Raw genomic sequence first — 71,507 nt, 5'->3', positions numbered from 1 at the left:
GAGCAGGAGGGATGGAGCCAAGAGCTGGACAGGTGATTGGCAAAAGGGATCTACCAGGATCTCCCAGTGGCTACACATTTTAATTCCATATCTCATTCCCGTTCTGATATGTCTATCCACGGCCTCCTCTACTGTAAAGATGAAGCCACACTCAGGTTGGAGGAACAACACCTTATATTCCGTCTGGGTAGCCTCCAACCTGATGGCATGAACATTGACTTCTTTGACTTCCGCTAATGCCCCACCTCCCCCTCGTACCCATCCATTATTTATTTATATACACACATTCTTTCTCTCTCTCCTTTTTCTCCCTCTGTCCCTCTGACTATACCCCTTGCCCATCTTCTGGGTTTTCCCCCTCCCTCTTTTCCTTCTCCCTGAGCCTCCTGTCCCATGATCCTCTCATATCCCCTTTGCCAATCAGCTGTCCAGCTCTTGGCTCCATCCCTTCCCTTCCTGTCTTCTCCTATCATTTTGGATCTCCCCCTCCCACTCCCACTTTCAAATCTCTTACTAGCTCTTCTTTCAGTTAGTCCTGACGAAGGGTCTCGGCCCGAAACGTCGACTGTACCTCTTCCTAGAGATGCTGCCTGGCCTGCTGCGTTCACCAGCAACTTTGATGTGTGTTGCTTGAATTTCCAGCATCTACAGAATTCCTCGTGTTTACGTTAGTATGGAGTGTATGGTTTGCGGGAGCTTGCTGCGTTAAAGGAACTACTGAGTGTTCGATATGAAAACATAGACTGGCTTTGAGGCATGTGGTAGGGGGGAACCGGAGCTTGCAGACAGCTTGAATGGCACTTTGGTTGCCCAGAAATCTCCGCGCTTCAGGATTCGCGGTCTGTGACCTACCGATTAAATGCGCATGCGGGTAGGTCGCCGATAGGTGACGAATATCGTGCAGGCACTGAGTGGACTAAAGGTTCCGGGTGAAGTTCTGCGGAAGGGTCTCGTCCCGAAACGCCGACTGAACTCTTTTCAATAGGTGCTGCCTGGCCTGCTGAGTTCCCCCAGCGTTGTCTGTGTGTTGTAAAGGTTCCGGAAGTTCGGCAGCAGGTAGGAGCAGGTCTCCGGGTGGGGCTTTCAAGGGCACCAACAGCTCCAGTCCTTTCCTTCCCTTTCTCCCGTAACCAGGCCCCAGGGAGTTTTCTGCCGATCAGCGACGGTGTCAAGTTGCCGCGCATGCGCGTCGCTTTGGTCGGGTCGGACACACGGGTTTCTCGTTCGTGGGGTTTTCTGGGTATATTCGCAGCCATGGTTGCGTTTTCCCTGCTTTCCCCGCCTGTTCGTCGGCGCTTTTGGAAGCGCGGTTGGATGAATCTGTCAAACACATCCGTGCTTCAGCTATCTAAACCCAAGGATTAGGAACTTGGAACCAAAGTGTATTCCCTCCGTCTCCGCCGCATCTGCTCCCAGCATGAGGCTTTCCGTTCCAGAACATCTAAAATATCCTTTCTTTAAGGATCGTGATTTCCCTCCTGCCGTCATCAAAGATGCCCTCACCCGCATCTCCTCCATTTCCCGCACTTCGGCCCTCACCCCATCCTCCCGCCACCACAACAGGGACAGAGTTCCCCTTGTCCTCACCTACCATCCCACCAGCCTCCGGATCCAGCACATTATCCTCCGCAACTTCCGCCACCTTCAACAGGACCCCACCACTAAGCAGATCTTTCCCTCTCCACCCCTCTCCGCTTTCCAAAGGGATCGTTCCCTTCGCGACTCTCTGATCCACAACGTCCCTCTCCACGGATCTCCCACCCAGCACTTATCCCTGTAAGCGCAAGTGCTACACCTGTCCCTACACCTCCTCTCATGCCACCATTCAGGGCCCCAAACAGTCCTTCCAGGTGAGGCAACACTTCACTTGTGAGTCTGTTGGGGTCATCTATTGCATCCGGTGCTCCTGGTGTGGCCTCCTCGACATCGGTGAAACCTGACGCAGACTGGGGGACCGCTTCTTCGAGCATCTCCGCTCCGTCCGCCACAATAGACAGGATCTCCCGATTGCCGCCCACTTCAGCTCTGCTTCCCACTCCCATTCAGATATGTCCATACATGGCCTCCTGTACTGCCATGATGAGGCTAAACTCAGGTTGGAGGAGCAACACCTCATATACTGTCTGGGTAGTCTCCAGCCCCTTGGTATGAACATAGAATTCTCCAGCTTCCGGTAATTCCCTCCCCCTCCCTTCCCCTACCCCAGTTTCACTCTGCCCCTCCCCCAGCTGCCTCCTACTACCTCCCTTATGGTTCCACCTCCTTCTACTACCCATTGTGCTTTCCCCTTTTCCTCCTTCACCTTTCCTGCCTACACCCCCCCTGCCTCCCCTCCCCCACCCCTTTATCTTTCCCCTTACTGGTTTTTCACCTGGAACCTACCAGCCTTCTCCTTCCCACCCTCCCCCACCTTCTTTATAGGGCCTCTGTCCCTTCCCCCTACAGTCCTGATGAAGGGTTCCGGCCCGAAACGTTGACTGATCGTTTCCATGGATGCTGCCTGACCTGCTGAGTTCCTCCAGTGTGTTGTGAGTGTTGCTTTGACCCCAGCATCTGCAGAATATTTTGTGTTTACAAAGTATATTTCCGAGTTAATCTTGGATGAAGACGAACAAATGAATTACCGAACGTTCAGATTAGTTCTGATGTTCGAACCAGTTGATGTTGAAATCTTGATAACATGTTTAGTGAGACTGAGGCTTAAAAGAAAGTTTCCAGCCAATTAAACTATCAGTGAGTGTTGAACAGGAAAAAGAAACAACAAAATCCTTGCATCATCTTTAATTCTTTAGGACCTCGTGAAGGTCAAATCATAGGGTATACGAAGGAGAAGGTTAATAGGTTTCTGATTAATCAGGGCACCAAAGGTTATGAGGAGAAGGCAGGAAAATGGGGCCGAGAGGGATGATGGATCAGCTTTGATGGTTAACAGAACAGACTCGATGAGCTGAATGGCCTAATTCTGCTCCTATGTTTTATGGTCTTATAGTTTTTCCCTTTGCCTGTGGTTTATTCAAGAAAAGATGAAGAACGATTGTATATCCGTGGCACAGGTAGTTCAGTGATATATGCTTCTTCTATTATGATATTGTGTTGGCGCATGGCCAAGTGGTTAAGGCGTCGGTCTAGTGATCTGAAGGTCGCTAGTTTGAGACTCAGCTGAGGCAGTGTGTTGTGTCCTTGAGCAAGGCACTTAACCACACATTGCTCTGCGACGACACTGGTGCCAAGCTGTACGGGTCCTAGCGCCCTTCCCTCGGACAACATCAGTGGCGTGGAGAGGGGAGACTTGCAGCATGGGCAACTGCTGGTCTTCCATATGACCTTCCCCAGGCCTGCGCCCTGGAAACTTTCCAAGGCACAAATCCATGGTCTCATGAGACTAACAGATGTCTATATAATTATGATATTATGTCTTTTTACGTACATATCTATAGAGATGATTCAAAAATCCTGTGACAGTTTCAGTTTGTGTTCCAAACTTCAGGTGTCTATGAAGAAAAGATTATCAGATAAAGTATCAGTAATCACAACTGAGATGGTTGCTGTTATTTTGGCTTTGAAATGGATCAAAGAAGTATGCCCTGATTATGTACTTCTGCACTCTGACTCATTCTCAGTTTTGACACCTATTAAAACAGGTATTTCATATTCATCTGGAGATTGGACAACACCTGTTGAGGCTGCAGGGTCTAGGCTTGTGTATACATTTCCTATGGGCCCTTGCTCATGTTGGAGTTGAAGCAAATGAGGTGGCAGATAATCCTGCCAAGTGATCACCTAAAATTAAGGATGTAAATGTAGTGGTGCTTTTGCATAAGGGGGAGGTGAAAGCCATAATTAAAAAGTGTGTACAATCACTGTGGCATCAAAGTTGGGATCAGGAAAAGAAATGAAGGTGAGAACTCAACTGGGAGATGCTTGTAACAGGAGGGAGGAAGTTATACTTACATGTCTGGGTATTGGACTTACTAGGTTGAATAATTCCTTATTTGGAATTAATAGGCATGATGTGGACACTTATAACTGTTAAGAAACGGTGCAGCATATTTTGTTTGAGGTGCAAAGGAAACCTCCAATTGCTAAATTGAAATCCATACAGTTTAACACGGAACGTTTGTTAGGACATTACTGCCACCACAATGTATGTAAGCACGTATTTGACTCTCTGAAATGTGCTGTACTTTTTGTTATCCTTTGGGGATTTTTGGAGGGGGTATACTTCCTGTCTTTTTGGTCCACACTCCAACCCAGTAGATGGCAGTAATGCACCTTGTATTGGTCTGCCAATTACCATTAAACTTACAAGAAGAAGCAGATAGGAGTGGGGCTCTGGGAGTGAGTTTCACCAGCACTGGACACACTGGCCACGCGGCCTGGCACAGTCGCAGCTCTCTCCTCCTCTCCCTGCCCATGATCCATACCTGGGACCTGGGGAATTTACTGCTGATGAGTGAAGATGGCAGTGCCACTTTTACAGCACTCGAATATCGCTGAGACCATGACGGGTAGATAGGTATCTAGTCTGTGGAGCCTTCTGAGTACAGGGGCAACCACGAGTGACGTTTGCAGTGCCTTCCCTGCCAGTCCGTGGGGTGTGTTTGTAAGTGCAGACAGATGCAATTGCATGCGTGTTTCCTCTTCAAACCAACATATTGTCACATTGTCGGCAAGAAGGGCTGTTTTATTGAAATGGAGAGATACCTCTGCCCCTACATTAATTCAATGGCTTTCTCAAGTAATGTTATGTCTTCGCTTGGAAAAAATTGGAAGTAGAACTTTTGATCCTCAATTCGATTTTGAGAGAAGATGGGGCTCTTTTGCCAAATATTATCATTTAATTTGAATTAATTTACATGGTTTCCTTCCAATCTTATTTATGTAAATGTAATTGGCGGTTGATGATTTTTCTTCTTGTATATGTAGATGATTGTAAGACGTATTGCTCCAGGAGTTGGATCCTAAAGGGTTTTTCCCCCCTCTCTTCTTTTTTCTTTTTCTTTCTCTTGTAGTTACTGTTTTTTTCTTTTAGTAGTTGGGGTTCTCTTTTTCCTCCTTTTCTTTTTCATATATTATTATTAAAGAATATATTATACTTTTTTGGTAAGTTTTTTTCTTCAGCTTTATTAACTGTATATATTTCAATCTGCTGAAATCTTGCACCATTTTAAAGCTGTAGAAGATTATCTATCAATAAAAAGATTTTTAAAAATGTGAGTGCAGGCAGAGGAGCAGGGAGTGGATGGATCTCCCAGGCACAGCTGAGCTCCAGCTAGCTAAGTCCAAGGATCAGGAAATTGGAACAAAAATACATTTTCCAGTTAATCTTGAAGGAAGAGTTTCCAGGACACCTTTCAGATAAATGGATTAGCGAACATTGAGATCAGCTCTGATGCTGGCATCAGGCTGATGTTGAAATCTTGGTAGACAATGTGTTTAGTTGAGACTCCCTTCACCTTCTTACTCTGACTTCACATCTCCTTTTCCTCCAGCCTTGCTAAAGGGTCTCAGCCCGAAATGTCAACTGTTTACTCGTTTCCATAGATGCTGCCTGGCCTGCTGAGTTCCTCCAGCATTTTATGTGTGTGTGTCGTTCAAGTGAGGTGTGGACTCACTTTCAGGGACTCTGCAGATAATGCCCTGTGTGTCATTCATTTACTTTTTTCACTGTTTGCATGATTTGTACTTTTTTTCCCCACACATTGGGCATCTGATGGTCTTTGAAGTGTGGATGATTTTAAGTGGGTTCTATTGTGCTTCTTTGTTTTGTGGCTGTCTGCAAGCAGACCAACCTCAAGGTTCTATGGGGTTCACACACTTTGACAGTACATGTATGTTTGAACTATGAACTTGAACTTGCATTAAAATGTCAACAAGTGTTGCAAAGAAGAAACACACCCTACATCAGCTTTGATTCTTTAGAAAATCACCTTTGTTCAACCTCCTCTGTTTCTGGATGTTTCTACCCATGGCAACATGTTTTTGACCCACTTTCTCTGGGTGGGTAATGACATCAAACACGTTTGTCTAAGGTAACAAATGACCTGTAGCTTTCACATCACAACGTGCCTCAGGTTAATGATCTGTCTGAGAAAGACTAATGCCCTTCCCTTCATATTCATTGGCATTGCCATCGATGAATTCACCACTGTCAATCAATGGACCCAGAGTAATTAATACGTCTCAAGGATCAGCCATGTAATATCATGTGATCCTTGTAGTGCTGTGGGACATACCCAGAACTTGAAATAGTTCTATTAGAGAGAGGCAAACTGAGCAAGCTCATAGATGAAAGGTGGGCAGAACTTATCCATTCTGACAGAGACAGGAAGTGTCAGTCTGATCTGTGCCAGTTAGAGGACGAGTTGGTCCTCCAACTTGTGTTGAACCTCACGGTGACAGTGTGATGTCAGATCTCACCACAGAGATTAAAATTATCTCATCTGAAATGCTCTCCTTCACCCACTGATTTCTTTTGAAAATCTTTTCGCAGGTTGGAAACGGCAAAGGATTTGCAAACGGAAATCTCAAACACAACAACACATCAGTTCTTCTGTGTCCTTAACACCAATATATTTGCTATCGATCCTTGGAGATGAAGACGTATCTCATCCCAGCTGGACCTGTGTTTTGTGTCTGAAAGGAAACATTCTGTTTTAACTCAGTGAAATTCGCTGGAACCAGGGTGCTGAGAACACACCAGCATTTGTTCACCAGAGATCAGTTCGTCAACTGCAATGATTTTACAAGGGGCTAACATCTGACTTGGTGAATTGTCAGACAATTGATAGCAGGGAGATATCATTCACCTGCTCTTAATGTGGGAAGGTATTCTCTCACTCAGTCCACCCCTAGTCACACCAGTGAGTTCGCACTGTGGAGAGGCCATTCACCTGCTCTGTGTGGGAGGGGATATACTCAGTATCCAGCCTGACAATATACACCAGAGTCAGATCATTCACCTGTTCTTCTGACTGCGGCAATTGACTCATTCTGTTGTCCAAGCTGAAGGTGCATCGGAAAATTCACCCCAGTGAGTGACTGCTCACCTGCTCCGTACATGGGAAGAGATTCCCTCACGCAGCCCACCCGCAGACACAGCAGTGAGTTCACAAGGGAGACAAATGTTCCGTGTATGGAAAGATAATCACTCTGTTATCTGATCTGCTGACACACCAGTGAGTTCACACTGAGGAGAGGTGTACATCATTTTCTGGAAATGTAGGAAGGGATTCACTCAGTAATTCCATCTGTAGCCACACTGGAGGGAGACTGTTCCCCAGCTCAGACTGTGGGAAGGGATTCACTCAGTCAGTTCAATTGAAGGTACGTCAACGAGTTCACACTGGGGTGAGACATTCACCTGTTCAAGCTGTGGGAAGGGACTCGCATAGTCTCCCCACCAGTCAATTCACACCGGGGAGATGCCGTTCACCTGCTCAGATTGTGGGAAGGGATTCACTCGGTCATTTCAACTGAAGGTACATAAGCGAGTTCATACTGGGGAGAGGCCCTTCGCCTGTTCTGAATGTGGGAAGTCATTCACTCAGTCCTCCCACCTACAAGCACACCAGCGAGTTCACAGGGGGGAGAGGCCGTTCATCTGTTCCGAGTGTGGGAAGGGATTCACACAGTTATCCAACCTACAGACACACCAGTCAGTTCACACTGGGGAGAGACCGTTCACCTGCTCAGACTGTGGGAAGGGGTTCACTCGGTCATCTGACCTACTGGCACACCAGTCAGTTCACAGTGGGGAGACACCGTACATCTGCGCAGACTGTGGGAAGGCGTTTACCCGGTCATATCACCTGCAGAGGCACCAGTCAGTTCACACGGGCGAGAGGCCGTTCATCTGTTCTGTGTGTGGGAGGGGATTCACTCAGTTATGCCACCTCCTGGCACACCAGTCAGTTCACACTGGGGAGAAACCATTCACCTGCTCAGACTGTGGGAAGGGATTCACTCGGTCACCTGACCTCCTGGCACACCAGTCAATCCACACTGGGGAGAGGCCATTCACCTGCTCAGACTGTGGGAAGGGATTCACTCGGTCACCTGACCTCCTGGCACACCAGTCAGTTCACACTGGGGAGAGGCCGTTCACCTGCTCAGAGTGTGGGAAGGGATTCACTCAGTCATCTCAACTGAAGGTACATCAGCGAGTTCACACTGGAGAGAGGCCGTTCACCTGCTCAGACTGTGGGAAGGGATTCACTCGGTCACCTGAGCTACTGGCACACCAGTTAGTTCACACTGGTGAGAAGCCGTTCACCTGCTCAGGCTGTGGGAAGGGATTCACTCAGTCATCTCAACTGAAGGTACATCAGCGAGTTCACACTGGGGAGAGGCCGTTCACCTGCTCAGACTGTGGAAAGGGATTCACTCGGTCATCTGACCTTCTGGCACACCAGTCAGTTCACACTGGGGACAGGCCATTCACCTGCTCAGTTTGTGGGAAGGGATTTACTCGGTCATCTCAACTGAAGGTACATCAGCGAATTCACACTGGGGAGAGGCCGTTCACCTGCTCTGAATGTGGGAAGGCATTCAAAAGGTCATGTCACCTACAGACACACCAGTCAGTTCACACTGGAGAGAGACCGTTCACCTGCTCAGACTGTGGGAAGGGATTCACTCGGTCATCTGACCTACTGGCACACCATCGGGTGCACACTGGGGAGAGGCCGTTCACCTGCTCAGACTGTGGGAAGGGATTTACTCAGTCATCTCAACTGAAGATACATCAGCGAGTTCACACTGGAGAGAGGCCATTCACCTGCTCTGAATGTGGGAAGGGATTCATTCAGTCATCCAGCCTTGTAAAGCACTACCGAGTTCACACTCGGGAAAAGGTTTAAATAAGCAGCCTGCTGGATATTTAACCCTCACAGTTTCTGAGTCCAGAGACGCTTTTGAAAGTGACAATTGTCGCCAATCACTGCGATGTTTGCTGCATCTCATCACACCCAGTGCTCCACACTTGTCATTGGCATGGCAGGAGCTTCTCCTGCAGGTGTTCATCTTTGATCCGACTGGAATTTAGTAACCTGTATCTGTGACAAATAAATGAGTTCTATTTTAAACTCTGTCTCAGGTGCTTTGTGAATTTACAGCACACCCACTATATAGTAGGGAGTCAACTCAGACCAGTTTGTTACTACTCGTGTTTCTCTTCCATTTTAAATCCATTCCTGCTGTTCACCTCTTGTTCTCTCTGTGCTGATGGGTTCCAAATCGTTACCACTCTGTGGCTGAAGAGGTTTCTCTTGAATTTTCTGCATAACTTTCTAGAGACTGGAGAAGAAGACCATCTCGCTGCTGTTGGGTGTGACATGTTCTTTGTGCCACATATCTCTGGGCTGAGGAAGAATGACGTTGGTTGTTACTCTCCTTATTCCCAGCTCTTGAACGTTATTGGTAATTTTCTGTGCATTTAAAGGGCTGTGTGTCACACAGCTGGTTGTTACAATATAGCATTGTCCTCTAAAGTCTGAAAGCAGAGTGAGTTGAATATTCAACTTAGCAAGCTCAGAAACCAGTGACGGTGTTTGGGGCTCTGGAGTGTTGTTGGGTAACAGCACATGATCAGAAGCAGGGGGCGTGGCAATGAGTGAGAAAGTCACAAAATTCACAGGGAAAACAAAATAGGTTAACTGTCACTGTTGGAACACCGAATGCTTATTGACATTGAGTTTATTGGAGGTGGGAGTTTGCTTTGCTAATATTATAAAAATATTGACTGGATTGGTGCCATTTAGCGGGGGAGGGGGGACAGTGATTGTAAACGATTTCAATGGTACTGTTGTTAGCCAGAAATCTCTGTGCTTCAGAATGGACTGTTACTGCAAATCGAGTGCACAAGTGGTGAAGGGTGTGCGTGCACTCCGTGGGAAATGGCTCCAGGAATGGGAGCAGTGGACCTCCCAGGCACAGCAGACATCTGGGTATCTGAATCTAAAGGTCTGGGACTCGGCCCAAAAATATACTTCCAAGTTTTTCTCGCATGAAGAATTTATTGTGTTTCTTTCAGATAAGTAGATAAGCAATTGGATTAGTAATTTCTACCAATTGGAATGGAGCATTGAGATCAGATCCGATATGCAGAACCAGCTGATGTCCATACCTCGGTAGATAACGGGAATAGCTGATATTGGGGCATAAAAGAAAGAACTGCATCCAAGTTCCAGTGAATCAAAATGCCTATTAGAGCAACATGGGAAACATTATCGCCTTGTATTACTTTTTGTTCTTCAGCAAACCATCTTAATTTGTCGAATGTCCTCTGCTTGTAGACCCTTCTGCCAAACGAGACAATTATTTCTTTTATTCTTTCTGGGTGCATAATGATAACAAACACCCTTGCCTTGGATAACAAGTGACCTGTAGCATTCAAACCACAGAGTTGCTCACATTAACAACCTCCAATGAGAAATTCTAATCACCTTCCCTTGGCATTCCTTAGCATTACTATTACTGAGTTCACCATCGTCAATGATCACAGTGATTAGATAATCTCCAGGAGCAGCCACGTAAATAGTATGTGCTCCTAGCAGGGCAGTGGGACATGCCCAGAACTTTTAAGCTATAGCAATGGACAGAGACAAACTGGGCCATATCATTGAGAGATGATGGGTGGGCTTGACGCTTTATGTTACAGACCGGTAGACAGTCATGGAATTTGATGCTGAGCCCGGATGCCTAAACCATGACGAGAGAGAAGATGAGGATGATGTAGTGAATCCCGCCCACAATTTTCATCTAACTTGTGTGGAGCCTCACTAAAAGTGTGACATCAGAACTCACCTTAGAGACTAAAACCATCTCACCTGCAGTGCTGTTCTTCACCCATTGGTGTATTTTGTAAACGTCTTATAATGTAGAAAAGACAAGGGATTTTTCTGTATGGCAAATCTCAAACACAACAATTCATCAGTCTGCGAATATCAGTTTACCAACATTTGAATACCACCAGTGTTTGAATGTGGAGGATGTCATGGTCCAGTCCGTGATGTCCGCATTCCGGTTCACAGTCTGGTCCATCGAACCTTGCTCCAGGTTTTCCTATCTACCCTGTTTCTGTTCCTGTTGAGCACTAATTGAGGCAGCTGATTCTCGTTGGGGCTGACTGCATAAATACCTCCAGAGACCAGGGAGTGGTGGCTGGATTGTTCTTGTCCTTACTCCTTGTATCCCTTCCTCTGCCTTCTGTTTCCTCGCCTGAAGCCTTGCCATGCCTTGCTGGTAACTCTCGCCTCGCCTGAAGTTCTTGTCTCGCCTTGCAATGCCTGAAGCCTTGCCTTGTCTTGCTGGTAATTCTCGCCTCGTCTCGCCTGAAGTCTTGTCTTGGAGCCACCCTGAACCTAGCTCCCTTTCTGTTCCTTGCCTCCGTTGGGTAAGCTAGGCTAGATTGCCGTTACCCTGCGGTGGGTCCTGTCCCTTCCTGTCCCTTGCCTCCATCGGGTAGCCAGGCCAGATTGCCGTTACCCTGCGGTGGGTCCTGTCCCTTCCTGTCCCTTGCCTCCGTCAGATAAGCCAGGCCAGATTGCTGTTACCCTGCGGTGGGTCCTGTCCCTTGCCTCCGTCGGGTAAGTCAGGCCAGATTGCCGTTACCCTGCGGTTGGTTCTGTCCCTTCCTGTCCATCGCCTCTGTCGGGTGGAGATCGGCGCCCTGCCCAGGTGATCCGCGCCCTGCCCAAGTGATCTGTGCCCTGCCCAGGAGCTTCAAGACCCCAAGCGTCAAGCCTCACCCCAAGCCTCAAGCCTCGCCTCAAGTCTCTGGTCTCCAGCCTCACCTCAAGTCTCTGGTCTCAAGCCTCACCTCAAGTCTCTGGTCTCAAGCCTCACCTTCAGTCTCTGGTCTCTAAGCCTCGCCTCAAATCTCTGGTCTCCAGCCTCGCCTCAAGTCTGAAGACTCCAGCCTCGTCCTGCCTGACAGCCAAGTCACGTCCTTGCCTGTTTCTGGGGTCCGAGCCAGGGGCAAGACCCAGGTTCTGGGTCCTTGTCCAGTCTCTGGCTCGGAGTCCAAGCCAGGGCTCCTAGCTCTTTTGTCCAGTCCTGTTCTGGGTTCCCGGTTTTTGTGTCCACGTCCTTGCCCTCTCCCTGTATCCTAGTCCTGTCCCTAGTACTTCAGTGTCTGTGTCTTGCACTTGGGTCTGTTCCCAGCACCACCTTATGACAGAGGAGGAGATGCTTGAGAAGACAGCACATCAGTAGCATCGAGGAGAACTCGAACGTACGTCAGTGTAGGGTCTAGTGTAGACGAACCAACCTGGAGATAAATATTGCAACACCAACAAATTTGTTCATCCTTGGAAAAGAAGGCATATCTAACCCCAGCTTGAATTTGTACCTGAAATAAAGTTCTCCTTGAAGCCCATTGGATACAGGGCCCTGTAGATCTTCCCTAGAGATCAGACGCTCAACTCTGCTTAAAATGTGGGAGGGACCCACTACATCATCTGACCCGATGAGCTCTTAGCAAGGAAATCATTCACTTGCTCTGAGTGTGGGAAGGGGTTCAGTCGTTCACCTAGCTCGCAAACACACCAGCGAGCTCACACTGGGGAGAGGTCATTCACCTGATCTTTCTGTGAGAAGGCAGATATTCCAAACTACAGAATCACCAGCAAGATCACGGTGTGGAGAAGCCACTCCCTTGTTCAGTGGGTGGAAGAGATAAACCCAGTAATCCAGTCTGAAGGTACATCAGTAATTCACAACACATTCTCCTGTACTGACTGTGGGAAGATTCATTAAGTTGTTCCAACTGAAGACTCATCAGAAAATTCACACTGGGGAGAGGCCGTTCACCTGTGGGATGGGATTCGATTCATTCAGTACCCTGTGTTACGTACCCCGTAACGGGTTAAAGAACCAGCTGAAAAGAAAAACACCTTGGAGTCTGGTATTGCTGTTAACTAATGCTCGTTTATTAGTAACTACGCAATACAGTAATATTAATTCAGATACGTCGAACAGGTTAGCAATGATTATATATATAAGGGTGGAAATATATAAAAGTCAAGTTTAGGAAGTAGATGGATACAGTCTTACGATGATGAGTAAAGTTCAGTTCAGTTCGTGGTATTGAGTTGAGTAGTGACGGAGAGAGAGAGAGAGAGTTGCTTAGTTCTTCAGGTAAGCTGTTGCCGTCGATTATCCGTTGTTCTCCGAAATCCTTTGGAAGTCACCGAATGTGACCACAACAAGGGGACCGTCTTCTGTGGGTAAGTTATCAACCCAGGCGAGGGCTGGAAACACGAATAACTTCCCACCGGTCACACCTTTTTTCACTGCGAGAACCACTGGTCGATTCTCCTGATTGACCCTCCAAAAACCCACCTTTCTGTGGGCACACAACAAAGCTCATGCAGTGTCCGAAACCATGTATCTGTCTAACAACCAGCTGACTTTGTATTTATCTCAGCGTGCTGAACAGCAGCTGTCCATCACATAACCCCGCCCTCAGGTCACCACGACGACTCACGAGCTGCTCGTTGCTCTCTCTCTCCCTTTCATAAGCTGTCTGTGCTGTACAGCTGCACGCTCTCTCTCTATTTAAAGGTACAGCCCATAAGGGATAATTCAGGATCCTGTCACATCTGCATGCGTGAAGGAATTTCTCCGGCCATCCCACCTGTAGACACACCAGCGAGTCAACAGTGTGGAGAGACCGTTTATCTATTCCGACAGTGCGAAGGGATTCACTCAGTTGTTCCAACTTGTGACGCAATAGCAAATCCACACTGAGAGGTTACACACCTGTCCTGTGTGAGCAAAGAGGTTTACTCGGTCATCACTCCTGCTGAAACGCCAGCAAGGGCACACAGAGGAGGCAGTTTAAACAACTATGTTCAGATTTTACCAATTAGGTTAACTAAATCCATTTGCAAGTTTAAGAGTGGCTCCTGTCAGATTCTGCAGTTATTGCTGCTGTTCATCACACCTGGGACTGAACAGTCACTGGGTACAGGAGGAGTTTGTTCTGATGACATTGGCCTTTAATTGGACTGGAGATACAGATTGTGAATCCGTTAAAAAATCTGTTTTAAAACTTGTGTTTCCGATCTTTTCTGACTCCATAGCATACCCAATATACAGTAGTGAGGCCAATCAGTCCCTCCGGTCCCACCCAGTGTTCTGTCGTAAATAAATCAGTTTTATTTTAAATTTTGTGTTTCTGATCCTTACTGACTCTGTAACACACTAAACATTAGAGAGGCCATTCCGCCCCTCTAGTCCCTGCCAATGTTCCTGTCCCACCACCCTGTACTGATGTTCTTGTCTCTCTCTGTTCACTCAGCTCCCCCTTCAATCCATCCCTGCCGCTCCCCTCAGTCTGTCCCTGTAGTGACGGGTTCCGAACGGTCACCGCTCTGGGTGAAGTGACCTCACCGATCACCTGGTCTCTGACAACTTGCGCTCGCTCTTCCTTCAAACTGTATTTACTTGTGTCCCCGAGCTGCTCTGAAACTTATGCTCAGAATTGTTATTATTTATGTATACAGACCAAATGATATATTGTGCAACTTCTAATCCCTTATTTGCATACACGGGTGATTTCTTGTACTTTCAGACATACTGAACAACGTATCAAAAGTTGGACGGAAACGGAGCACGGGAATGTAAAAAATCTGACGTTAAAAAATGGCTGCCAATGTAAAGAATCGAACCCATACCTGCCTTATTTTGCTATATTTCACTGTTTCTAACAATGGTAGTGCCATAATTGTGGTATAAAATATGAACGGGAATACCTGCAGGATGTGTTTAATCGCCAGAACTATGAACTATTGTTTCATGACGTCATATGACGTCATGACATTCATAGTATTTTAATGGTTATTAGTCCAAATGTCTTATTGTTTCAATCAATTTAGGTTTCCCTAACAATGTTCTCTCGGACTTTGACTCCATATTTGAGGTTTTAGCGCTCCATAAACTACAGTTTATGCAAATGAGGATGTCAATGTACATGACCAGTTCGCAATAGGAGATGACATAGTTAGGAAGATGGACGGACTCCCTGCTTTCTCGTATTCGCACAAAAGGAGTTCGAAGGTGAAGACAGTAGCATCCAGCAGGGCAGTCAAAGTTGCTGAAGACCGTGCGTTGTTATTCCGGAGGTTCCTAGTTGTGTCACAGACTGGTGATCTCCGGCTAGACGAACTGATGAACTATGAACTCTGTTCATATCCGATGTCTTTGTTTGAAGCAAAGAACATCTTGCACCAGCCGGATAAGCCACAACTGGCAGAAGCGATAAAGAACTATGTCACCTCCAAATCGGACAATACTGTCACACAGACGGTCCCAGTGACAGATCCCTATGTTCTAGACGGGGTTCACTTCTGCCCCGCTTAAAATGGACGGAGGGTGCACCTACAGTTCATTGCAGATGACTACGCCTCATTCACTGTCAAACACTCTGCCAGAGCCACTGTAGTGTTCACTGGTTATGGGGTTGGGCCAAGCATAAAGGACTGTACCCATCAGCGTCGAAGTAGAAATTTGAATGCGTACAAGGTGAACATTACAGGGGCGACACATTTTTTTTGGAAAAAAGGAGGGCTTCTTGTCGAATGAGGCAAGCAAGCAGGTAATTATCCAGCTCATCATGGAACGGTTGTGACAGAGGCTGCGAAGTGATTCAAGCTGAAGGAGATGCCGACGTTGAGATCGCAAAAGCAGCTGTCACAATGTCTGCTTTCAAATCTACCACCCTCGCTGGAGAAAACACAGATGTCCTCGTACTCTTGCTCTACCATGTAGTGGTAAAAGACTGCACTGCACTCCATTTCCGCTCGAACAAGGTGAAATCAAATGCCTATGATATCAAGGTCCTTAAGCAGATACTCGGAGAAGCAGCTTGTAATAATCTATTGTTTCTCCATGCCTTCACCGGATGCGACTCAACGTCCAGAGTATTTGGGATCGGAAAGAAGTCGGGGTTCCAAAGAATCATCAAGAAAGAAAAGGGAATCAGAGGCTGTTCGAAAGCGTTCTGTTCACCAAAGCAAAGTCAGGATGTCGTGGAAACCAGTGGCTGTAGGGCAATGGTGGCGTTGTTCAATGGAAATCAGAAGGACTCCCTGGCATCTATCCGATACAATATGCTCTGCGAGAAAGTTGCGAGAGCTAAGACTTCCGTCACGCCTGAAAGATTGCCACCAACCACCTCGGCCTGTAAATTTCACTCCCTGCGGACTTACTACCGGGTTATGGAGTGGATGGGCTGTAGTGATGAAATGGAGCCGTCTGAGTGGGGATGGAGGGTAGAAGGGGAAAAACTCGTTCCAGTGATGATTGACAAAAGGCCTGCTCCAGAGGTACTTATTCAGGTGATTCACTGCAACTGTTCGGGAGGCTGCAATACGCTAAAGTGTACCTGCAGAAAGCATGGGCTGGAATGCACCAGCGCATGTGGGCATTGCCAAGATGGCAGCTGTGACAATATGACAAATGAGCCAGTGATAGAAGACGTTGATGAACAAGACTACATCCGAGGCTATAAGGTAGCATGTGTCATGACGTCAGTATAATACCAGAGTTGTCCCTTGATTACGTCATTAATGACGTTATTACGTCAGTACAAATGCAAATTTAATTGTTATTTGAAGAACATTGGTGAAAAGATCATTCTTTAAAACATCAGCTTTAAAAACTTGCAATTCGATGGCTATCAGTCAGATTTTTTACGTTTTTCTGCTGGCGGCCATCTTGTTTTTGATGTCATTTTTGGAGACTTTCCCGTGTGTCAAAATTGTCCAACTTTTGATATGTTGTTCTCCACATCGCATGCTACAATAAACGATCATAAAACGGTTTTTTTTGCAATTTTTTGGGCTTAGGTGGTATATTGACCCGCCTATGAAGAAAATCTTTGGATGCTGGAAATCCGGAGCAACACATACAGAAAGCTGGAGGAGTTCAGCAGGTCAGGCAGCATCTGTGGAAGTTCATAAACAGTCGACGTTTCGGGCCAAGACCCTTCATCAGGACTGGAAATGACGGGGGAAGAAACCAGAATGAGAAGGTGGGAGGAGGAGAGGAAGGGGTGCAAACTAGAGGGTTACAGGTAAAGCCAGGTGGGTGGTGGAGGAGAGATGAACTAGTATGTTGGGAGGTGATAGCTCGAAAGGGTAAAGGGCTGGAGGGGAAGGAACCTGATAAGACAGCAGAGTGGACCTGTTGCACGGAGCAACTGAGAACACAAGTGCAGGACACCGGCACGGAGGTTGAGTTGGGATGCTTGCGCAGACGTGAACGTTGAACAGCAAACAGGAGGAATCTTGACACGGAGCTCTGATGTGGAGTCTTGACACCGAGATGGGGTTTTCATGGAATATCTTGAAACTGGAGCTGAACATAGAACTAACAGTTCTAAGCAGTCGGGAAACGAAGTTATCACACGGGAATAGACCAACGAACTGGCGACCAGCGGTTGTGACTTTAGGGTTCTTATACTGCAGTTCTTGATGGAGACCAGGTGTGCTGTCATCAAGCGAATTAGCAGTAAATTGGAAATGAACGATTGGAATCAAGGCATAATCAAAGGAGATTAGGGGCAAAATAGGGGATTAACAATCGGGACCATGGCAGAACCATACGAGAAAGAGAAGGAGTAGGGGTGCCCCCTTCCACCCCTTCTGGGTTACACAGTGAGAGGTCTGAATAATTTGTGGGGAGAAGGGTTCCTGTAGTGAGTGAAACTAGGACCAGAGGGCACAGCCTTAAACTACAGGGATGTCCATTTAGAACAGAGATGAGGAGGAATTTCTTCAGATAGAGGGTAGTGAATCTGTGGAATTCATTGCCACAGACAGCTGTGGAGGCCAAGTCTTTGAGTATCTTTAAAGCGGAGTTTGGTAGGTTCTTGATTAGTCAGGGCATTAAAGGTTACAGGAAGAATGGAGTGGAGAGGGATAATAAATCAGCCACCATGAAATGGCGGAGCAGTCTCACTGGGCCAAATGGCCTAATTCTGCTCCTATACCTCAGGGTCTTACAGAGATAACCAGTGTAAACAAGAGAAAGGAGAAGGGGGAAGGGGTTCCTAGGGGACTGGTAGACTGAGCAGGGTGTAATGATCTATGTCATGGTGGTGTGCCTGTATGTGTTGCGGTGATGTGGTGAATGATGTGCTTGTATATGAGAGTGCGGTTAGTGTATGCGTGTGGCAAACAGTGGGCGAGAGAGAGAGGAGAGAAAGACACACACACAAAGGGTTGTTCGAGTTGGTATCAGGTGAGGTGTGGAGTCCCTGTCTCTCCTTCAACCCGGCCATCACCCCCTTCCCTCCTCCCACCGTCTTTACCCAGCCTTAACTGCCGCAGAGAAAGATCCGGAGACCCGCATTCCCCTCGTTGCCTGCTGCCGAACTGTCTTTCAAAGTCCGACAGCCCTCGGCTTTCCCAGAAGAAAGCTGGGGTTCGGCGTGAGGGGTAGCTGGAGATGAGGTGGGGGTGGGGGGCAAACAAGGAAATGAGAGCATTCACTCAGCGCCAAAGGCACCGCCAGAAGTCACATTCTTCACTCAAAAATCCGTCAGTCATTCCTCAGCATCTCTGTCCCATACCTGTGCTTCGAGCCCGACACCACCCCCTCCCGACCAGATAGGATGATACACTATGTACGTAGCACGGCCAGGTACACGGCATGCGAGAGGTTGCAGACGCTCTTTGAGTTCCTCAGAGGCTGGTGCTGTGGTTCTGGCTCCACTTCAGTCCCGCCCTCCTCATCTATTGGCACAAAGCTCGGAAGGCGGCGGGGCGAGTGGAGGATCTCCTGGTGGGCTTGGTCCTGGTCCTGGGCCTGGGCCTGGCCAAGATGGTGTAGGCGGCGAATGGTGGAAAGCCCTGCCCGGGCTGACTGCCTGCCCCTTTTCCGAGGATACGTCCATGCCCAGCTGTCCTTGGAGAGGGAGCATGTGGTCGCGGCGGGCATATGGGGGATTTCCGTGAGCGGTGGTCCCGCCCTCCCGCTGTATAGACTGTTTTATACACAGTAGTAACCGTACTGTACTTTAAGTGTAACTATTGTGGTGTTCTTTACCTTAATACGTACCATGGGTCACTAATAAAGAACCATCTTCTGGAAGAAATATAACTTTTATTTAACAAGCACAACGGGTGTACAATACCATGTTTTCGCAATCTTTCCATCATTCCTGCGCATGCTCAGAACTCTCTCCAATCACATTCTTATACGTCATATCACCACATCTTCGGTTTCTTAAAAAGAAAAACAATTACCAACAATGAATAATTTAACATGTCTATCAATCTCTCTGGGGGTTTACAAACACGAGTAGACCTTCTAAGTGGTTCACACAGTTCTTGTGTTTCGTTGTTATTTCCGTGTTTTGTCTGGTCTGCATCAGTTAACTGAAACTCTGAAGTTGGCTCTTCCTTTAGGTCTTTGCGATTTCTTCTCAACACTGCTCCTTCTTCTGCTTGGACCACATATGATCTGGGTTCTACTTCTTCAAGCTTTCTTAGCTTTCTGTGTCCATGTGTTCATTTTGTCTTGTATCCTTACTTCATCTCCTTGGTGCAGTTCAGGTAATGAACGACAACATCTGTCAAAGCATGTTTTCTGCTTTACTTTGTGTTTACCTTTCCATCTTTTCACTTGTTCACCTCCATCTGCTCTCAGAAGGCTCTCAGCTATTGGCAGATTGGATCTCACACGGCGTCCCATCAAGAGATGAGCAGGTGAAAATCCACATTCAAGTGGAGTACTGCGATAGACTAACAAAGCTTTATAAAACTCACCTCCACTATCTTTTGCTTTGTGCATCAGTTTCTTGATAATTCCTACTGACTTCTCAACTGAGGGAAAAATGGACTAGATGTTGTATGAACAAAGCCCCATTCATGAGCAAAATGTCTCATGCATTCACCATTGAACTGTGGACCATTGTCTGTGAAAAATTCATCAGATACACCATATCTGGGAAAAACTGATTTCATGCATGTAATTATATTCTCTGCAGTTGTTCTGCTCAGACCACACACTTCAGGATACAATGAGTAGTAATCTGTTATTAATAGATAATCTTTGTTGTCAGTTACAAAAAGATCAATGCCTACCTTCTGATAAGGTCTCTGAGGACTAAGATGTGGATGCAGTGGCTCCTTAGGGTTGCTAGGTTGGTAGTTAAAGCATATTTAACAAGAGGACACCAATTCTTTAATTTCCTGATTCAGCCAGTGCCAAAACAACACTTCCCGAGCTCTTCTCTTACACTTTTCAATACCTAGGTGACCGTCATGAATTTCCCCAAGCATTTCCTTTCAGAGACAATTCTACTACCGTTGTACAATATCCCATCCATAATAGACAGTTCTGATCTGTGGTTCCAATAATCTTATAGTACTGAGGTACAATCATGCTTATTATCTGGCTATTCATCCACCCATCACCACTTGTATTACCTGTCTGAGAATTTTGTCCTCTGTCTCAAGACGCAGCAGTTCCAACTTTTTGGGAGTGCCAGGTACAGTTTCTATGATCATATCAACAAATACCTGAACATCAATAACGTTCCTGTGGCTGTCTTATTTGTTGGATCCACAGCTCTGGAAAGTGCGTCAGCCGTGTACATGAATTTTCCAGGAATGTATGACACATTCAATGCATATCTTTAAGATGTGATCATCATTCGCTGAATTCGCAAAGGACAGTTGCTTAAAGGTTTGCGAAACAATGAATCAGAGGCTTATGATCAGTTTCAACATCAATAGATTGCCCTGACACAAACTGATGAAATCTCTCACAAGCAAACATAATGCTGAGCAATTCTTTTCAATTTGGGCATACCTTGTTTCTGGATCAGATAATGAACGAGATGCAAATGCCACTGGTAGCCATTCCTTATCATGTTTCTGGAGTAATATTGCCTCTAAGCCTGTTCGAGATGCATCGCATGAGATTTTGATGGGTCTCTCAGCATCATAGAATTTAAACACAGGTTCTTTGGTGCGCAATTTCTTGAGATTTTGCCTTGCCTTCTGCTGTTTGTAATTCCAGCTCCATTCGTTTTTCTTTTCTGTTAGCTGCCTCAATGGAGCAAGCTGTTCCGAAAGATTGGGTATGAATTTTCCCATGTAGTTAACAACATTCCGATAAATTTTTGAACATCCTTTTTACATTGCGGTCTTGGCATGTTCTCAATAGCAGTAACCTTCAATGGATCGGGACGCATACCCTCATTGCTGATAATATCACCTGCAAAAGTAAGTTCAGTCACTCCTAGCTGACATTTGTCTTTATTCAACTTCAGGTTTGCCTTGGGTGTTGCCTCAAAGACTTGTCTATGTCTGGCGTCATGCTCTTGGTTAGATCAGATGATCCCCAAACGGTAATATCGTCCGTGTGCTCAATGTGCTCATATATGAATGGTTTTGTGGTACACTTCAGGAGCTGAGGCAATTCCAAACGGAAGCCGAAGAAAACATTTATCTGGCAAAACACAAACACGAGGAATTCTGCAGATGCTGGAATTTCAAACAACACACATAAACATTGCGGCTGAACGCAGCAGGCTGGACAGCATCTCTAGGAAGAGGTACAGTCGAATTTCAGGCCGAGACCCTTCGTCAGGACTAACTGAAGGAAGAGCTAGTAAGAGATTTGAAAGTGGGAGGGGGAGGGGGAGATCCAAAATGATAGGAGAAGACAGGAGGGGGAGGGATGGAGCCAAGAGCTGGACAGTTGATTGGCAAAGGGGATATGAGAGGATCATGGGACAGGAGGCCCAGGGAGACGGGGGGGGGGGGAACCCAGAGGATGGGCAGGGGGTATAGTCAGAGGGACAGAGGGAGAAAAAGGAGAGTGAGAGAAAGAATGTGTGTATATAAATAAATAATAGATGGGGTACGAGGGGGAGGTGGGGCATTAGCGGAAGATAGAGAAGTCAATGTTCATGCCATCAGGTTGGAGGCTACTCAGACGGAATATAAGGTGTTGTTCCTCCAACCTGAGTGTGGCTTCATCCTTACAGTAGAGGAGGCCGTGGATAGACATGTCAGAATGGGAATGGGATGTGGAATTAAAATGTGTGGCCACTGGGAGATCTGCTTTCTCTGGCGGATAGAGCGTAGGTGTTCAGCAAAGCGGTCTCCCAGTCTGCGTTGGGTCTCGCCAATATATAGAAGGCCACATCGGGAGCACCAGACGCAGTATATCACCCCAGTTGACTCACAGGTGAAGTGTCACCTCACCTGGAAGGATTGTCTGGGCCCTGAATGGTGGTAAGGGAGGAAGTGTAAGGGCATGTGTAGCACTTGTTCCGCTTACAAGGATAAGTGCCAGGAGGGAGATCAGTGGGGAGGGATTGAGGGGACGAATGGACAAGGGAGTTGCATAGGGAGCGATCCCTGTGGAAAGCAGAGAGAGTGGGGGAGGAAAAGATGTGCTTAGTGGTGGGATCCCGTTGGAGGTGGCGGAAGTTATGGAGAATAATATGTTGGACCCGCAGGTTGGTGGGGTGGTAGGTGAGGACCAGGGGAACCCTATTCCTAGTGAGGTGGTGGGAGGATGGAGTGAGAGCAGATGTGCGTGAAATGGGGGAGATGCGTTTGAGAGCAGAGTTGATGGTGGAGGAAGGGAAGCCCCTTTTATGTATGTTGATTATCTGGCAAAAGGAGTGTTAAAAGTAAACAACTTTGAAGTCAGTCCATCCAGCCTAAGCTGCCGGAATCCAGAGGATGCATCTAATTTACTGAAGTACTTTGCATTTGCATTTGATCCCGAGGCAGGGGAAGATGTGGGGTGGGCGTGGGGGGTAAGGGAGCTAACCAGACATGGTGATAATAAGGAGAAAGATAGAAAAGGGTTGACCCAGATAAGGGGTGGGGAGCCCAGAGACGTCAGGAGTGGTAAAGGGTGGGCAACCCACAGACATTGGGGCTGTTGGTATGACTCAGTGAAGTGGAGAGCAACATTGGTGACATAGAGACCTGTGGGAGACGAATGGCGGCAGCTCAGAGAGGGTGGGTCGGTGGGAAGGGGGCGTCTCAGGGATGATCAGAGAGGCTCGGGGCTCGGGGTGATCCGGAGACGGGGGGAAGTGGTGACCTAGAGATGAGAGCGGGGTCAGATGGAAAGGGGTCTAGGGTGCAAGGGGACGAGCCAGCGATGGATGGTAAGAGGGTTGAAACAAAGAGAGTGGGTCGACCAGCCCGCATGGGACGTGGATAGAAGGAGTGCTGGTAAAGAGAGGAGGATTGAGGGAGACATGCAGACAGGGGAGTGGGGGCTGAAGGAAGGGGACTTCAACGGGAGGGAGCAGGCAAGCGGAAGGTGGTGACCCAGAGAGGGGGCAAAGGGTTAGATGTGAGTGCAGTCGGAGAGGTAGTAAGGTGGGGGAGGAGTGAAAGAGACAGCGACTAAGAGAGAAAGGAACTACCCAGAGATGTGGGGAGGGAGGAGTGGCAACCATATTCGGTACAGTGGGGGGTTAGGAGAGTGATCTAGTAACTGGAGAGAAGGGGCGACCCAGAGATGAGCAGCCATGTGGAATGAGGTAGGGGGTGTCAACGCAGAGATGGGAGAGAGGAGGAAGAGGAAGACCCAGAGAAAGGGGTAATACATAAACCGGGAGGGGGGAGAATGATGAGAGGGTGTAACAGGAGATGGGGAGGTGGAAAGGCCGAGCCAGAATCCCCAAAGAAGGGGAGGAGGGCAACATGATCATGGGGCAAGCCAGAGACGCGGGGAGGGGGAAACCAGAAGAAGGGTGGGATAAGGGAAGGGGTGAGGTATTCACCCGGGGACAGTGTGGCTGAAGGAATGGGAGATGCGAGGAGGGTGGAGAGGGAAAGGGGTAGGACGAGGTGTGCAAGGGGGCATACCAAGGGATGGAGACAGGGCAGGTGGAGGAGTAAAAGGGGGCCAGGGGTTAGGGTGAGGCCAATAAAAGGGGGAAGGTCAGAAGGAGGAGACCCAGTAATGGAGGATGGAGACACAAAGATGTGGGGAGACGATGCCACCAAGAGACAGGGGACGCAGATCTCCCACTGGCAGGGAGTGAGGGGGCAACACAGAAATGGGAAGCAGGAGAGGCAACACAGACAACTGGCAGAAGTGTGGGTGACCCGGAGGCTGGTGAAACGGGGTAAGGGTTTGAAGCAGAGATGGGGGAAGAGGTATGCCGCCGATGGGATGACCCAGAGATGGGAGATGGGTTTAAATGAGTGACCAGGAGATGATGTGGGGGGATGTGATTGAACATAGTAATCTACAGATGGGGGGGAGGGTGGAAGGGGCGTGACATACTGAAGGGGGGAGGGGATAGCCTATCACAAAGACGTGGACGAGAGTAAATGGAACAACCAACAGATGATGGTAGCGTGGGACATAGTCTCTGAGAGATGGGGGAACGGGAGTGACCCAGAGCCTGGGGGTAAGAGCACAATCTGGAGATAGGGGAAAGGGAGAAAAAGGGAGATTAAAGTATTTGGGCCAGAGACAGTGCGATGGGAGAGGGGTTTCAGACAAAGACATTGGGGGGAGATAAGGGTGACCCAGGGATGGATGGGGGTGGTGTTGACCTAGAGGCAGAGGAACAGGATGAATGGGAGGAAGGGAGAAGAGGGCGAATCAAGAGATTGGAACAGGGGCCTGACCCAGAGTGTAAGGGGGCACCCTAAGGCGGGAGGGGTAAGATACTGAGGCAGAAGAGGGGACAAATGAACAGTGTGAGACCCAAAAGGGGAGTGGAGGGAGAGGGGTGATGGGGGAGGGGTGCGAACAGGGGGAATGGAAGCTGGACAGTGAAGGGAGCGAATCAGAGATGCAGGGAAAACTCAAAGACGGGAGGGGGAGGGGAAAAGGGGGCGGCTTAGAGATGAGCAAGGCAAGTGAATGTGCAGACCCTCAGACAGATGGGAGGATGGCGTTTGGTGCGAGGCAGACAAAGGTGGCAGGGCAGAAGTGGGAAACCATAGTTGGAGCCTTTCTGATCACTGTGACCCTGAGGTGATTGACAATGGTGAACTCAGTCATGGTAACGCCAAGGGAAGGTGATCAGACGTTCTCATTGGAGATTATTAAGCAGAGCAACTCTGTGGTCTGAATGCTGCAGGTCACTTGTTACCCAAGACAGATGTATCTGTTATTATTGTACACTCAGACAGAATAGAGGAAACAATGGCCTCACTTGGTAGTTGAGTCCAGAACCAGATAACGTTCTACAAAGATGATCTGCTAAAGAACTAAAAGTGACAAAATAAATGTATTTTTCCCATACAGCTCTAATTGGCATTTTAATTCGCTGCAAGTCAGACCCAGTTCTTTCTTTTAGTCCCCAGTCTCAACTATTCCCGTTATCTACTGAGGTGTGGACATACTCAATATCAACAGTCAATGAAACTTTATTCCTCTCAATCAGCCTCCAAATGTTGAAACTCTGTCATTCGTTGCCACGACCAGCCCCACCCCGCTCCCCACTCTGATTCCCTGTTCCTCATCTTATGCTGTTGCCCCTACCACTGTGCACAGCCCCAAACCCTGCCCTGTGCTGACCTGGCTGCATTAAACATCCAGCTAATGGTTCCCCATTGTGCGTCAGACTTCAGAGGACTGTGGCAAATCGTAACAACCAGCTGTGGGAGACGCCGGCCTGCGGAAGCAGTGAAAATGACCCGTAATGTTTTAAAGAGCAGGGAATATGGGGGTTAATAACCAATGTCGTTCTCCCTCAGCCCAGAGATTTGAGGGACGAAGAACATGTCAGACGTAACTGCAGAGAGCTCGTCTTCATCAGTCTGCAGAAAACTCAAGGGACAATTCTTCGCTCACAAACTGGTGACTATCTCACCAGAGGGAAAGGGACAGGAGAACATCAGGAATGGATTTAGAAGGACAGTCGTGGAATAGAAACAAGGGCAGAGCTCAGAAGCGTGAGTTCACTCCCTACTGTGCACCGGGTGTGGTGGAGATTCACTGAGGCAGAGTTTCAAATAGAACTGATTTATTTGTCAAAATCACAATGTTAAACTCCGGTAACAGTGAACAATAGCTGAAGAAACTCCTCCCTTGCCCAGCGACCAGATCTGGGTGGGATGGGAAGCAGCAATCATTACAGTCTGACACAGTCACTTTTGATTGCCTCTGAATTCAGCAACTATGATGGTTCATTATCCAGCATCCTGCTCACCGAAACACTTTCTCCAGGTTGAACTCGCCAGTGCTTCACAAGGTGGGAGAACTGAATACATCCCTTCCCGCATTCAGTGCAGATGAATGGGCTCTCCCCAGTGTGAACTCACTGGTGTGTCTGCAGCTGAGATGAGTGAGTAAATCCCTTCCCACAGTCTGAGCAGGTGAACGGTCTCTCCCTGGTGTGAACTGACTGGTGTGTCATTAGGTCAATTGACCAAGTGAATCCCTTCCCACAGTCTGAGCAGGTGAACGGCCGTCTCCCCAGTGTGAACTGACTGGTGTGTCTGCAGCTGGGACAACTGAGTGAATCCCTTCCCACATTCAGAGAAAATGAACTGACTGGTGTGTCTGTAGGTGGGATGACCGAGTGAATTGTTTCCCACACTCTGAGCAGGTGTACGGCCGCTCCCCAGTGTGAACCCTCTGATGTGTCAACAGATCTGAAGACTGAGTAAATCTCTTCCCACAAACAGAACAGATAAATGGTCTCTCCCCAGTGTGAACTCGCTGGTGTCTCTTCAGGTGGGATAACTGAGTAAATTCCTTCCCACATTCAGTGCAGATGTACGGCCTCTCCCCAGTATGAACTCTCTGGTGTGTCAACAGATTTGATGACCGAGCAAATCCCTTCCCACAGTCTGAGCAGGTGAAAGGCCTCTCCCCAGTATGAACTCGCTGGTGTCTCTGCAGGTGAGATGGGTGGGTAAATGCCTTCCCACACTCTGAGCAGGTGAACGGCCTCTCCCCAGAGTGAACTCGCTGATGAATCTTCAGTTGAGATGACAGAGTAAATCCCTTCCCACACTCTGAGCAGGTAAACGGCCTCTCCCCAGTGTGCACTCGCTGGTGTGCCAGCAGATCAGATGACCGAGTGAATCCTTTCCCACATTCAGTGCAGATATACGGCCTCTCCCCAGTGTGAACTCTCTGGTGTGTCAACAGATCTGCTGACTGAGTAAATCTCTTCCCACAAACGGAACAGATAAATGGTCTCTCCCCAGTGTGAATTCGTTGGTGTCTCTGCAGGTGAGATGGGTGGGTAAATGCCTTCCCACACTCTGAGCAGGTGAATGGCCTCTCCCCAGTGTGAACTCGCTGATGTATCTTCAGTTGAGATGACTGAGTAAATCCCTTCCCACAATCTGAGCAGGTGCACGGCCACTCCCCAGTGTGAACTCCCTGATGTATCTTCAGTTGAGATGACTGACTGAATCCCTTCCCACACTCTGAGCAGGTGAATGGCCTCTCCCCAGTGTGAACTCGCTGATGTACCTTCAGTTGAGATGACTGAGTGAATCCCTTTCCACAGTCTGAGCAGGTGAACGGCCTCTCCCCAGTGTGAACTCGCTGGTGTGCCAGCAGATCACATGACTGAGTGAACCCCTTTCCACAATCTGAGCAGGTGAACGGCCTCTCCCCAGTGTGAACTCGCTGGTGTGTCTGTAAGTGGGATGACTGAGTGAATCCCTTCCCACAATCAGAGCAGACATACGGCCTCTCACCAGTGTGAACTCGTTGGTGTGCCTGTAGGTGAGATGGGTGGGGAAATGCCTTCCCACATTCAGAGCAAATGTACGGTCTCTCCCCAGTGTGAACTAACTTGTGTGTCTGAAGGTAGGATGACCGGGTGAATCCCTTCCCACATTCAGAGCAAATGTACGGTTTCTCCCCGGAGTGAATTTGCTGGTGTCTCTTCAGTTCGGAGAACCGAATATATGCCCTCCCACAGTCTGAGCAGGTGAACGGCCTCTCCTCAGAGTGAACTCGCTGGTGTCTCATTGCCCGGGATGAATTCGTAAATCCCTCCCACTCTCAGAGCAGGTGAATGGCCTCTCCACAATCTAAACTCACTGGTGTGAGTGAATCCTTTCCCTCAGAAAGCTGACGAATGATATCTGCCTGCTGTCAGTTCTCTGGGGGGTTCACCAAGTCAGATGACAGATGTAGTGAATTCCTTGCACACTCACTGCAAATGAAGAACTTATTTCTGGTGAACAAATGCTGGGTGATCTCAGCACCTCGGTTCCAGTGGCTTTCACTGAATTAAACCGGAAAACTTCACTTTAAAGATAAATGACTTTTTCATCTGAGATGAGATACTTTTTCATCTCCAAGGATCGACAATGAAAATTTTAGTGTTGCAAAGAAAATGTCTGCTCACTCCTTAAATGTCTGGTCAAGCACAGCAGAACTGACGTGTTGTTGTGTTTGAGATTCCTGTACACAAATCCTTTGCTGTTTCCAACCTGTAAAAAGATTAACAAAAGACATCAGTGCTGAAGAACAGCATTTCAGATGAGATAATTTTAGTCCTTGCGGTGAGATCTGACATCACACTGTCACAGTGAGGTTCAACACAAGTTAGAGGAACAATTTGTCTTCTAACTGGGCACAAATCAGGTGACGAGCCTGACCATTGAATTGTCTGACTGTTTTATTGTCTGTATCAGAATGGACCATTTCTGCCTGTCATCAGTCTGAGACTTGGCTCGGGTTCTCTCTCTCCATTGGAATTATTTCTAATTCTGTCCATGTCCAACTCTGCTATAAAGAGCATATCACATTACATGGCTGATCCTGCTGACTTTCGTAGTATTCCAATCTCTCACCATTCTGGTGACTGACGGTGAAGAACTCATCGGTGTCAAAGCCAATGAATGTGAAGGGGAGGGCATTGGTCTTTCTCACTGGAGATGGTAAACACTTTTGTGATGTGAAAGCTGCAGGTCACTGGTTACCCAGGATAAAGGTGTTTGATGTCACTATGCAGCCAGAGAGGGGAATGGTGAAAAGGAAGTTTTCACGGGGACTGGCATGGATGGAGGATTGGCTGATTGGCAGGAGGCAAAGATTGGGAATAAAGAGGGCCATTTCTGGTTGGCTGTCAGTGACTGGTGGTGATCTGCTGCAGTCAGTCTTAATGCTGCTTCTTTTCACGTTATATGTCAATGATTTGGATGAAGGAATTGATGGCTTTTTCTGCCATGTTTGCAGCTGACACAAAGGTAGGTGGAGGGGGTCAGTAGTGTTCAGATAGCAGGGAGTCTGCAGAAAGACTTTGAGCACATGGGCAAAGAAGTGGCAGATGGAATATATTGTTGGGAAGTGTAAGTTCGGCATTTTGTAGAAGGAATAAAGGGGTGGACCATTTTCAAAAACTCGGAGAAAATTTTAAAAAATCTGTGTTACAAAGGGACTTGAGAATGAGGGGGATCTCACTGAAACCTATCGAATATTAAACAGTCTAGATAGCATGGATGTGGAGAGTATGTTATCTATATGGAGGTAGTCTGGCACCAGAGGGTACAGACTCAAAATAGAGGGGCGTTCATTTAGAACAGAGATGAATTTCTTCAGCCAGCGAGTAGTAAATGTGTGGAATCCATTGCCAGAGATAGCTGTGGAGGCCAAATCACTGGGTACAGGAAGGATACTAATAAGGTTGAAAGAGTGCAGAGAAGGTTTACAAGGATGTTGCTGGGTCTTGAGAAACCGGGTTACAGAGAAAGGTTGAGCAGGTTAGGACTTTATTCCCTGGAGCGTAGAAGAATGAGGGGAGATTTGATAGAGGAATATAAAATTATGCTGGGTATTGATAGAGTGAATGCAAGCAGGCTTTTCCACTGAGGCAAGGGGAGAAAAAAACCAGAGGACATGGGTTAAGGGTGGGGGGGGGGAATTTAAAGGGAACATTGCGGGGGGGGTTGATATGTTCTTGGTTAGTCAGGGCATCAAAGTTTACAGGGAGAAGGCAGGGGAATGGGTTAGAGGGCGATAATCAATTAGCCATGATGGAATTTCCGAGCCGAGTGGCCTATGTCGAATGGTTTTGTGTTCTTAACGGTAAAAAGACCCAGAACAACAGACGGTAGAACAAAGGTGATTTTCTAAAGAACTAAAGCTGGCGTAACGATTCTCTCTTTTTGCTCTGCCGCAGTAACTCACATTTTCAGTGACTGAAACGAACTTCAGCTGTGATTAACCCGGAACTCTATTTTTGTAACACACATCAAAGTTGCTGGTGAACGCAGCAGGCCAGGCAGCATCTGAAGGAAGAGGTACAGTTGACGTTTCAAGCCGAGACCCTTCGTCAGGAATAAATCAAAGAAGAGCTAGTAAGAGCTTTGAAAGTGGGAGGGGGAGGGGGAGATCTAAAATGATAGGAGAAGACAGGAGGGGGAGGGATGGAGCCAAGAGCTGGACAGGTGATTGGCAAAAGGGGATACGAGAGGATCATGGGACAGGAGGTCCGGGAAGAAAGACAAGGGGGGGGGACCCAGAGGATGGGCAAGGGTTATATTCAGAGGGACAGAGGGAGAAAAAGGAGAGTGAGAGAAAGAATGTGTGTATAAAAATAAGTAACAGATGGGGTACGAGGGGGAGGTGGGGCATTAGCAGAAGTTAGAGAAGTCAATATTCATGCCATCAGGTTGGAGGCTACCCAGACGGAATATAAGGTGTTGTTCCTCCAACCTGAGTGTGGCTTCATCTTTACAGTAGAGGAGGCCGTGGATAGACATGTCAGAATGGGAGTGGGATATGGAATTAAAATGTGTGGCCACTGGGAGATCCTGCTTTCTCTGGCGGACAGAGCGTAGTTGTTCAGCGAAACGATCTCCCAGTCTGCGTCGGGTCTCGCCAACATATAGAAGGCCACACCGGGAGCACCGGACTCAGTATACCACCCCAGCCGACTCACAGGTGAAGTGTCGCCTCACCTGCAAGGACTGTTTGGGGCCTGAATGGTGGTAAGGGAGGAAGTGTAAGGGCATGTGTAGCACTTGTTCCGCTTACACGGATAAGTGCCAGGAGGGAGATCAGTGGGGAGGGATGGGGAGGACGAATGGACAAGGGAGTCGCGTAGGGAGCGATCCCTGTGGAAAGCGGGGGGAGGAGGGAAAGATGTGCTTAGTGGTGGGATCCCGTTGCAGGTCGCAGAAGTTACGGAGAATAATATGCTGGACCTGGAGGCTGGTGGGGTGGTAGGTGAGGACAAGGGGAACCCTATTCCTAGTGGGGTGGTGGGAGGATGGGGTGAGAGCGGATGTGCGTGAAATGGGGGAAAAGCATTTGAGAGCAGAGTTGACAGTGGAGGAAGGGAAGACCCTTTCTTTAAAAAAGGAGGACATCTCCCTCGTCCTGGAATGAAAAGCCTCATCCTGAGAGCAGATACTTTATACTTTCTACTTTATTGCCGCCAAACAATTGGTACTAGAACGTACAATCATCGCAGCGATATTTGATTCTGCGCTTCACACTCCCTGGATTACAAATATTACATATTAAAAATAGTAAAAATTAGTAAATATTAAAAATTTAAATTATAAATCATAAATAGAAAATAGAAAAATGAGAAGTAAGGTAGTGCAAAAAAACCGAGAGGCAGGTCCGATGCGGCGGAGACGGAGGAATTGCGAGAAGGGAATGGCGTTTTTGCAAGAGACAGGGTGAGAAGAGGAGTAGTCCAGGTAGCTGTGAGAGTCAGTAGGCTTATAGTAGACATCAGTGGATAAGCTGTCTCCAGAGACAGAGACAGAAAGATCTGGAAAGGGGAGGGAGGTGTCGGAAATGGTCTAGAAAGGGGAGGGTTATCTAGCCAGAGCTCGGCAGAGTCCGTTCCCATCCCCTCCGCCAGCGCTTCCTGAGACTGGCGGGGAAAGCGCTGGAAGTGTCACGCGTGTCCGCGACAAGTCAACAACGAGTTGCCGGTCTGTCACGGTCCCAGCAGCACGCATGCGTCGCCGAAATGGCGCCAGCACCTTCGCTCATCAGGCCAAAATTCCCCGGGGCCCGGGTGCGGCGCATGGGGGTGAGGAAAGGGGAAAGACCCGGGACTACCCGAGGTGCGGAGCCGCGGTGTGTCCACAGCTCGCAGCAATTGTCCCTCATTCGGGGTTGCGGGCCCCCTGATATAAGACACCCACCCAGAGACCAGCTCCTACCTGCCACCGATCAGTCAGACCCTTGTGTCCACGCGACGCATGCGCGATTTCCCGGAAAACCGGAAATCTTCACGCCTGTGCATTTGTTCGGTGGGTTACCGCAGGCGAATTCTGACGCGCGGAGATCTCTGGGTAGACAAGGCACCATTCAAAGACGAGGAAAGCGCCGATTTCCCCCTGCTTCATACCTCAAAACCAGCCATTGTTTTCATGTGGAATACTCAGCAGCTACTTTAATGCAGCACGCTCACACAAACAATATGCTCAATATCAACAAACATTCCGTGTGTCAAAAGTCAAAGTCCAACCCACTTACAAATGCAGATATAAAACAAAAAGACCGTCTTTAGTCGCTGGAAATATAGAACATCATACACAAATTGCTGGAGGAACTCAGCAGGTCAGGCTGCATGTACGCGGAGGAATAAACAGTTGGGGCTTCATGCCAAAGCCCTTCATCAGTCACCAGCATGGTGAAGAGTCTCAACCTGAAGTGTCAACTGCCTATTCTTTCCACAGGTACTGCCTGACTTGTTAAATTCATCCAGCCTTTTGTTTTCAGTCAGTCAGGTTCCAAATGTTGCTGATCGGGCATTTGTAGCTACGTCCTCCTGGTCTAATACCTTATACTTAATACTTTATTGTCACCAAACCATTGATACTAGAACGTACAATCAGCACAGCGATATTTGCTTCTGCGCTTCCCGCTCCCTGAAGTAAAAATCGCTAGTCAATATTAAAATGTTAAATTATAAATCATAAATAGAAAATAGAAAATGGAAAGTAAGGTAGTGCAAAAAAAAAACCGAGAGGCAGGTCCGGATAGTTGGAGGGTACGGCACAGATCCGGGTCAGGATCCGTTCAGCAGTCTTATCACAGATGGAAAGAAGCTGTTCCCAAATCTGGCCGTTCGAGTCTTCGAGCTCCTGAGCCTTCTGCCGGACGGAAGAGGGACGAAAAGTGTGTTGGCTGGGTGGGTCGTGTTCTTGATTATCCTGGCAGCACTGCTCCGACAGCGTGCGGTGTAAAGTGAGTCCACGGACGGAAGATTGGTTTGTGTGATGTGCTGTGCCGTGTTCACGATCTTCTGCAGCTTCTTTCGGTCTTGGACAGGACAACTTCCATACCAGGTTGTGATGCACCCTAGAAGAATGCTTTCTACGGTGCATCTATAAAAATTAGTGAGGGTTTCAAGGTACAGGCCAAATTTCTTTAGTTTCCTCATGAAGTAAAGGCGCCGGTGGGCCTTCTTGGCAGTGGACTCTGCTTGGTTGGTCCAAGTCAGGTCATTTGTGATATTGACCCCGAGGAACTTAAAGCTTTTGACCTGTTCCACTTGCGCACCACCGATGTAAATTGGGTCGTGCGGTCCGCTACTCCTTCTGAAGTCAACGACCAATTGCTTCGTCTTGCTGACGTTGAGGGATAGGTAATTGTCTTCGCACCATGCCACCAGGTTCTTAATTTCCTCTCTGTACTCAAACTCATCATTACCCGAGATACGGCCTACAATTGTGGCGTCATCCCCAAACTTATATATTGAGTTCGATGGAAACTTGGCTACATAAACATGGGTGTACAGTAAGTACAGCGGGGGGCTGAGTACACAGCCTTGTGGGGCACCGGTGCTCAGAGTGATTGAAGAGGAGAGCTTGTCCCCTATTTTTACAGCCTGGGTCCTGTCTGTGAGGGAGTTGAAGATCCAGCTGCAGATCTGAGCGCTAAGGGCCAGGTTCCAGAGCTTAGGAATCAGTTTATTCGGAATGATGGTATTAAAGGCAGAGCTGTAGTCAATGAAAAGGAGCCTTACATATGCGTCTTTATTCTCCAGGTGTTCTAAGGAGGAATGTAGGGCCAGAGAGATGGCATCTGCCGTTGACCTGTTGCTCCGGTAGGCGAATTGCAAAGCGTCGAGGTTGACCGGTAGGCTGTGGTTGATGTGTGTCATAACCAATCTCTCGAAGCACTCGATTCTTGTTGTATTGTTTATCTGAACCGTGGTTATTAAGAACAAACCATATTCTGGAAGAATATAAATTAGAACTTTTATTTACCACAGCAAACAGCAACCACGTTTATGCCATACAAGTTCTAGATCATTCTCTCATTTCTCCGCATGTTCCGAACTCTGTCCAATCACATTCTGACACATGATATCACCACATCTTTTTTTCCCTTAAAAGAAAAACAATTAGCAATATTGATCAGAACAAATACATAATTTAACCTGTCTCTATCAGTCTCTCTGGGGGTTTACGAACACGAGTACACCTTCTAAGTGGTTCACACAGTTCTTGTGTTTTGTTGTTATTTCCATGTTTTGTCTGATTTGCATCAGTTAACTGAAACTCTGAAGCTGACTCTTTCTTAAGGTCTTTGTGATTTCTTCTCAACACTGCTCCTTCTTCTCTTTGGACCATGTATGATCTGGGTTGTATTTCTTCAAGCACTGTAGCTTTCTGAGTCCATGTGTTCATTTTGTCTTGTATCCTCACTTCATCTCCTTGGTGCAGTTCAGGTAATGGACGAGAACATCTGTCAAAGTATGTTTTCTGCTTTGCTTTGTGTTCATCTTTCCATCATTTTACTTGTTCACCTCCGTCTGCTCTCAGAAGGCTCTCATCTATTGGCAGATTGGATCTCAAACGACGTCCCATCAAGAGCTGAGCAGGTGAAAATCCACATTCAAGTGGAGTACTGCGATAGGTTAACAAAGTTTAATAAAACTCACCTCCACTATCTTTTGCTTTGTGCATCAGTTTCTTGATAATTCCTACCGACTTCTCAACTGAGGGAAAAATGGACTAGATGTTGTATGAACAAAGCCCCATTCATGAGCAAAATGTCTCATGTATTCACCATTGAATTGTGGACCATTGTCTGTGAAAACTTCATCAGGTACACCATGTCTGGAAAAAACTGATTTCATGCATGTAATTATATTCTCTGCAGTTGTTCTGCCCAGACAACACACTTCAGGATACAATGAGTAGTAATCTGTTATTGATAGATAATCTTTGTTGTCAGTTACAAAAAGATCAATGCCTACCTTGTGATAAGGTCTCTGAAGACTAAGATGTGGATGCAGTGGCTCCTTTGGGTTGCCAGTTTGGCATTTAAAGCATATTTGACAAGAAGAGAACAATTTTGCAATTTTTTGATTCATCCTGGGCCAAAACATCACTTCCCGCGCCCTTCTCTTACACTTTTCAATACCTAGGTGGTCTTCATTAATTTTCCCAAGCATTTCTTTTTGGAGACTTTTAGGTATGACAATTCTACTACCTTTGTAGAATATCCCATCCACAACAGAAAGCTCTGTTCTGTGGTTCCAATAATCTTGTACTTCAGAGGTACAGCCCTGCTTATCATCTGGCCACCCATGCATCACCACTTGTATTACCTGACTGAGAATTTTGTCCTTCTTTGTCTCGAGACGCAGCAGTTCCAACTTCTCGAGAACAACAGGTACAGTCTCTATGATCATATCAATAAATGCCTGAACATCAATAACGTTCCTGTGACCGTCTTTTGTTGTCGGATCCACAGCTCTGGAAAGTGTGTCAGCCGTGTACATGAATTTGCCAGGTGTGTGTGACACATTGAATGCATATTGCCGCTAAGCCTGCTTGAGGTGCCTCACATAAGATTTTGATGGGTCTCTCAGCATCAGAGAATTTAAACACGGGTTCTTTGCTGCTCACTTTCTTGAGATTTTGCCTTGTCTGCTCCTGTTCGTGATTCCAGCTCCATTCGTTTTTCTTTCTGTTAGCTGCCTCAATGGAGCAAGCTGTTCCGAAAGATTGGGTATGAATTTTCCCATGTAGTGACCATTCCCATAATTCTTTGAACATCCTTTTACATTGCGGTCCTGGCATGTTCTCAATAGCAGCAACCTTCAATGGATCGGGACGCACAGCCTCTTTGCTGATAATATCACCCGCGAAGGTAAATTCAGTCACTCCTAGCTGACATTTGTCTTTATTCAACTTCAGGTTTGCCTTGTGTGTTGCGTCAAAGACTCGTCTAGGTCTGGCGTCATACTCTTGTTTAGATGATCCCCAAACGGTAATATCGTCCGTCGGGGGTGTCGCAAATGTGGGAGACGTTGGATGTGAGCGACCCAGACATGGGGGATGGGTTGAGATGAGTGACCAAGAGATGGTGTGGGGAGATGTGACTGAACATAATAATCTACAGACAGAGGGAGTGTGGAAGGGGAGTGACATAGTGAAGGGGGGAGGTGATGGCCTATCACAGAGACGTGGATGAGAGTAAATGGGACAACCGAGAGATGCTTGTAGCGTGGGACATTGTCTGTGAGAGACAGGGGAACGGGAGTGACCCAGAGCCTGGGGGGGAAGTGGGCAAACTAGAGTTAGGGGAAAGGGAGATAAGAGAGATTTAAGGGTTTGGGCCAGAGACAGTGCGACGGAGGAGAGGTTTGAGACGAAGACAGTGGGGGGAGATAAGGGTGACCCGGGGATGGAGGGGTGGTGTTGACCTAAAGGCGGAGGAACAGGATGAATGGGAGGGAGGCAGAAGAGGGCGAATCAAGAGATTGGAATAGGGGCCTGACCCAGAGTGTAAGGGGGCACCCTTAGGTGGGAGGGGTAAGCTACTGAGGCAGAAGAGGGGGCAAATGAACAGTGTGAGACCCAAAAGGGGAGTGGAGGGAGAGGGGTGATGGGGGAGGGGTGTGAACGGGGGAATGGAAGCTGGACGGTGAAGGGAGGGAATCAGAGATGGAGGGAAAACTCAAAGACGAGAGGGGGAGAGAAAAGGGGGCAACTCAGAGATGAGCAGGGTGGGCGAATGTACAGACCCTCGGACAGGTGGGAGGATGGCGTCTGGGGCGAGGCAGACAGAGGTGGCAGGGCAGAAGTGGGCGAAGAGGGATGACTCAGAAATGAGGCGAACGGGGAGGTACACAGACACGGTGCAGACGTGCAGATCGGAGGCGTTTGGAAAGTGAAGTTGGGGGGGGGGTGTCTGGGGCTACAATGGATGAGGTGCAGGGTCTCAGTGTGGAACAGGTTTCACTGGATACCCACTCAGATCCTGCGACTTCATTCATCGTCCTGCCTTCCTGGTTCCAGTTGCCTCCTCGTCACAATGCGTCTCCCAACCGCACACCCCTCCCCCTCCACTCACAGCAACCTTTCATGATCTTGCTCTAGTTTCCGGCCCCTAATGGTTCCCCACTCCGACGTCAGGGCTGCAGCCGACAGACACTCGACCTGTCGCTGTAAAGAGGCGGCGTCTCAAGAAGAGAGAATATATCAGCCTCCAGAACTTCCCCTCTTCTTCCCTTCCACCCTCAGATTTCTGAATAGTCGATGGATTTCTCTTTTGCACGATTTAGTTGTTCAGATTGTCAATAATGTTGAAAAGAGCTGCAAATAAAGAATTAAATTCCCCAATGCATCCCCCGCCCCCCTCCCAGCCGTGATGATTGTGGGACGGGGAATACCCGACATCAGTTCTTCAGTCTGCAAGGAGTTGCGGTAACAACCGTGGCATGGCAAGGGTTAAGTTAGCCGGCAGCTGAACTGAGCAAGGTGCTTGGGAGAAATGCTCGCTTTGTACAGCACGGACACCAGGGACACGAGCAGACCAAAGCAGGAGAAAGGAGATGAAGGAGTGAGAAGCACACACTTCCCGTCCGACAATAACTCTAACTAAAACTAAGGTTTAATTGACCGTAGTTGTGTGGGTTATTAACACCTGTAAGAATGTATCATGATTGGTATTCTATGTATGCAAATAAGAGATTAGAACCAGCGCCGGATTTCAATTTGTTCAATATGGATATAAAGTTCAGGACTCTGGACAGAACAGTTCTGTGACGGGGACTGGACTGTTGTCCTGGTACACAAGTAAATAAAGTTTGAAGGAAGAGCGGGCGCAAGTTGTCAGAGACCGGGTGATCGGTGAGGTCACTTCACCCAGAGCGGTGACCGTTCGGAACCCGTCACTACAGGGACAGACTGAGGGGAGCGGCAGGGATGGATTGAAGGGGAAGCTGAGTGAACAGAGAGAGACAAAAGAGCATCACGACAGGATGATGGGACAGGAACACTGGCAGGGACCAGAGGGGCAGAATGGCCTCTTTACTGTACGTTGAGTGTGCTGCAGAGTCAGTAAGAACCTGAAATACAAGAATTAAAATAAAACTAATGTATTTATCACAGATTCACAATATTAAACTCCAGTCCAATTAAAGGCTAATGTCATCAGAACAAACCACTTCCGAGCCCAGTGACCAGGGTTCAGTCCCGGGTGTGATGAACATCAGCAATAACTGCAGAATCTGACACCAACACTCACTTTCGGACTTGAAACTGGATTTAGTAAACCTAATGGTTAGAGATTCAACATGGATTATTCAAGCTGCCTCCCCTGTGTGAATTTGCTGGTGTTTCTGTCGGTGGGTGTGCGGGGAAACCAGGTAAACCTCTCTGCTGAAACAGGACAGGTGTACTGTCTCTCAGTGTGGAACTCCCTATTGCCTTACAAGGTGAGATAACTGAGTGAATCCCTTCGCACACAAGCAGCAGGTGAACGGTCTCTCCCGCATGTGAACTGACTGGTGTGTCTTCAGGTGGAATGAATCCTCGGTTGTGGCGAGATCTAGGCCTCGGCCACGGGGTCGCCTCGGACACAGGCCTGGAGTGAGAGCAGGGGACTCTGCTGTTTTTTCCCCCTGAAATCCTAACTCTATGTGCTACGTACTGTGGGTAATGTGTTTTGCATTTGGCTATATTCATATATGGTAGAATGATAAGCTGTTTATCCCATCCCACACATAGGGCAATGCAACAGCCTTTGTGCAGTGTGAACTTACTGATGGGTCTGCAGGCTGGAAGAACGACTGAATCCTTTCCCACACTCAGAACAGGCAAATTATATTTTTTCGTAAACATGAGGAATTCTGCAGATGCTGGAAATTCAAGCCACACACATCAAAGTTGCTGGTGAAAGCAGCAGGCCGGGCAGCATCTCTAGGAAGAGGTACAGTCGACGTTTCCGGCCGAGACCCTTCGTCAGGACTAACTGAAATCTCTTACTAGTTCTTCCTTCAGTTAGTCCTGATGAAGGGTCTCGGCCTGAAACGTCGACTGTACCTCTCCCTAGAGATGCTGCCTGGCCTGCTGTGTTCACCAGCAACTTTGATGTGTGTGGCGGGAAGTTATTTTTTTTCTTCGTGCTGTGTGCGCTCTGATGTCTCGCCAGGTCAGACGATGCAGGGAATCAATCCCTTCCATACTTCAAGCAGTGAGCGTCTGATCTCTCACGAAGATCTGCTGATCGATTCTGGGGGCCTGGATTCATGGGTTTCAATGAGAAGTTAAAACAAAGAATATCATTTCAACCACAAAGCTGGGATGGGATGTGCATTTATTTCCTAATGATCCACAACTTATATATAGTGCTACAAAGGAAATATCTGGTCACTCCTTCAATACCTCGAATAGCTGTGTCCTAAACCCCTACCCCCCCCATACCCTCTGTATACCCATGACTGTGTCGCCACCCACAGCTCCAATCTGCTGATTAAATTTGCCAACGACATTACAGTGATTTGTCTAATCTCAAATAATAATGAGGCAGCCTACCGAGAAGAAGTCATCACCTGACACAGTGGCGTCAAGAAAACAACCTCACTGTCACAAAAACAAAGGAGCTGGTTGTGGACTACAGGAGAAATGGAGACAGTCTCACCCCTATTGACATCAATGGATCTGGGGTTGAGAGGGTAAACAGCTTTAAGTTCCTCGGCATCCACAGCATTGAGGATCTCACGTGGTCTGTGCATACTGGCCGTGTGGTGAAAAAGGCACAACAGCGCCTCTTTCACCTCAGACAGTTGAGGAAGTTTGGTATGGGCCCCCAGATCCTAAGAACTTTCTACAGGGGCAGAATTGAGAGCATCCTGACTGGCTGCATCACTGCCTGGTATGGGAACTGCACCTCCCTCAATCACAAGACTCTGCAGAGAGTGGTGTGGACAGCCCAGCACATCTGGAGATGTGAACTTCCCATGATTCAGGACATTTACAAAGACAGGTGTGTAAAAAGGGCCCGAAGGATCATTGGGGACCTGAGTCACCCCAACCACAAACTGTTCCAGCTACTACCCTCTGAGAAACTGTACCGCAGCATAAAAGCCAGGACCAACAGGCTCCGGGACAGCTTCTTCCACCAGGCCATCAGACTAATTCACACTGATACAATTGTATTTCCATGTTATATTGACTACCCTGTTGTACATACTATTTATTACAATTTACTATAAATTGCACATTGCACCCGAAGACAGACGTAAAGTAAAGATATTTACTCATGTATATGAAGGATGTAAGCATTAAAGTCAATTCAATTTAGAAATAATTTTATTCCTATATCCATCCCACAACATGAGGGAGTAAAAATAACTCTAATGGCTTGTTGAAAGAAGCTGTCCTGTAGTTTGTTGGTCCTGCTATTTGTGAGGATATCTCCAGGCTGGTTCACCACTGCACTGAACACGTGTCCTTGTCATGGTCCGGTCCGTGAAGTCCGCGTTCCGGTTCATGGTCCGGACCATCGATCCGTATTCCAGATTTTCCCTTGTCCTGTTGTGTGCCTTCATTGAGGCACATGATTCTCATTTTGGGCTCGCTACATAAATAGCTCCTGGGTTCAGCTTCATTTGCTGGACTGTTCCCTTCCCTTCCCCTTCCACCTGAAGTCTTTGCTTGAAGCTTTGCCTGCGTCCTCACTATCATAGTCCGGTCCATGAAGTCCGTATTCCGGTTCACGATCCGGTCCATTGACCTTGCTCCAGGTTTTCCTATCTACCCTGTTTCTGGTCTTGTTGAGCTAATTGATGCAGCTGATGCTTGTTGGGGCTGGCTGCATAAATACCTTCAGAGACCCAAGTGTGGTGGCTGGATTGTTCTTGTCTGTACTTCTTGTACTTGTGCCTCTGCCTCTGCCTCTGCCTCTGCCTCTGCCTCTCCTGAAGCCCTGCTTTGTCTTGCTGGTAACTCTCGCCTAGCCTGAAGTTCTCGTCTTGCCCTGCTTTGCCAGAAGCCTTGCCTTGTATTGCCGGTAACTCTCGCCTCGCCTGAAGTTCTCGTTTCGCCTTGCATTGCCTGAAGCCTTGCCTTGTCTTGCTGGTAACTCTCGCCTCGTCTCGCCTGAAGTCTTGTCCTGGAGCCACCCTGTACCTAGCTCCCTTCCTGTCCCTTCCCTCCGCCCAGGTAAGCCAGGCTGTCTTGCCGTTACCTGGGGTTGGTTCTGTCCCTTCCTGTCCCTTGCCTCCGTTGGGTAATCAGGCTGTCTTGTCATTACCTACGGTTGGTTCTGTCCCTTCCTGTCCCTTGCTTCCATCGGGAGGCGTACCGCACCCTGCCCACAAGGAGCCAAGCCTCACCTCAAGCCTCCTGCCTCCTGCCAAGCTTCGCCTCAAGCCAAGCCAAGTCTCTAATCTCTAGCCTCTTGCCAAGCCAAGCCAAGCCAAGTCTCTAGCCTCTTGCCTCTTGCCAAGCCAAGCCAAGGCTCTAGCCTCTTGCCAAGCCAAGCCAAGTCTCTAGCCTCTAGCTTCAAGCCTGAAGACTCCAGCCTCGTCCTGCCTACCTGCCAAGCCTCATCCTTGCCTTGTTCTGGGGTCCGAGCCAGAGGCATGACCCAGGTACTGGGTCCTTGTCCGGTCTCTGGCTCGGAGTCCAAGCCCGGGCTCCCAGCTCTCCTGTTCAGTCCTGTTCCAGGGTCCTGGTTTTCCTGTCTATGTCCTTGCCATCGCCCTGTATTCTAGTACTGTCGCTAGTACTTCAGTGTCTGTGTCTTGCACTTGGGTCCGTTCCCAGCCACTGCCTTATGACACTCGCCTGTATCGCTGTCAGGTTAAACATGGAACATAGAATAGTACAGCACAGTACAGGCCTTTCAGCCCACAATGTTGTGCCGACCCTCAAACCCTGCCTCCCATATAAGCCCCCACCTTAAATTCCTCCATATACCTGTCTAGTAGTCTCTTAAACTTCACTAGTGTATCTGCCTCCACCACTGACTCAGGCAGTGCATTCCACGCACCAACCACTCCCTGAGTAAAAAACCTTCCTCTAATATCCCCCTAGAACTTCCAACCCCTTACCTTAAAGCCATGTCCTCTTGTATTGAGAGTGGTGCCCTGGGGAAGAGGCACTGGCTATCCACTCTATCTATTCCTCTTAAAATCTTGTACACATCTATCATGTCTCTTCTCATCCTCCTTCTCTCCAAAGAATAAAGAGCTAGCTCCCTTAATCTCTGATCATAATGCATACTCTCTAAACCAGGCAGCATCCTGGTAAATCTCCTCTGTACCCTTTCCAATGCTTCCACATCCTTCCTATAGTGAGGCAACCAGAACTGGACACAGTACTCCAAGTGTGGCCTAACCAGAGTTTTATAGAGCTGCATCATTACATTGCGACTCTTAAACTCTGTCCCTCAACTTATGAAAGCTAACATCCCATAAGCTTTCTTAACTACCCTATCCACCTGTGAGGAAACTTTCAGGGATCTGTGGACATGTACCCCCAGATCCCTCTGTTCCTCCACACTACCAAGTATCCTGCCATTTTCTTTGTACACTGCCTTGGAGTTTGTCCTTCCAAAGTGTACCACCTCACACTTCTCCTGGTTGAACTCCATCTGCCACTTCTCAGCCCACTTCTGCATCCTATCAATGTCTCTCTGCAATCTTTGACAATCCCCTACTCTATCTACAACACCACCAACCTTTGTGTTGTCTGCAAACTTGCCAACCCATCCTTCTACCCCCACATCCAGGTGGTTAATAAAAATCACGAAAAGTAGAGGTCCCAGAACAGATCCTTGTGGGACACCACTAGTACAATCCTCCAATCTGAATGTACTCCCTCCACCACCACCCTCTGCCTTCTACAGGCAAGCCAATTCTGAATCCACCTGGGCAAACGTCCCTGGATCCCATGCCTTCTGACCTTCTGAATAAGCCTACCGTGTGGAACCTTGTCAAATGCCTTACTAAAATCCATATAGATCACATCCACTGCTCTACCCTCATCTATATGCCTGGTCGCCTCCTCAAAGAACTCTATCAGGTTTGTTAGACACGATCTGCCCTTCACAAAGCCATGCTGACTGTCCCTGATCAGACCATGATTCTCTAAATGCCCAGAGATCCTATCTCTAAGAACCTTTTCCAACAGCTTTCCCACCACAGACGTAAGGCTCACTGGTCTATAATTACTCGGACTATCCCTACTACCTTTTCTGAACAAGAGGACAACATTCGCCTCCCTCCAATCCTCCGGTACCATTCCCATGGACAACGAGGACATAAAGATCTTGGACAGAGGCTCAGCTATCTCTTCCCTCTCCTCGTGGAGCAGCCTGGGGACTTATCCATCCTAATGTATTTTAACAACTCCAACACCTCCTCTCCCTTAATATCAACATGCTCCAGAACATCAACCTCACTTATATTGTCCTCATCATCATCAAGTTCCCTCTCATTGGTGAATACCAAAGAGAAGTATTCATTGAGGAACTGGCTCACTTCCACAGCCTCCAGGCACATCTTCCCACCTTTATCTCTAATCAGTCCTACCTTCACTCCTGTCGTCCTTTTTTTCTTCACATAATTGAAGAATGACTTGGGGTTTTCCTTTACCCTACTCGCCAAGGCCTTCTCATGCCCCCTTCTTGCTCTTCTCAGCCCCTTCTTAAGCTCATTTCTTGCTTCCCTATATTCCTCAATAGACCCATCTGATCCTTGCTTCCTAAACCTCATGTATGCTGTCTTCTTCCACCTGACTAGATTTTCCACCTCACTTGTCACCCATGGTTCCTTCACCCTACCATTCTTTATCTTCCTCACCGGGACAAATTTATCCCTAACATCCTGCAAGAGATCTCTAAACATCGACCACATGCCCATAGTACATTTCCCTGCAAAAAATATCATCCCAATTCACACCAGCAAATTCTAGCCTTCTAGTCTCATAATTTGCCCTTCCCCAATTAATTTCCTGTCCCCTCTGATTCTATCTTTTTCCATGATAATGCTAAGGGCCAGGGAGCGGTGGTCACTGTCCCCCAGATGCTCACCTACTGAGAGATCTGTGACCTGACCTAGTTCATTACCTAGTACTAGATCTAATATGGCATTCCCCCTAGTCGGCCTGTCCACATACTGTGACAGGAATCCGTCCTGGACACCATCTAAACCCTTGGAACTAATCAGGTGCCAATCAATATTAGGGAAGTTAAAGTCACCCATGATAACAACTCTGTTATTTTTGCACCTTTCCAAAATCTGCCTCCCAATCTGCCCCTCTGTATCTCTGCTGCTACCAGGGGGCCTATAGAATACCCCCAATAGAGTAACTGCTCCCTTCCTGTTCCTGATTTCCACTCATACTGGCTCAAAAGAGGATCCTGCTACATTACCCACCCTTTCTGTAGCTGTAATAGTATCCCTGACCAGTAATGCCACCCCTCCTCCCCTTTTTCCACCCTCTCTATCCCTTTTAAAACACTGAAATCCAGGAATATTGAGAATCCACATCAAAGTTGCTGGTGAACACAGCAGGCCAGGCAGCATCTCTAGGAAGAGGTACAGTCGACGTTTCAGGCCTAGAGATGCTGCCTGGCCTGCTGCGTTCACCAGCAACTTTGATGTGTGTTGCTTGAATTTCCAGCATCTGCAGAATCCCTGTTGTTTATATTGAGAATCCATTCCTGCCCTGGTGCCAGCCAAGTCTCTGTAATAGCCACTACATCATAATTTCATGTATGTATCCAAGCTCTCAGTTCATCACCTTTGTTCCTGATGCTTCCTGCATTGAGGTACACGCATTTCAGCCCTTCTACCTTACTGTCTTTACACCGTTTATTCTGCTTGTCTTTCCTCAAAGCCTCTCTATATGTTAGATCTTTCTTTACTCCATGCACTTCTTTCACTGCTCTATCGTGCTGGGTCCCATCCCCCTTGCAAATTAGTTCAAACCCTCCCAAACCATGCCAGCGAACCTACCTGCAAGGATATTGCTCCCCCCTCGAGTTCAGGTGCAACCCATCCAATCTGTACAGGTCCCACCTTCCCCAGAAAGTTCTACTGCCGGAGCAGACCGGAGCCTTGCTGTGTCTAGATAAGGAACTGTCTTTCGTTGTTTGGAACTGTCTCTTTGTGTCCACGCCTTCGCTAGGTAGGTCCGGCCGTTTGCCACTACTTTGTGTTGGAAAACATCTCGTCTTGTTCAGCATCCTGTGTATAAGTCCCGACCCTATGTCCTGTTCCCAAGGTGGGGTCCCGGCTCAGTGTCCCATGTTCCTGCCTCTCAAGTCCAAGGCTCTGTGTTCTCATGCTCTAGACCAAGGCTCCGAGCATCCAGTCCTCCTCCAAGGCTCCGAGGTTCCTGTCTCCCAAGACCAAGTCCCAGTCCCTGAGTTCCTGCTCTGCCAAGACCAAGTCTCTGTGTTCCTGCTCTGCCGAGACCAAGTCTCTGTGTTCCTGTTCTCCCAAGACCAAGTCAAGGTTTCGTGTTCTCGCCCAGCCCAGGAGTACCTCGTCCTGCCCAGGAAAGCCTCGAAGAATCCAAGCCTCGTCCAGTCCTGTAGCCATGTCATGGCTTCGCCTAGTTCTGGAGTCTGAGCCCGAGTCAAGACCCAGGTTCTGGGTCCTAGCCCAGTCTCTGGCTCGGAGACCTAGCCCAGGCTCCTAGTTCCTAGTTCCTTGTCCTGGTTCCGCTTTCCAAGCCAATTTCCTAGCCCAAATCTGTGTTCTTGTCCCAGCTCCTAGTCTGCGTCGAGTCATGTCCCTAACTCTAGTCCTAGTCCTGTTCCTAGTACTTCAGTGTCTGTGTCTTGCATTTGAGTCCGCTCCCAGCGCCCCCTTATGACAGTCCCAGATCTCCTTGGTACAATTTGTGTGCTAACTACTTACATCAAGGGTTCCCAGCCTGTTTTGCCATGGACCCCTACCATTAACTGCGGGGTCCGTGAACCTCAAGGGTGGGAAGCCCTGATTTGATGCTGTCTAGTATCTCCATTGCCACATTCGAAGATTGAAGAAATTCAAATGCTGCTGAACTAACGTTCACTAACTTTCACAACAGAACTGACTCCATACAAAATAACAAATCCTCATCTTCTATCTCGTCATAGTTCAGGCATCTGGGCTCAGCATCAAATTCCCTGCTTATCTACGGTTCTGTAACATAGTGGGTCAAGCCTACCCGTCAACCAGTTGTTATTTGGCTCAGAGTGTCTCTGTTCATTTCTAGAGCTAAACAGTTCTGGGCTTTCTCACTGCCCTACCAGGAGCACATAGTATTTACGTGGCTGCTCTTGGAGCCTTTCCGATCACTGTGACCCCGAGGTAATTGACAATGGTGAACTCAGTCATGGTAATGCCAAGGGAAGGTGATCAGACTTTCTCATTGGAGATTATTAAGCTGAGCAACTCTGTGGTCTGAATGCTACAGGTCACTTGTTACCCAAGACAGATGTGTCTGTTATTATGGTACAATCAGACAGAATAGAGGAAACAATGGCCTCACTTGGTAGTTGAGTCCAGAACCAGATAACGTTCAACAAAGATGATCTGCTAAAGAACTAAAAGTGACAAAATAAATGTATTTTTCCCATACAGCTCTAATTGACATGTTAATTCACTGGAAGTCAGACCCGGTTCTTTCTTTTAGTCCCCAGTCTCAACTATTCCCGTTATCTACTGAGATATGGACATCAGCAGGGTCTGGATATCAGACCTGATCTCAGTGTTCCACTTCAATAGGTTGAAACTTGTCTGAAAGTTACACAATAAATTCATCATGTGAGATAAACTCGGATCTTTATTTCTGGTCCGAGTCCCAAATCCTTAGGTTTCGATAGCAAGGTATCAGCTGGAGACCCACTGCATCCATTCCCTCCGCTTGCCATTCCACTCATGCCCTGCAGACTGGCGTGCAAAGCTGTGGTCAAGTCACAAACGTCTGCTCCTGTACCCACATTCCAACACGAGCCAAGAACTAGGCTGTTCGTGACAGTCCCAGCGATACACATGCACCCCAGAAGCTGTGCGGGCACTGTTACTCAGCAGCAGAAAATTCCCCAGGGCTTTCTGCAAATTGTGGGGCTGTCATAGGGTGGGGCGCTGGGAATGGACCCAGATGCAAGACACAGACACTGAAGTACTAGGAACAGGACAGGACTAGAGACCAGAGTTAGGGACGTGACTGGATGCAGACTGGGAGCTGGGACAAGAACACAGACTTGAGCTAGGACATTGGCTTGGCAAGCGGGACCAGGACAAGGAACTGGGAGCCTGGGCTAGGACTCCGAGCTAGAGACTGGACAACGACCCAGAACTTGGGTCTTCACTCGGGCTCGGACCCCGGAACTAGGCGAGGACATGATGTGGCTACAGGGCTGGACATGACTTGGGTTCCTCATGGCTAGGAAATGACGAGGCTTGGGTTCTTCGAGGCGAGGACATGATGAGGCTTGGGTTCAGACTGGACAAGGACCCAGCACCTGGGTCTTGTCTCGGGCTCGGACTCCAGAACTCGGCGAAGACATGACGTGGTCTTGGGAGACAGGACTAGGCGAGGATACAAGACAGAACGAGAGACTCCTGGGCAGACGAGAGAACTCCAGCACAGGACGAAGCACATGGACAGGATGAGAACATGAAGCCTTGACTTGGTACTCAGGAACAGCTGAGCCTTGGACTTGGGACAACAGGAACCTCGGAGCCTTGGACTTGGGACGACAGGAATGCAGAACACAGAGCCTTGGTCTAGAGCACGGGAACATGGAGCCTTGGATTTGAGAGACAGGAACACAGGGACATGGAACCCGGGACCCCTCCTTGGGAACAGGACTTAGGACCAGGGCTCTACACAGAATGCTGAACACGACGAGACGATTTCAAACACTAGGAAGCGGCAAACGGCCAGATCTACCTAGCGAAGGCATGGACACAGAGACAGTTCAAAACAACGACAGACAGTTCCTTATCTGGTTGCAGCAAAGCTCCGGTCTTGCTCCGGCAGCAGAACTTGACAAGGTTGCGGGCAAGGCTCCAGGCACAGGTTGCGGGGCAAGGCTCCAGACACAGGTTGCGGGGCAAGGCTTCAGACACAGGTTGCGGGCAAGGCTTCAGAAGGAAGGGGAAGAGAAGGGAACAGTCCAGCCTCAGGGTAACGGCAAAGACAGTCTGCCTTACCCCACAGAAGCGAGGACGGGATACTGACAAGACAAACCAGCAACCACACCCGAACCCAGGGTCACTTATATTCCCAGCCCCAAGACGAGCATCAGGTGCCTATGATTAAGCCCAACTGAAACAAGGGACAGCCAGAAGACCTGTAGTGCAGAGTCTATGGACCGGACCATGAACCGAAACGGACTCCTGGCACCTGCAAATTCTATTCACTGTGACAGCCAATTCTGATGCTCGGGGGTTTCTGGGTAAGAACAGTCCCATTGAAAGTGTTTACATGCACACCACTTCCTGCCAAATGCCAGTCAATATTTTTATAAGAACCCAGTGTGCAGTTTAACACAGCAAGCGCCCACATGCAACATACTCAATATCAACAGTCAATGAAACTTTTTTCCTCTCAATCAGCCTCCAAATGTCGAAACTCTGTCATTCGTTGCCACGACCAGCCCCACCCCCTCCCCACTCTGATTCCCTGTTCCTCATCTTATGCTCTTACCCCTACCACTGTGCACTGCCCCAAACCCTGCCCTGTGCTGACCCGGCTGCATTAAACATCCAGCTAATGGTTCCCCATTGTGCGTCAGACTTCAGAGGACTGTGGCAAATCGTAACAACCAGCTGTGGGAGACGCCGGCCTGTGGAAGCAGTGAAAATGACCCGTAATGTTTTAAAGAGCAGGGAATATGGGGGTTAATAACCAATGTCGTTCTCCCTCAGCCCAGAGATTTGACGGACGAAGAACATGTCAGACGTAACTGCAGAGAGCTCGTCTTCATCAGTCTGCAGAAAACTCAAGGGACACCTCTTCGCTCACAAACTGGTGACTATCTCACCAGAGGGAAAGGGACAGGAGAACATCAGGAATGGATTTAGAAGGACAGTCGTGGAACAGAAACAAGGGCAGAGCCCAGATGGGTGAGTTCACTCCCTACTGTGCACCGGGTGTGGTGGAGATTCACTGAGACAGAGTTTCAAATAGAACTGATTTATTTGTCAAAATCACAATGTTAAACTCCGGTAACAGTGAACAATAGCTGAAGAAACTCCTCACTTGCCCAACGACCACATCTGGGTGGGATGGGAAGCAGCAATCATTACAGTCTGACACAGTCACTTTTGATCGCCTCTGAATTCTGAGTGCTGAGTGCATCTCTTCCCACATTCAGTGCAGATGAATGGGCTCTCCCCAGTGTGAACTTGCTGGTGTGTCTGCAGCTGAGATGAGTGAGTAAATCCCTTCCCACAGTCTGAGCAGGTGAACGGCATTGTCCAGGTGTGAACTGACTGGTGTGCCATTAGGTCAGTTGACCGAGTGAATCCCTTCCCACAGTCTGAGCAGGTGAACGGTCTCTCCCCAGTGTGAACTGACTGGTGTGGCTGTAGGTGGGACAACTGAGTGAATCCCTTCCCACATTCAGAGAAAATGAACTGACTGGTGTGTCTGTAGGTGGGATGACCGAGTGAATTGTTTCCCACACTCTGAGCAAGTGAATGGCCGCTCCCCAGTATGAACCCTCTGATGTGTCAACAGATCTGATGACTGAGTAAATCTCTTCCCACAAACGGAGCAGATAAATGGTCTCTCCCCAGTGTGAACTCGCTGGTGTCTCTTCAGGTGGGATAACCGAGTGAATTCCTTCCAACATTCAGCGCAGATGTACGGCCTCTCCCCAGTATGAACTCTCTGGTGTGTCAACAGATTTGATGACCGAGTGAATCCCTTCCCACAGTCTGAGCAGGTGAAAGGCCTCTCCCCAGTATGAACTTGCTGGTGTCTCTGCAGGTAAGACAGGTGGGTAAATGCCTTCCCACACTCTGAGCAGGTGAACGGCCTCTCCCCAGTGTGCACTCGGTGGTGTGCCAGCAGATCAGATGACCGAGTGAATCCCTTCCCACATTCAGTGCAGATATATGGCCTCTCCCCAGTGTGAACTGACTGGTGTGTCAACAGATCTGCTGACTGAGTAAATCTCTTCCCACAAATGGAACAGATAAATGGTCTCTCCCCAGTGTGAATTCGCTGGTGTCTCTGCAGGTGAGATGGGTGGGTAAATGCCTTCCCGCACTCAGAGCAGGTGAACGGCTTCTCCCCAGTGTGAACTCGCTGATGTACCTTCAGTTGAGATGACTGAGTGAATCCCTTCCCACAGACTGAGCAGGTGCATGGCCATTCCCCAGTGTGAACCCGCTGGTGTATCTTCAGTTGAGATGACTGACTGAATCCCTTTCCACAGTCTGAGCAGGTGAACGGCCTCTCCCCAGTGTGAACTCGCTGATGTACCTTCAGTTGAGATGACTGAGTGAATCCCTTTCCACAGTCTGAGCAGGTGAATGGCCTCTCCCCAGTGTGAACTCGCTGGTGTGCCAGCAGATCACATAACTGAATGAACGCCTTCCCACAATCTGAGCAGGTGAACGGCCTCTCCCCAGTGTGAACTCGCTGGTGTGTCTGTAGGTGGGATGACTGAGTGAATCCCTTCCCACAATCAGAGCAGACATACGGCCTCTCACCAGTGTGAACTCGTTGGTGTGCCTGTAGGTGAGATGGCTGGGGAAATGCCTTCCCACATTCAGAGCAGATGAATGGTCTTTCCCCAGTGTGAACTAACTTGTGTGTCTGAAGGTAGGATGACCGGGTGAATCCCTTCCCACATTCAGAGCAAATGTACGGTCTCTCCCCAGTGTGAACTCGCTGGTGTCTCTGCAGTTCAGAAAAACGAATATATGCCCTCCCACAGTCTGAGCAGGTGAATGGCCTCTCCTCAGAGTGAACTCGCTGGTGTCTCATTGCCCGGGATGAATTCGTAAATCCCTCCCACTCTCAGAGCAGGTGAATTGCCTCTCCACAATCTAAACTCACTGGTGTGTCGGTGGGAGGGGTGAGTGAGTGAATCCCTTCCCTCAGAGAGCTGACGAATGATATCTGCCTGCTGTCAGTTCTCTGGGGGTTTCACCAAGTCAGATGACAGACATAGTGAATTCCTCGCATGATCAATGCAGATGAAGGACTGATCTCTGGTGAGCAAATGCCGGGTGATCTCAGCACCCTGGTTCTAGTGGCTTTGACTGGATTAAAACAGAAAACTTCACTTTAAAGATAAATCACTTTTTCATCTGAGATGAGATACTTTTTCATCTCAAAGGATCGACAATGGAAGTTTTAGTGTTGCAAAGAAAATGTCTGCTCACTCCTTAAATGTCTGGTCAAGCACAGCAGAACTGACGTGTTATTGTGTTGGAGATTCCTGTACTCAAATCCTTTGCTGTTTCCAACCTGTAAAAAGATTAACAAAAGACATCATTGCTAAAGAACAGCATTTCAGACGAGATAATTTTAGTCCTTGCGGTAAGATCTGACATCACACTGTCACAGTGAGGTTCAACACAAGTTAGAGGAACAATTCGTCTTCTAACTGGGCACAAATCAGGTGACGAGCCTGACCATTGAATTGTCTGACTGTTTTATTGTCTGTATCAGAATGGACCATTTCTGCCTGTCATCAGTCTGAGACTTGGCTCGGGTTCTCTCTCTCCATTGGAATTATTTCTAATTCTGTCCATGTCCAACTCTGCTATAAAGAGCATATCACATTACATGGCTGATCCTGCGGACTTTCTTAGTATTCCGATCTCTCACCATTCTGGTGACTGACGGTGAAGAACTCATCGGTGTCAAAGCCAATGAATGTGAAGGGGAGGGCATTGGTCTTTCTCACTGGAGATGGTAAACACTTTTGTGATGTGAAAGCTGCAGGTCACTGGTTACCCAGGATAAAGGTGTTTGATGTCACTATGCAGCCAGAGAGGGGAATGGTGAAAAGGAAGTTTTCATGGGGACTGGCATGGATGGAAAATTGGCTGATTGGCAGGAGGCAAAGATTGGGAATAAAGAGAGCCATTTCTGGTTGGCTGTCAGTGACTGGTGGTGATCTGCTGGGGTCAGTCTTAGGACTGTTTCTTTTCACGTTATATGTCAATGATTTGGCTGAAGGAATTGATGGCTTTTTCTGCCATGTTTGCAGCCAACACAAAGGTAGGTGGAGGGGGTCGGTAGGGTTCAGATAGCAAGGAGTCTGCAGAAAGACTTTGGGCAGATGGGCAAAGAAGTGGCAGATGGAATATATTGTCGGGAAGTGTAATTTTCGGCACTTTGTAGAAGGAATAAAGGGGTGGACCATTTTCTAAAACTGGGAGAACATTTTTAAAAATCAGAGTTACAAGAGGACTTGAGAATCCTCGTGCAGGATTCCCAAAAGGTTAATTTGCAGGTTGAACCAGTGGAGAGGAAGACAAATGTAAAAACTAGCACCCATTTTTGGAGTACTGGAATATAAATCAAAAATATAAAGTTTAGTGCCTTTATAAAGCATTGGTCAGAGCACCCGGACTATTGTGAGTAGTTTTGGGTCCCTTGTTTTGGAGAAGATGTGCTGGCCTTGGAGAGTGCCAGAGGAGGTTCACGAGAATCATTCCAGGAATGAAAAGGTTAATATATGAAGATCATTTCATCACTCTGGGCCTGTACACGCTGGCGTTCAGAAGAATAAGGGGGATCTCACTGAAATCTATCGAATATTAAAGAGTCCAGATGGCGTGGATGTGGAGAGGATATTATCTATAATGGGGGAGTCTAGCATCAGAGGGTAGACTCAAAATAGAGGGGTTTCCATTTCGAACAGAGATGAATTTCTTTCGCCAGCGAGTAGTGAATGTGTGGAATCCATTGCCACAGATGGCTGTGGCGGGGAAGGCGCTGGAAGTGTCACGCGTGTCCGGGACACGTCAAGATCGAGATGCCGGTCTGTCACGGTCCCAGCAGTGCGCATGCATAGGACAAATGACGCCAGCACCTTCGCTCATCAGGCCAGAATTCCCCGGATGCTCCCCTCCCCCACCCCTTTGTCTTTAAAATTACTGGTCTTTCAAGCATTCTTCAAATCCTTCCCCCTCCTTCCCTCTTCAGCCCTGACGAAAGGTTCCGGCCCGAAACGTTGACTTATCGTTTCCACTGATGCTGCCCGACCTGCTGAGTTCCTCCAGCGTACTGTAAGTGTTGCGGCGCATGGGGGTGAGGAAGGGGAAACAACCGGGACTACCCGAGGTGCGGAGCCGCGGTATGTCCACAGCTCGCAGCAATTGTCCCTCAATCGGGGTTGCGGGCCCCCTGATATAAGACACCCACCCAGAGACCAGCTCCTACCTGCCACCGATCAGTCAGACCCTTGTGTCCACGCGACGCATGCGCGATTTCCCGGAAAACCGGAAATCTCTACGCCTGCGCATTTGATCGGTGGGTTACCGCAGGCGAATTCTGAAGCGCGGAGATCTCTGGGTAGACAAGGCACCATTCAAAGACGAGGAAAGCGCCGATTTCCCCCTGCTTCATGCTTCAAAATTAGTCATTGTTTTTATGTGGAATACACAACAGCTACTTTAATACAGCATGCTCACAAAAACAATATACTCAATATCAACAAACATTCCGTGTGTCAAAAGTCAAAGTCCAACCTACTTACAAATGCAGATATAAAACAAAAAGACCGTCTTTAGTCGCTGGAAATATAGAACATCATACACAAATTGCTGGAGGAACTCAGCAGGTCAGGCTGCATGTACGCGGAGGAATAAACAGTTGGGGCTTCATGCCAAAGCCCTTCATCAGTCACCAGCATGGTGAAGAGTCTCAACCTGAAGTGTCAACTGCCTATTCTTTCCATAGGTACTGCCTGACTTGCTAAATTCATCCAGCCTTTTGTTTTTAGTCAGTCAGGTTCCAAATGTTACTGATCTGCCATTTGTAGCCATGTCCTCCTGGCCTGATTCTCTCCATAGACATCCCACCACCAATTTCTGGATTCTCTAAGTCCTTCTCAGTACTGGCTCCTCTTTAGATTCTGACCCTGTTCCATCGAACTCTTATACTTTATTATATACTCTCAGACTTTACTGCAACAACCCAGCTGCGTGAGGCACAACCATTTGAAATTGGTGAAAACGACCCATAATGTTGAAAGAACAGGGAAGAATTTAACACCCATGGCATGATTTCCTAACGGATAAGTTGCAGCTTGAGTCTGTGGTAAAGAAGAAAATTGAAATGTTAGCTTTCATTTCAAGAGGGCTAGAATACAAAGTCAGGGATATAATGCTGAGTCTTTATAAGACATTGGTTAGATCACACTTGGAATATTGTCAGCAGTTTTGGGCCTCTTATCTAAGAAACGATATTTTATTATTAGATTATGAAGACACGCAGTCCTCTTTTATTGTCATTTAGTAATGCATACATTAAGAAATGATACAATATTTCCTCCAGTGTGATATCACAAAACACAGGACAGACCAAGACTGAAAAAAAACTAACAAAAACACATAATTATAACATATAGTTACAACAGCGCAACAATACCATAACTTGATGAAGAAGTCCATGAGCACATTAAAAGTTCAAAGTCTCTCAAATGTCCCACATCTCACGCAGACGGGAGAAGGAAGAAAACTCTTCCTGCCATGCCTGACCACAGTCCAACTCTGAGTCATCCGAAAACCTCGAGCTCTGATCAGCTCTCCGACAACGAGTACTGAGCGCCATCTCTATCCGAACAATTCGACCTCCATCTCGGTCGCCAACAACAGGCAAAGCCAGGGATTTTGAGGCCTTCCCTCCGAAAGATTCCTGATCACTCAATAAGAACAGCAGTGAACTGGCGTTTCAGAAATCTTTCCAGATGTTCCTCTGTGCTTTCAAGTCCATCTCCATCAAATCAGAATTGTCCATGGCCCTATTCAACGGATACAATATCATTTTTCACTAGAGGGCTGCGCACGCGCGGCGCGCTGCTCTCTCTTCCCCCACCATTGTGGGATGCGTTAGCATTAGTGAAGGTCCAGAGGAGGATCGCAGGGATGATTCCAGGAATGAAAGCGTTATGGAACAAGGAATGTTCGATGGCTCTGCAAATATCTTTGCTGGAGTTTAGAGAATGAGGGGTGATCTCATTGAACCCATCGAACATTAAAGGCCTGGATAGAGTGGATGTGCAAAAAGATGTTTCCTGTGTTTGTGGAGTCTAGGCCAGAGGACACAGCCTCAGAACAGAGGGACATACATTAAAAACAAAACCGAGAAGGAATTTCTTTACCCAGAAAGCGGTGAACCTGTGGAATTTGTTGCTACAGACAGTTGTGGAGGCCAAGTCACCGGATATATTTCAAGCGGAGTTTGACAGGTTCTTGATTAGTCAGGGCATCTAAGCTTACTGCCAGGCCTGATCCTGCTGACACCTCCCAGCCTGCATAAGCAAGCACCTCCCAGTCTACACCCAGTAAGATTCATCCACAGCTCGTTCCAGACTCATCTCCTGCAGCCTATTTCACCCCAGTCTCATCCACAATCCCTGATCACACATCAAACCGGCCACCTCAACCGAATGGGAGAGTGGGAGGAGGGTGGAAGGGTGTATGAACAGGGAGAGTGAGAGGGGTAGAGCATGACGGGGATTGGGGTAGAATGAGAGAGCGAGTGTGGGGTAGAGGGGAAGAGCGAGAAGGGGTGAGAGTGAGAGATGGTGAGAGGGAGAGTGGGAGGAGGTCGAGTAGGTGAGAGGGAGATTCAGAGTAAGAGGGGAGGTGGGTTGAGAGCAGGAGGAGGAGGGGAAGAGCAGTTTAGGGAGAGTGGGGGAGATCGAGTAGGTGAGGATTTATTCAGGGCAAGAGCGGGAGGGAGAGTAACAGGATTGTGGGGAGTGGGGGAGGGGGAGTGAGCGGTGGTGGGGCAGATCAAGAGGGGGAGTGGGGGAAAAGAGGGGGGAGAGCGTAGGGAATGAATTGGAGAGAAGGGGTTGAGCGAGAAGAGGTGTTGGGCCAGTGATAGTGACAGTGACAGCAAGAGTGGGAGTAGGGGAAATTGTGCAAAGGGAAGGGGATGGTGATGGAGGGGAGACGGGAGGGTGGAGGATGAGAGGAGTGGAGATGCTGGGGGTTGTAGGAGAAGGTGTGGGGAGGGAAAAGTGATGCAGGGAAGACAGTGAGGATGGAGGAGGAGGGGAGAGTGTCCTTGATGGGGGGGGGAAGAGGTGATGGGGTGGGGTGGGGAGAAAGTAGAGGGAGGGGTTGGGTGTGTTAGGGTATGAGAAGGTTGGAGCGGGGAGTGAGCGTGGGGAGGAGGAGGGATGGAGAGGCTAGGCAAGATGATGAAACGAAAAAGGACAGGGAAACAGGAGAGGGGAGGGGTGGGGAAAGTGGAGGGGGAGAAGTATGGATAGGGAAGGAAGAAGTGGGAGTATTGGGTCGGGAAGGGAGGTTGAAGGTTAGCTAGATGGTAGAGGGAGGGGTGAGAGAGTGGCAGGAGATAAGAGGGGGAGGGAGAAGGTGTGAGGATGGGGAAATGGAAGGAAGAGGAGAGGATATGGTAGAATCTGGGGATAGATAGTTTACACGAGGGGAGAGGAGGTGGGAAGGGGTGAGTGAGTGGGAGAGGGGAGGATGGGGAAAGTAAATGTAGGAGGAGGGGAAGTATGCAGACAGTGGATAGGTGGAGGGTGAAGAGGAGAGGTTAAAGCGAGGGCAGATGGCAGAGGAGAGAGAATGCAGGTTAGATAGATGGTGGGAGAGGAGGGGGAGATGATGGATCGGGGAGGGACAGTGGGAGAGAGGTAGGTGGAGACTGGGGAAACAGTAATAGGAGGGGAAGGGATGGTGGAGACATGAGACTGGAGGGGAGTGGAAAGGTGATGGAGGGGTTGTTGAGGGTAGGGGAGATAATGGGAGTGACGGGAGTGGGTGAGGGGAAGATTAGAGACAGTAGAGAAGGTAGTGTGTAAGGGTAATGGAGATGGGAAGGGTTGGGGAGAAGTTAGGAGTGATGATGGAGGGGTTGAGTAGCGAAGTTGGAGAAGGAAAGAGCAGGGAGAAGGTGAGATGGAGATTGTGAGTGGGGGGTGTGTGATGGAGATTGTGGGTGGGGAGATGCACAAGGGAAGGGGAGGGAAGTTCAGCACTGTCCCACTGTCACTAAGTGGGGATCTGCCAGCACCTGGTCCCTCAGTCTAGCCAGGGAAATGTAGTAGAAGTGGGAGATGGTGGTGGGAAGAATGGCGTGAAGATCAGTGCCATCGCGGTCGACCGAGCCTCTCCACACAGGGCTGCGGCGTGGGGGGCGGGGTCACAGTGAGCGATAGACAGAGAGACAGAGAAAGTGACAGAGGCAGTAAGCAAGCCAGAGGAGATACAGTGGAGAGTGTGAGATAGATGATGGAGAAGGAAGGGAAGTGGAGATAGAAGGGAAGAAGGAAAGGGGAGAATGATTCAGAGACTCAAGTTCAATCCCTTTATACGGGGTCTGCACGCCCTCCCTGTGACCGCATGGGTTTGCTTCATAATCAGGTTTAATAGCCTGAAATTTGTTGTTTTATGGCAGCTGCACAGTGTAATACATTAAAAGAACTAAATTACAATAAGAAATATACATAAATTAAATTGAACTAGAGGAATGTGATTTTCTCGCACGCTCGCTGTGAATTGTCTCCCCGCAGTGTGTGTGGGTCAGGGGTGAAATTGATGACAGTGTGACAGGAAGTAAAATGGTATCAGTGTAAATGGGTGATGGGTGGTTAGCACAGACTCTGCGGGCCGAAGGGCCTGTCTCCGTTCTGGGAGCCTATGCAGAGCCATTGAAGCGGGGAGGAGGTGGGGCCGGGAATCAGATAATATCGACTTTACAGAGGATAAGATGAAGCGGGAGTTGGGGTAGGGGGAGTAGATAATGTGAGCAAACCGGAATTCCCAAAGCCTAGTGGGAGTGACTCTGACTCTGACCTCTCCACCGGTCAGTTTCGGGTGAGAAACAGTTCTGGGTGGAACTGACTGGGACCACCACCAACACGCTACATGTGGGAAACTTCTTCCGTTGGCCATGGATGGGAAATCTACGGGAGTGGGAGCTATGTGGGCCAGTCCATTCGGCCCCACTTTTTCTAAAAGCTGGGGGCTGCTGCTCCGCCGGACCTCCTCCTGTCCCAATCACCACCATTGTTCAGTCCTGAGCCTCGGAACGCTTCTACCCATCCCTGTCCTATCTCTCGTACAGCAAAACGCAATACCCATCTGTAATCTCTTCCCACTCCATCCGTCCACAATCCACACCCTTTTCCCACTGGATCACCACTCCATCTTCCCTCCCCTTTTTCTCAGCTCCCCCTCCTCTCCTACGTGATCCACCACTTGCAGCTATTTGTCACCTCCACCTTTGGTCTCCCAGCTGCTGTCGCTGTCTCCACCCACCCCTCCTCATCCAGATCTACCTGCCACTCAGGTCTTGCTCCACCCCTTCTTATACCAACAGTCAGTGCAGGTGCAGGGTCGTGACCTGAAACGTCGACTCTCCATTTCCCTCCAGAGACACTAGCTGACCCGCTGAGTCCCGCCAGCTCCTTTGTGTTTTGCTGCTCATTGTCTTCATGGAGTCACTGAAGAAGAGCGAGTATAGTGAAAGATTTTCAGCAGCGGTACAAAATAGGTTTAAAGGACTGAGAGTAGAAGACATGGAGCAGACACCAGATAACACGTGGTCCAACCTGAAGGACTGTATGCAAATGGCAGCTGAAGAACGTCTCCCCAAAAGAAGGCGCGTAGCTAAACAAGCCTGGATGATGGATCACATTCTGAAGCTCATGGAAGAGAGAAGGAAGCACAAGAAGGGCACATCTAAGTACAAGGAATTGGACCAACAAATAAGGGCAGAATGTGCAAAAAGCTAAAGAGCAAAGGTTTATCAAACGGTGTGAAAAGATAGAGACCATGAACATGTTGCATCATTCAAGGGATGTGCGCAGGGAGATTGCAGAGATGACCAACAGGAACAAGAAACAATCAAGGACTGGCATTATTCAAGACAAACACGGGAACATACTCTTTGAGAATGACAAGGTGGAAAGTAGATGGATGGAATACATTAGGGGGTTGTACTACGATGCTAGAAATAATCAAGTGAGTGAGAAGAACACGGAAGGTCGGGAAATTTTGTTAGCGGAAGTAAGAGCAACCATTGGAAAGTTGAAAACTGGTAACGCTTGTGGTGTAGATGGTATTACAGTCGAAATGTTGAAATGCCTTGGTGACTCAGAGGTTGAGGAGATCATGAGGCTTTGCAATACAATCTACTCAACAGGAAAGTGGCCAACAGATTTTGTGGTGTCGGAGTTTGTCATGATCCCAAAGAAAAGTATGAGCACGAAATGCTCAGACTTTAGAACTATAAGTCTAATAAGTCATGCCTCCAAGATCTTGTTATTAATACTTCTAAGCAGAATAAAAAGGACAGTTCTTAATGAAATTAATGAGTGCCAGAGCGGATTTATACCGGGTAAGGGTACCCGTGAAGGGATTTTCAATTTGCGAATGATTGTGGAACGAGGTCTAGAAAAAAAAAGACATTTACATGTGCTTCCTGGATTGCAAAAAAAGCTTTTGACCGAGTCAATCATGAACAGCTGGTCAATTGCCTGAACTCTTTGGGGTTGGATGGGAAAGATGTTCGACTGATTACGAGTCTGTACTGGCATCAGAAGGCAGTAAGAAGAACTAGTGGTGGGAATTCACCGGAAGCTGAGATCCAAAAAGGGGTTCGCCAGGGCCGCGTTATCTCCCCTTTATTATTTAACATTTACTCAGAGGTAGTCTTCAGGGTGTTGAACGATGAAGCTGGTGTCCAAATTGGTGGAGTGACGGTGTACAACTTGAGGTATGCAGATGATTCAGTGTTGTGAGCCGAGACTGAGGACGAGTTACTCAGAATAGTAGATAAGATAAATGCTGAAGGAGAATGATCTGGAATGAAAATAAATGCCACAAAGACGAAGATGATGGTAGTGTCACGGAAGAAAGAAGTCCCCAAAATCAGTATCAAAATTAACGGCGTAGGCATGGAACAAGTCAAGAAGTTTGTGTACTTGTGGAGATGGTCACAGAGGATGGGAAATGTGAAACAGAAATTAGACGAAGAATTGAGATTGCAAGATCAACGTTCTGGAGCCTGAGTGACGTGCTGGGTGGAAAGAGTTTGGACTTTGGGCTGCGTTGTAGAATTTGGAAATGCTACGTCTGGAGCAGTCTGTTGTACGGAGTTGAATTGTGGACCTTATGCCAGGAAGCGCAACGACGACTGGAGGCATTTGAAATGTAGTGTTTAAGGAGAATGCAGAGAATTAGATGGGTGATGAAGGTCAGTAATATGGAAGTGTTGAAGACAGCGAGGAGAGAACAGAAGTTGCTGAAGAATGTGCAGGAAAGGAAGCTGGAATATGCCGCGCACGTGTTAACAAGTGGTGGACTACAGAAATTGTTATTGGAAGGGATGATAGAAGGAAAGAGGGAAAGAGGAAGGCAACGAACCTCCTGGTACAATAATGTGAGGCAATGGACTGGGCTGAATTGTGCTGAGGCCAGAAAAAGTGCGCAAGATCGAAGAAGATGGAGGTGCATAGCCGCCAACCCCGGATTCGGAACGGCAGCTATTGACTGACTGACTGCCTTCATGGAGTCACAGAGTAATACAGCACAGGAACAGGCCCTTCAGCCCAACTGGTCCATGCTGACCACCGTAGGGAGCATCATTCCTGGGCTAGTCCCAGTTGCCCATGGTCAGTCACTAACCTTCCAAACCCTTCCCTCCATGTACCTATCCAACAGAGTTTTAAATGTTACAATTGTACCCACTTCGAACATTTCCTCTGGCAGCTCATTCCAGGTACTCACTGCCCCCTGTGCACAGAACTTACCTCTCAGGTCTCTTTTAAATCTCTCCCTCTTCTCTTGTATCTCTACCCTTTGATATTAGACTCGCCAAATCTGGGGAAAAGTCTATGAATCCACCTTATCCATGACTTTATAAACCTCCAGGAGGTCGCTCCTCATTCTCCTACCGTCCAGCGTGACCGACCTCTCCCTGTAACAGGGGTGCACGGGTTTCTAGGCCCATTGGTTACAAGGGTAAACATATCAATTTCCAGTTGAAGTTTAATTGTTATTCAACCATACACGAGTACAGCTAAACAAAACAGTGATCCCCGGGGTCACTCTCTCTCTTACTAGCGAGGGATCGAGATTTATTTCTCCTGCCACAATGAGAGGGAAAACCAACTGTTCGCTGTTTCGATGTTGCAATCTGCTGCATTGCTTGTCCGAGCCTCCCAACTTAAAGACCACCGGGCTCAACTCATCATCAAAAGAGGGGGGGGGGGGGGAGAGAGAGAGCACACTCAACCATTCAACCAGCTGATCTATCTCACTCCTGTACGCCGCCTAATCACCATTTTGAATTTCTGTCACCAATAGTTGGTCATTGGCAAATTTATAAATGGCGTTTCAGCTGTGCCTAGCCACGCAATTGTTGTAGAGAGAGTCGAGCAGTGGTCTAAATAGATAGATAGATATACTTTATTGATCCCGAGGGAAACTTGGTTTCGTTACAGCTGCACCAACCAAGAATAGAGCATAAATATAGCAATACAAAAACCACAAACAATCAAACAACAAAATGCAAACTATGCCAGATGGAAATAAGTCCAGGACCAGTCTATTGGCTCAGGGTGTCTGACCCTCCACGGGAGGAGCTGCAAAGTTCGATGGCCACAGGCAGGAACAACCTCCCATGATGCCCAGTGTTGTATCTCGGTGGAATGTGGCCGAAGTCCAAAAGCAAAAAGTTCAATATCCGGGCTACAAACACGTTCCTCGATCGTAATATGACCTGGATTGAACTATCTGTTGTTAACCAGAACAGTAAGCACCCAACTCCTTACGCTTACCGCTCTCAGTGCACATATCTAAGCACATATTATTCCCCTAAACTATCTAACTGTTGCAACGAACGAGGCGAACCCAAGCGCAGGACGCAGGACACTGGCACGGAGATTGAGTTAGGATGCAGACGCGGGCGTGAGCGTTGAACGGCAAACAGGAGGGAGTGCAGGAAAGCAGGAGGCAGGCAGAACTTACCTTGACACGGAGCGTAGAAAGGAAAGCGGCAGAAAGAACTTTTCTTAGCACAGACAGACGGAGCTACACAGGTAAACCTCGGTGCAGAGAGTAACACTCTCTGTGCTACATTGATAATCACAATACTGTTCAAAAGTCTGAGGTTCCCGAGCTATATTTACAGTATGTGTCTAAGACCTTTGCACAGTATAGGGATTTTCCATTATTATTCTGTATTGCAACAAAACATCCTATTTCACGACATATGCCAATGATATCAAACCTAGTTCTGATTCCGAAAGTTGCAGTGTTTCTACAAAAATGAATTTAATGAATTGCCATTTTGTTTAGATGGCCGTAAATAATGTAAATGGATTTATGTAAGTTGCCTAAAAGACTAGAGCTGGTATCTCCAGTCCGGTACCAGCCTCGTAAATCCCTTCTGCGCCCTCTGCAGCTCGACAGTGATTTCCATTGTTCGCCCGTCGTCGACGTCCACACCATTATGATGGTGTCGAGAATAGCGCGTGATTTGGATTTAAGTGAGGGAGAGTTGCGCAGCGTCAGCCTCACTCTCTCTTCCCAATTCCCATCTGGATGCAGTGGCAAGACAGAGTCTAGACGGCTGGAGATGGGACTAGGCGCAGTGGATGACCAGGACGTCTTCTGTGTCTTGTCCTGCTCTACACGTTCCACGACGCTTGTAGAGACCGGCTTCTTGACCGTTGGACATTCCATTGGTCTCGTCCGCTCAATCCGCCGGAGTTTGTCTTCACGTGATGGGATAGACAACTCCCTATCTCACCGAGAGTTTGAGACCCGTCGGCTTCCCTCACCTGGTTTAGCCGGCTTGTCGAAGCCGTTGCCCGGACAGCATCTATGGAGGGGAATAAACTGACAACTTTTTGGGCCAAGACACATTATCAGGACTCTTTATCAGTGTCGTGATAAAGGGTCTCGGCCAGAACTGCCGACTGTTTATTCTCCTCCATAGATGCTGCCTCATCTGCTGAGTTCCTCCAGCACCTTTTTGTGTGTCTTGCTCAATATTTCCAGTATCTGCAGAATCTCTTGTGTTGACAATGACTGAATCCCCACTGTATCATAATGCAATTCCTCCAGTCTCTATCGAATTCTAGCTGGTTCAGATCTGATGTGGCATCACATGGGTTCGACTTCACAGGTTGTGATCATTTCTGGAGACACTGTGAGTACGGGAACTGGATCTGAGAACAGAAAACGCCACTGCACTTGGGAAGGATTCTGTGCACAGCTGCACCACCATCTGTGTGTGTGTGTGTGTGTGTGTGTGTGTGTGTGTGTCTGTGTATCTGGTGGGTGAGTGTGTGTGTGTCTCTGGTGGGTGAGTGTGAGTGTGTGTGTGTGTGTGTGTGTGTGTGTGTGTCTCTGGTGGGTGAGTGTGAGTGTGTGTGTGTGTGATCTTGTGTGTTCGTGTTCTATGAGTGCATCAGTCATCTGTGTTTGTGTCTGCACGGTATGTGTGCACTTGTGTCAGACCGGGTATGCGTGCACGTGTGTAAATCGTGGGTGAGTGTGTGTGTGAGTGTTTGTGTGCCTGGAGGGTGAGTGCGTGTGTGTTTCTGTGTGTACCTCGAGGGTGTGTGTATGTGTGCGTGTGTGTGTGGGCGCGCGCCTGGTGGGTGAGTGTGCGTGTGTGTGTGTGTGTGTGTATGTGTGTGTGTGTATGTCACCTTGTGTGTTCATGTGCTATGTGTGCATCAGTCATCTGTGTTTGTATCTGCACGATATGTGTGGACGTGTCAGATCAGGTATGCGTGCGTGGGGTGTGCAAATGTGTGTAGATCGCACAGCCGGTGTAGGCAACACGCACGGAGCACAGCGCAACTCCACACTCCACCAGCCATCGCTCCGACTTTCACTGAGATTAGAAGGGCTGCCCAGTCCTTCCCAAAGGAGCTGTATCCATCTGCACCTTCCCTCAATCCAGCCCGCTCCCCGCTCCTGACCGCTCTCTGGGTCTCAGCGTCCCAGTGTGTTCTGGTGATGAAGGAACTGACTCAGCCACTCATTCCCAGGGAGAGGGGGAAGGAGGGGCTGATGCTCCATCGGAAACCACAGCACTGGACAAGCCTTTGCAAACAACAGGGGCAGCATAACACACCCAGCCACACACCTTCAGCTTTGGGAGAAACCTCCGGTGGGCCTGCCGGAACTGGAGGTTTCAGGAGCGGCTTCACCTGCAAACAGATGGGAAAAGTTTTATCAGGAATATAGAGAGTAAAGAGAGGCAAGAGCGGGCATTGAACCACTGGGAAATTACATTGGAGAGTTGGTAATGAGGAACAAAAAAAATGGCGGTCAAACGGAGAAGTATTTTGAGTCAGTGTTCACTGTGGAGGACACCAGCAACATGTGTGAAATTCGGAAGTGTCAAGCAGAAAGAATATTGTCACTTTTACTAAATAGAAAGTGCTTGGGAAACTGAGAAGTCTGAATTGCAAATGGACTACACCCCAAGGTTCTGAAAGAGGTAGCTGACGTGATTGTGGAGGCATTAGTAATGATCTTTCTAGAATCACTGGATCCTGGAATATTTCTAGTGGACTAGAAAATCAGAAATCTCATTCCACTCTTTAAGAAGGGAGAGGGGCAAAATGCAGGAAATTATCAACCAGTTAGCCTGACTTCACTGGTTGGGAAGATTTTGGAGTCGTTATTAAGAATGAGGTTTCGGTGTACTTGGAGACATGTGATAAAATAGGCCAAAATCAGCATGGTTTCCTTGAGAGGAAATCTTGCCTGACAAATCTGTTGGAAGTCTCTGAGGAAATAACTAACAGGAGAGATGAAGGAGAGTCAGTGGATATTGTTTACTCGTGGTAGTGGGAAAGCTCAACGGTTATTGTAACACTATCACAGCGGTTAGTGTAACACCATTACAGTGGTTAGTGTAACACTATTACAGTGGTTAGTGTAACACCATTACAGCGGTTACTGTAACACTATTACAGTGGTTAGTGTAACACCATTACAGCGGTTACTGTAACACTATTACAGTGGTTAGTGTAATACTATTACAGCGGTTACTGTAACACCATTACAGTGGTTAGTGTAATACCATTACAGAGTTAGCGTAATACTATTACAGTGGTTTTAGTGTAACCCTATCACAGTGGTTTTCGTGTAACATTATTACAGTGGTTAGTGTAACACTATTACAGTGGTTAGTGTAACACTATTACAGCGGTTTTCGTGTAACATTATTACAGTGGTTTTAGTGTAACACTATTACAGTGGTTTACAAGTAACATTATTACAGTGGTTACTTCAACACTATTACAGTGATTAGAGTAACACCATTACAGCCCATGACTGCGATCGGGTCAATTCCACCGTTGTCTATAAGGAGTCTGCACTTTCTCTCCGTGACTCGATGGCTGTAAACCAGGTGCTCTGGTTTTCTCTCAAATCTCAAAGATGCACGGGTTAGCAGATTAATCGGTCACACGGGTGTGACTGGGTGGCGCGGGATCGATGGGCCGGAAGGGTGTGTTACTGTGCTGTATCTCCAAATAAAATAACAGATGCCTTCTGACGGCTTTTGCCCAGGTGCTGCCTGTGAGAAGAGAGTTGGTGGTGTTACGGGAAAGACGCCAGCATGGACAGATGGTTGATTGCTGACCAGCAGAAGACAATAAATGTTTTTCTCTGGCTGGCTGCCAGTGACAAGCCGTTTTCCACAGTCCTGGGTGTTGGGACCGCTACTTTGCACGTTATATGCCAATGATGTGCATGACAAAATTTTTGGTTTTGTGGCCAAGTTTAGGGACGATACAAAAAATAGGTGGAGGGGCAGGTAGTGTTGAGGAGGCAGGGAGTGCCCGCATTCTGCACTGCACATCAGACCAGCGCTCCTTATATACGGGCACCCAGTACGGAAGAGGGTGGGTAGCGAGGAGAACCTACGGGTGGGCCTGGCCAAGATGGCCATTCATGGGTGCAGCTGGCAGAAAGTCGAGGATTCCGCCAGGGCCGACTGTCTGCCCCTTCCAAGGACACGTTCATGACCGGTTGTCCTTGGACAGGGAGCATAAGGTCACAATGGGTACACTGGGGGACTTCCAGGAGTGGTGTCCCCCCGCCGCCATCCCCAGGGGAATGACTGTTTTACAGACAGTAGTAAACATATTTTAATGTGAATTTATTCACCATCTTGTCAGCATTGAATTTTGAATATTTTTGAATTACTGAATTTTTTTTGTATTTGTTGTTTAGGTAAACTTTTATAGTTTTGTAAAACAAAAGAGAGGAAAAGTAGGGAGTCTGCAAAAGGAGTTGGACGGATTAGAAAATGGACGAAGTGGCAGATGGAAAAACGAAAGAAAGTGTATGTTCGAGCACTTTGGTGGAAGGGGTACAAGTGTGGACCATTTTCTAAATGGGGGCAAAGTATGAAATCGGAGGTGCAAAGTAACTTGGGAGAGCTAGTTCAGCATTCGCTAAAGGTGGCTTGGAGGCTGAGTCAGCCGTAAGAAAGGCCAGTGTAATGTTAGCATTCCTTCCCTGGGACTAGAATGTAAAGCAAGGATGTAATGCTGAGGATTTTTAAGACATTGGCTAACTGCACTTGAAGTATTGAGGACAGTTTTGGGCCCAATATCTAAAAAAAAGGATCTGCTGGCATTGGGGAGGGGAGAAGAGAGGAGAGAGGGGAAGAGAGAAGGAGGGGGAAGAGAGAAGGAGGGGGAAGAGAGAGGAGAGGGGGAGGAGAGGGGGGAAGAGAGAGGGGCGAGGAGGAGGGGGGAAGAGAGAGAGGCGGGGAGGAGAGAGGGGAGGATGGGGAGGAGAGTGTGTGGAGGGGGAAGAGAGGGGAGAGGGGGAGGAGGGGGGGAAGAGAGAGGCGGGGAGGATGAGGAGGATGGGGAGGAGAGTGTGTGGAGGGGGAGGAGAGAGGGGAGGGGAGAGAGAGGGAGAAGAGAGAGAGGCAGGGAGGAGAGAGGGGAGGATGGGGAGGAGAGTGTGTGGAGGGGAAGAGAGAGGAGAGGGGGAGGAGGGGGGGAAGAGAGAGAGGCGGGGAGGAGGGGGGAAGAGAGAGAGGCGGGGAGGATGGGGAGGAGAGTGTGTGGAGGGGAGGGGAGAGGAGAGTGTGCGGGTGGTGGTAGGAGTGGAGGTGAGGGGAAAATGAGGGAAGAAGGAGGAGGAGGAAGGGGTTTGCATCTCAGGGACAGGGGAGGATAGGATGGGAGGGGGAGTGACCCAGAGTCGGAGTTGAGATATGAAGGGGAAGAGGTGTAAGGGAACAACACCTCGGGCGAGCGAAGGTGAGGGAGGTGAGGTGGGGAATGAGTGACCCAGAGATAGGGAGTTGGGAAGAGAGGGGCAATGAATGACCAGAACATAAGGGGGTGACCTACTGAATCTGGAGGGGTGAGGGGGTAACTTAGAGACCGGGGAGTGGCTGGGATAATAGGGAGGAGGGGGGAAAGGGATGACCCACAGACGGGGTAGAGGGGCAAAGTGGATGATGCGGAGACCCAGGGCTGTGGGGTGAGCGGGGTAACCTGGAGTAGGAGAGCAATAAACCAGAGACCAGGGAGGGGAAAGGGGCCGCGTCAGAGAAGTGGGGATGGGGAGGGGGAGGGGAAAGTGGGTAGCCCCTCGACAAGACAGAAGGGGGAGTAGGGAGAGGTGGTGTACAGATGGGAGGTCAGCGGGGTGAGGGGACAGTGGAAGGAGCTGGAGGGAGAAGGGGAGAGACAACCCATAGACAAGGGTAGTGCAGAAAGCGGCGACCAAGTGAAGGGGGTGGGGTGAGAAAGGGCGTCCCAGAGATGGGATACAGAGGATGACACAAAGGAGGGGGCAATGTGGAGGCAGGGAAGGTAAAAGGAGAGATTCGAGATGGACGAGGGGTTTGTTACAAGGGCAAGCGAGAAGCAGACCCGCTGACGAGTGGCGAGGCAGGAAGGGCCGATCCACAGAAGGGGTGAGAATTCAGATTTTATCCATAGGCATGTTTTCCCGTTTCGGTAACACGGACTGGACTGTTGTCCTGGTACACAAGTAAATAAAGTTTGCAGGAAGAGCGAGCGCAGGTCGTCAGAGACCAGGTGATCGGTGAGGTCACTTCACCCAGAGCAGTGACCGTTCGGAACCCGTCACTACTGGGACAGACTGAGGGGAGTGGCAGCGATGGATTGAAGGGGGAAGCTGAGTGAACAGAGAGAGACAAAAGAACATCAGTACAGGGTGGTGGGACAGGAACACCAGCAGGGACCAGAGGGGCAGAATGGCCTCTCTAATTTAATAGTAAGTATGTTACAGAGTCAGTAAGGATCAGAAACACAATATTTAAAATAAAAACTGATTTATTTACGACAGATCCACAATATTTAACTCCAGTCCGATAGAAGGCCAACATCATCAGAACAAACCTCTCCCGTGCCCTGTGATCTGGAGGCGGTGAAGCTCGGCGTTCTCGCTGGGTTGGGGGCTGGTCTCGCCCGTCTGCGCTGCCCCCTGGTGTCCGAAATGTGGAATGACAGCCTGGATCGTGGGCGTGCATTTGTTCCTCTGCAGACAATTGAGAACAGCTTGCTCTTGCCGACAACATCCACGGATCATAAACTTATAGCACATGTCACTCGGGGACTTCAGCTAAGTATATATCTTTTGTGCGAATATATGTTTACTTGCTATCTTATATGCGCCTTGTGCTGTTTCTGTTGTTACTGTGTTTTGCATCTTGGCCCCAGAGTAACATTGTTTCATTTGGCTGTATTTGTTGATGGTTGAATGATAATTGAACTTGTATAGCTGAACAGTTCTGGACATGTCCCACTGCCCTAGCGGGAGCACACAGTATTTACACGACTGCTCCTGGAGATTATCTGCTCACGGTGACCCTGAGGTGATTGACAGTGGTGAACTCAGTATTGGCAATGCCGATGAATGTCGAGGGTAGATGATTAGACTTTCCCGTTGGAGATTGTTAATGTGTGGAATTGTTGTGGTCTGAATACTACAGGTCACTTTCTCCCCAAGACAGAGCAGTTTGTTATCTCTGTGCACCCAGACAGAATAGAGGAAACAATGGCCTCGCTTGGCAGAAGGGTCCAGAACCGGATGGTGCTCAACAAAGGTGATCTGCTGAAGAACCAAATGTCGCAAAGAGTTTGTTCATCCCGTTCAACTCTAATTGACATTTAAATTCACTGGAAGCTGGACCTAGTCCTTTCTTTTAGTCCTCAGACTCAACCATTCCCATTATCTATCTCGATATGGACATCAGCTGATTCAGGACATCGGACCTGATCTCAAAGTTCCCCTCCAGTTGGCAGAAAATCGCTCATCTACTTGTCTGAAAGGTGCAATGCATGAAACTTGCAGCTATATTTTTGGCCAAGTCCCAGATCGTTAGATTTAGATACCAACATCTGAGCTGAGCCTGCAAGATCCACTGCACCCATTCCCTTTGCCTCCCCTTCCAAACACACCCTGTGGTCTGTACCCTCAACCCCTCACCAGAGCAAATGGTCTCCCCATCACACACACCCCAGAGGTTGCCCCAGGGCCCCGAACAAATCGTGGGGCAGCAGGATGGCGAATGTGTCGGGCGCAGAGCCATGGTGTTTCTGGAGCATGTGGCTATTGCCCCTCAGTCAGGGTGCAGGCCCACCTGCTGATGAAACCCCACCCCTGCCTACTGTCGACCCCCCAGAGCCTCTCGTCCTCTGAGTGCACGCACACTTTTCAGCTCAACCTCGTACACTCGACACCGGCACACTCGATCCAGGCGTCACCGAAGGTAAATTCTGAAACGCGGAGACGCCTGGGTAGGAACGCCACTGAAAGCGTTTACAAGCACTGGTTCCCCTCTGGCACCCTAATGGCCCCAATCCAGTCCATATTTTATGGGAACTCAGCAATTAAACACAGCAAGCTTCCTCGACAAATATACTCAACATCAACAGGCGTGGTGTGTGTAACAGGCAAAGATAATGTAATTTTTTTTCTCTGTCAGTCAGACTCCAAAGAGCCCGAAACCCTTCAGTGCTGACCCGTCTCTGGTTTCTGACCCTCCACTGAACATCCAAATAATGGTCCCCCACTCTGCTGGCAAGTTTAGAGGACTGCAGAGTGTTCGAGTGACCCAGTTGTGTGAGATGCAGCCTTTTAGCCGTGAAAATGACCCATGGTGTTGGGAAGAGCAGGGAATGTTAGCAACCGATGTCATTCTTCCTCAGCACAGAGGCACCAAGAACATGACAGACGTAACCACAGTGAGCTCATCTTCAGTCTGCAGGGAATTTAAGGGAAGCCTTTTCACCCATGGAGTGGTGACCATTTAGAACGCATCACCACAGGGAGAGTGAGAGGTGAACAACAGGGATGGATATAAAACAGAAACACTGGCAGGGACCAGTTGGGCTAATCTGACCCCCTACTCCACAGTGGGTATGTTGTAGATTCACTAAACACCTGAGACAAAGTTTAAAATAGAACTCATTTATTTGTAACAGACCTAGAATATTAAACTGCAGTCTCATAAAAGGTGAATGTCAGAGGAAGAGACTCCTCCCAGGCCCAGTGACCAGCGTGCAGACTGGCTGTGGTGAGCAGCAGCAATAATTGCAGTTTCACACCAACAGTCACTTCTCAAACTTGCCTCCAGCAGGCAGCTTATTTACACTTTTTCCCCAGCGTGAACTCGCCAGTGTTTCACAAGGTGGGACGCTTGAGGGAAACCCTTCCCACATTCAGAGCAGGTGAATGGCCTCTCCCCAGTGTGAATTCGCTGGTGGATCAGCAGATCAGATGACCGGAGGAATTCCTTCCCACACACGGAGCAGATAAACAGTCTCTCCCCACTGTGAACTCGCTGGTGTGTCTTCAGGTGAGACGACTGGGTAAAAGCCTTCCCACAGTCTGAGCAGGTGAACAGCTTCTCCCTGGAGTGAACTCGCTGGTGTCTCGTCACGTGGGATGAGTGAGTGAATCCCTTCCCACACACAGAGCACGTGAACGGTCTCTCTCCCGTGTGAACTCGCTGGTGTACCTGCAGGTGAGATGATTCAGGAAATGCCTTCCCACAGACTGAGCACCTGAACAGACTCTCCCCAGAATGAAGTCGCTGGTGTTTGATCAGGTAGGACGACCGAGCGAATCGCTGGCCACATTCAGGGCAAGT

At 48.4% G+C, this 71,507-nt stretch overlaps 2 protein-coding genes and 1 long non-coding RNA gene across 3 annotated transcripts; 2 read left to right on the top strand and 1 right to left on the bottom strand.

The window, feature by feature from the left end:
- Positions 1-896: 896 nt before the first annotated feature.
- On the top strand, positions 897-9,086 carry LOC140204002 (uncharacterized). Its single transcript, XM_072270221.1, has 2 exons — positions 897-1,056; positions 6,494-9,086. The coding sequence occupies exon 2, from the start codon at positions 7,425-7,427 to the stop codon at positions 8,859-8,861; it is 1,437 nt and encodes a 478-aa protein (XP_072126322.1). The 5' UTR covers positions 897-1,056; positions 6,494-7,424; the 3' UTR covers positions 8,862-9,086.
- A 17,320-nt stretch (positions 9,087-26,406) lies between these two features.
- On the bottom strand, positions 26,407-53,602 carry LOC140204031 (uncharacterized). The gene is made up of 5 exons (XM_072270280.1): positions 53,562-53,602; positions 49,791-51,635; positions 49,503-49,729; positions 46,720-46,738; positions 26,407-27,864 (listed from the first exon to the last, which is right to left on the bottom strand). Exons 2-5 carry the CDS (start codon positions 51,147-51,149, stop codon positions 26,494-26,496), a joined length of 2,976 nt encoding a protein of 991 aa, XP_072126381.1. The 5' UTR covers positions 51,150-51,635; positions 53,562-53,602; the 3' UTR covers positions 26,407-26,493.
- On the top strand, positions 53,294-69,100 carry LOC140204043 (uncharacterized). The gene is made up of 3 exons (XR_011887500.1): positions 53,294-53,407; positions 66,593-66,704; positions 68,699-69,100. It is a non-coding gene; the product is annotated as an uncharacterized lncRNA (long non-coding RNA).
- Positions 69,101-71,507: the final 2,407 nt, after the last annotated feature.

Source organism: Mobula birostris, chromosome 10 (assembly GCF_030028105.1).
Source record: "Mobula birostris isolate sMobBir1 chromosome 10, sMobBir1.hap1, whole genome shotgun sequence".
Taxonomy (NCBI): Eukaryota; Metazoa; Chordata; class Chondrichthyes; order Myliobatiformes; family Myliobatidae; genus Mobula; species Mobula birostris.
This window is presented reverse-complemented; position numbering and strand designations above follow the sequence as displayed.

Excerpts from the sequence above, each read along its gene's own strand:
- LOC140204031 (XM_072270280.1), bottom strand. The coding sequence starts at position 51,149 with ATGAGACACCAGCGAGTTCACTCTGAGGAGAGGCCATTCACCTGCTCA. Across the intron at positions 49,730-49,790 it reads ACCTACAGACACACCAGTCA|TCAGTTCACACTGGGGAGAG; the intron begins GTTCATTTTCTC and ends CAGCCACACCAG.
- LOC140204002 (XM_072270221.1), top strand. The coding sequence starts at position 7,425 with ATGCCGTTCACCTGCTCAGATTGTGGGAAGGGATTCACTCGGTCATTT.